This window comes from Argopecten irradians, chromosome 12 (assembly GCF_041381155.1).
Source record: "Argopecten irradians isolate NY chromosome 12, Ai_NY, whole genome shotgun sequence".
In the NCBI taxonomy this organism is placed as follows: Eukaryota; Metazoa; Mollusca; class Bivalvia; order Pectinida; family Pectinidae; genus Argopecten; species Argopecten irradians.
Genome location: NC_091145.1, coordinates 20660772 through 20732860, shown reverse-complemented (window position 1 = coordinate 20732860; position 72089 = coordinate 20660772). Strand labels below are relative to the sequence as shown.

At 37.0% G+C, this 72089-nt stretch overlaps 4 protein-coding genes across 6 annotated transcripts; 3 read left to right on the top strand and 1 right to left on the bottom strand.

Annotated features, from left to right (window-relative positions):
- Positions 1–16846: 16846 nt before the first annotated feature.
- Positions 16847–23390, top strand: LOC138336263 (uncharacterized MFS-type transporter YhjX-like). Its single transcript, XM_069285677.1, has 3 exons — positions 16847–17363; positions 20176–20382; positions 21228–23390. The coding sequence occupies exons 1-3, from the start codon at positions 17207–17209 to the stop codon at positions 22307–22309; spliced, it is 1446 nt and encodes a 481-aa protein (XP_069141778.1). The 5' UTR covers positions 16847–17206; the 3' UTR covers positions 22310–23390.
- A 2901-nt stretch (positions 23391–26291) lies between these two features.
- Positions 26292–28685, top strand: LOC138336411 (uncharacterized). The gene is made up of 3 exons (XM_069285895.1): positions 26292–26490; positions 26903–27109; positions 27271–28685. The coding sequence occupies exons 1-3, from the start codon at positions 26298–26300 to the stop codon at positions 28389–28391; spliced, it is 1521 nt and encodes a 506-aa protein (XP_069141996.1). The 5' UTR covers positions 26292–26297; the 3' UTR covers positions 28392–28685.
- A 4070-nt stretch (positions 28686–32755) lies between these two features.
- On the bottom strand, positions 32756–56369 carry LOC138336085 (importin-9-like). 3 transcript variants are annotated; one of them, XR_011210387.1, is made up of 26 exons: positions 56207–56365; positions 55055–55203; positions 54425–54626; positions 53801–53889; positions 53301–53387; positions 52839–52958; positions 51080–51180; positions 49641–49699; positions 49261–49275; positions 48348–48502; positions 48061–48159; positions 47599–47705; positions 47014–47153; positions 46545–46623; positions 45737–45965; positions 45291–45369; positions 44694–44839; positions 44201–44329; positions 43369–43644; positions 42728–42894; positions 41969–42102; positions 39038–39165; positions 38326–38443; positions 35795–35871; positions 32977–33994; positions 32756–32935 (listed from the first exon to the last, which is right to left on the bottom strand). XR_011210387.1 is itself a non-coding variant. In XM_069285380.1 (25 exons), exons 1-25 carry the CDS (start codon positions 56352–56354, stop codon positions 33878–33880), a joined length of 3150 nt encoding a protein of 1049 aa, XP_069141481.1. In that variant the 5' UTR covers positions 56355–56365; the 3' UTR covers positions 32756–33877. The 3 variants fall into 3 exon arrangements, 2 of the variants coding, with proteins under 2 accessions (XP_069141481.1, XP_069141482.1); XM_069285380.1 differs by having other exon boundaries at positions 32756–33994; XM_069285381.1 differs by lacking the exon at positions 49261–49275 and having other exon boundaries at positions 32756–33994; positions 56207–56369.
- Positions 56370–56752: 383 nt separating this feature from the next.
- Positions 56753–71322, top strand: LOC138336083 (dolichyl-diphosphooligosaccharide--protein glycosyltransferase subunit 1-like). The gene is made up of 10 exons (XM_069285378.1): positions 56753–57087; positions 59721–59776; positions 60214–60526; positions 60859–61065; positions 61489–61681; positions 61887–61986; positions 63323–63461; positions 63733–63852; positions 64359–64604; positions 70982–71322. The coding sequence occupies exons 1-10, from the start codon at positions 56839–56841 to the stop codon at positions 71162–71164; spliced, it is 1806 nt and encodes a 601-aa protein (XP_069141479.1). The 5' UTR covers positions 56753–56838; the 3' UTR covers positions 71165–71322.
- The last annotated feature ends 767 nt before the right edge of the window (positions 71323–72089 follow it).

Below are 72089 nucleotides of genomic sequence, written 5' to 3'. Positions count from 1 at the left end.
TACATTTGTTACAGTTATTGCACGGAAATGAAGTGTTACAGACAGACGAACAAGCCCAAATTAATATCCTCCGTTTCGGAGAAAGCGGGGTATACTAAAATAGATTTCACTTATTTAATGTAATCTTATCAGTCAATATTTTTGTGCTATACGTAAGTGATACTAGTGCCAGCCAAAGTTTCTCGCATTTCTTATCAAGTTACGTGTACGGTAACGTTACGCCAATATAAAGAAATCATTAAAAATTCGTCAATAAACAAACGTCACAGCATTTTACGACCTGTTAGTACTTAAAAATATATATTAATTCACATTTACATCAGTATTTTTAATCTTTTAATCACACTTCACGGCCACAGACAAGAAAGTAAAATTGCGAAAAGCTAACCATTGCTTTAAATTTGCCGCCATTTTTTTTCTTCATGCTCCTGTTTTGGAGATGGTGGGAGATTTTGTTCCTAAAACAATAATGTTCTCGTTTCATGTTCATTGTGTTTGAGCGAAATTATCCCCAGAGAAAAGTGTATCAAGAACTTGTTGCCAAAGGCCACTGTGGGTACCCGTACACGGGATATTGGTATCGACGAGGCGGTGACCTGTCACAGCAAGGGGAAGTTTTGCAATATTTTAATAGTTTTAATGTAATAAATGTATCTGTAACTATTGGTCAGTTCAAGCTAAGTATATATCGCGTCCGTATGCGATCTGTCAACCCCAAGCGTCATATATTTATGGAGGAATAGACAGGAATCCAGGGTCACCTGTAGGGGGGTACCGCAATGAAAACGACTGTGAACTATTGTTCGTGATATTGAATTATTAGATTGTTTCAGGTTATCATTTAAGGGTTGTATAGACGGGTTATGATATGGAAGTTTATGTTTAGGCCAATTTCATATTGTCGTGGCCATGGATGTTTCAACAAGAAGACTGAAAATTTAGCTTTAGTACGGGGGCTTGCTAAACTGGTGTACGGGGACTTGGTTTATGTGATAAAAATGGTGTACGGGGGCTTGGCATAATTAAAATTACAAACTTCACAATATATTTAAAACAAATAGCGTCTTGTCGTCCAAAAGACAGATGTAAAGTTTTCTTCCGACGTCTATGTCTTCGTAGATCTCATGTAAAGATGTCATGGAATAGTAGGCCTTCCAGACGAAGATGATGAATGTTGGTTGGTCTGTAGATTCTGTATACAAGATCAGTTTGTTTGTTTGCTGGCAATTTTGTTAAATTCTTAAACGGAGGGAATCATTTTTAGGAAGGAATTCCTCTACTTGTATTACACAACCATATAGCGCCGATTTCGATAAGAAATATAACTTCATCTGGTGGGATTAAAGTAATTTTACTTTTGAATAGTAAACCATGGCTACGAATACATATTTGTCATAGCGTTGTTTTGACATCGCGTTTGCACAAGAAAAACTCCAATCAGGTATTTTCCACAATGCTCCAACACAACGAAGGTGAGTAGTATATTTTAGCATAGTTAATTGTAATATGTAATGATATTTACGGTGCAATGTTTGACGGAAAGTCTGTGACTCTCAGCAGCTGCAAAACTCGTAATTACAGTTTTAAATATTGACGATGTATCATGCCAAAGAACTCTATAATTCGAGAATACAACACGGAACTTCAGTTTAATGCACACCTGTCCAGATGTCACCCTTTACTGATATGGTTCCGTTTCTTACATTTTCCGTTTTAATTTTGCATCCTATCCTTATTTGTCAGATTTATTGTTTATCATTTGCTGTTATTTATCTTTATCTGAAGATAATGTTTTAATACGTTAATACTTTTGGTTGCCCAGACTTAAAAATTAATTGAAAAGAACAGTTTTTGCCTGAATTGATCAAAATCAAAATGATTAATCATTCTACATAGCGTATCCTTTCAATCAGTAATTTGATAATCATATAGAACGCTATATATTGATATCTAGAAAGGAATATTTGGCTTAAAAAGCTGCGTTTCTCATCAACCAATTCGCAGTACAATCTTCAACCATGTTGCCGTACAATCAACATCCAAGCCCCCGTACACTTGATTTTTAACAACAAGCAAGCCCCCGTACACAACGTGATTTTCACTGATTTATTTCGCAATCTTCATGACCTCAAAATTTGTCATCGGGGCGTGAGTTGCTTTCCTATGTTGTGAATTAGCCATAGAAAATGAATTCCGTTTTCAGAAAAGCATTAAATATTCATATCAGTGATTTATTTTGAACCGCCTTTTTCACTGCGGTACCCCCTGCATGTGACCCTGGATTCCTGTCTATTCCTCAATAACTATATGACGCTGGGGGTTGACAGATCGCATACAGACGCGTTATATACTTAGCTTGAACTGACCAATAGTTACTGATACATTAATTACATTAAAACTGTGAAAACATTGCAAAACTTCCCCTTGCTGTGACAGGTCACCGCCTCGTCGATACCAATATCCCGTGTACGGGTACCCACAGTGAAGGCGACCTAAGTTTTAATTTTTGACTCGATGGCGTCGCTTATCCCGTATGTATCCTGGGTCACGTAACCTGAACAAAGGAAATGCGAAGGTTTTGGTAATGGTTATTTGACTGCTTTAATGTCATAAACACTTCTTGCAGTTCTTAAAGTGTTATTGTGTTATATTTGTGGTAGATGTGTATGCCCTAAAATAGCATCCTGCTGGACCCAGTACATCAAAATATTATTAAAAATACTGTGTTCAGCAGGGTGCTTGTTTGGATCCCATTTATCTACACCATTGCCTCTCGTCGCAAAATTATGAATGCCTTGAGGAAACCTTGGTGACTTTATTCAACTAGTATAATTTATATAATTTGTTTATTTCTTAAGGTGCTTGTTTGGATCCCATTTATCTACACCATTGCCTCTCGTCGCAAAATTATGAATGCCTTGAGGAAACCTTGGTAACTTTATTCAACTAGTATTATTTATATAATTTGTTTATTTCTTGATCAATTTCTATAAATTATTCTCAAATTCTACAATAGTTTTATAGAATAATACAAGAGTCTAGTGTACTCTTGTATTTCTATTACAAGATATAGTTAATCTTGTAATAGTGAAATTGATTATTTATCCGATCAATTTCTATAAATTATTCTAAAATTCTATAATATTTATATAGAATAATACGAGAGTCTAGTGTACTCTTGTATTTCTTTTAAAAGAAATAGTTAATCTTGTGACAGTGAAATTGATTATTTCTTGTTCAATTTCTATAAATTATTCTCAAATTCTACAATAGTTTTATAGAATAATAAGAGAGTCTAGTGTACTCTTGTATTTCTATTACAAGATATAGTTAATCTTGTAATAGTGAAATTGATTATTTCTTGATCAATTTCTATAAGTTATTGTTAAACTGCTATAATATTTACATAGGATAATACAAGAGTCTAGCAATCTCTTGTATGTCTATTACAAGATATAGTTAATCTTGTAATAGTGAAATTGATTTCCTGACCAATTTCTATAAACCTTGAAGTTATTTGTTACTAAGTTATTAGTCTTGTTATGACACAGAATAACAGAAATGAGAAACCAGCAGCTAAATTCAAAACACAATTTAATTATATATACAATATTATACAGAGATGGTTTACAATATCTAAAGTAATTGGTGGTGGTACAAGAGTAATACGATGATTTAAAGTGTTACTTATCTGTATGCGAATGTCCTGGTATAATCCTTGATCCTTCCAGGTTTCAAATTAACAATAATCAAAAATCCACGAGGAAAATGAATGTCCACAGATGATTTGTAAAGTTCCAGGCAATATGAATAAATCCACACAAAGTGTTGTAATAATCCACAGATAAAGTCACAATAGCTCTCCCAATAGAATCTTATATGGCGCTGAACAATTCTTGATATGTCTAATTACAGGTCTCATTACAGTTCTGATTAGCTTTGGACAGTTGGGGTATATATAGCTAAACCCTAGTTCAAGAATATTGGAGAACCTTCTACTTCTAGAAATATCTAACTAAAAACAGTAAACAAATAAACACACAGAACTTTCTGGAAATAGATCATTCTAGATCTCTACTTATAATCAACATGTTTACAAACATATTTGTTTATACATGATAATATTCTAGAAAGTTCTATAACCTAGATTAATGATATGACCTTTATAGGATGTATTGATAATAAAGCTATAGGAGTTATCTCCCTTATCTCATAACTACATGTATTTAGTGTCATACATAACAGTCTATACCAAGTGTTATTGTTTAATACTTCAAACATAGTTTGAAGTTTAGAAGACTATCCATTGTTGTAGAATTGTACAAATTGAAGACAACAACTAGAGAGTGTGAACTTGAGTGTAAAATAACTATATTGATAAATATAACCATAAGTTATGAGTTGTTAACTTTTATTCTGTTGTTATTTGATTACAGTACATATTCTATTAAAATACAAGTTATATAAGATATATAACAATAACAGTTCTAACTTACTCTGATATAGCCTCTCATTATCAATAATTAGAGAGAGAGCGAGAGAGAACATTATATTGTGAATCTGTATCGGCAGTACCAGAATTATATGTATTAACTTGTACCAAGGCGTTGAGTTATTCTTTACAATAATTGGCTAATTGGATGATCTGTGATCAAAACCCAGTATTTTAGACTTGAGTGAGAAACCCTCAAGTAGAGACGAGTAAGCAGTTCGTTTCATTGGTGGCAGCGGTGGGATACAAAATATTAGTCAATTAAGACGTTTACCTGACCAATCACTATGGCCAGTCGTAACATTCATATGAGTGAAGACGAGCTCAGGGGTCCAGCCCTTGAAAGAGATGACAATGAGGTCACACCCGATGCCGGGACGTCTCAGTTCCCATGGTTTACATATGGTTCACCAAGTGGTGAAATGCAGATGAGAATACCATCCTCAGATTCAGGTTTAGAGACAACCCACAGAAATACATATACATAGAAAAATGTATTAGAGAAGGAAAATGAACACCTGCGAGGACGCATAATAACATTAAGAGAAAATGCTAGATGCTGTACCAACTCCAGTGAGCGGTCGGACATCGAGCACCCCAGCTGGGGTGGGTAGAGGTGTTCTGACAATGATGGGAATTCCAGAGGGAATACAGAGGGCTAGTCGTCCACAAGCGCCGCCTTCTGGACGGTTCTTTTCCTCGGACCAAGATATAGGACGATTTCTTAGTGAGGTCAATAGTGAGGACAGAGGGCTTCATAGAGGAATTTCTATGGGTAATAGGGCTGACCCGTTAGAAAAAAGACAGTAATGTTATTCGTGATTCATCGGGGATGATGAATATATTTTTGTCCAGTAATAACCATGTGCACGGAGAGATGTGTGCAATGACTTAGAGGAAATGTAGGAAACCGGCCTCTTACGACGGTAAAGATAATTGGGGAGATCACTGTTGTGTACCCGATCTGTAGTGGACACTTCAAGATGGCGGCCGGTTCAGAACGAAAAAGGTAGGTGTCGATTACAAAGTGAGGTTTCTGCAGAGATATGGAGCCGATTTTTCCATAGCGAGGCTAGATTTTGAGATAATTTGACAAGGAACACGCACATCCATTCCTCTGGATCCATCATTACGCTTTATGGTTGTATCACTGCTCAGAAGTGGGCGTAAGTTGCGATTTAAAAATCGAAGCGTTACAATCATTGTAAACATGCGATTTTCGGACGTTTTGATGCTTATACACCGAATGTTTCATCACGTATATCACAAAATGGCGTTTCTACTTAATTCTGCCAAAGCACAACTCATTTGGTCAACTTCTTAATTAGTTATCGATGTTTAAACAATTTCGCATTGACATGGAGTGGACCCTGAAAATTTACGAACTTTGGGGTTGGAGCTGTCTTATCTCAAGTCGAGGATGGACAGGAAAAAGTAGTTGGTTATTTCAGTAAAGCTCTAAGCAAGAGTGAACGTAATTATTGCGTCACTCGACGGGAACTTTTTTGTTTGTTTGTTTGATTAATTAACGTCCTATTAACAGCTATGGACATGTAAGGACGGCCTCCCATGTATGTGGTGTGTTGCGTGTATGTTGTGCGAGGTGCGTGTTTTGGGAGACTGCGGTATATTCATGTAGTGTCTTCTTGTATAGTGGAACTGTTGCCCCTTTTATAGTGCTATATCACTGAAGCATGCCGCCGAAGACACCAAGCAACACGCCCCACCCGGTCACATTATACTGACAACGGGCGAACCAGTCGTCCCAATCCCTGTATGCTGAGCGCTAAGCAGGAGCAGAAACTACCACTTTTATAGACTTTGGTGTATCTCGGCCAGGGAACAGAACCCAGAGCCTTCCTCACAGGGGAACTATTTACCTCTATGGTGTGGAATTCCATGTCCGGACGGATCATTGAGCACTTACTTTTTGTAACTGATTACTGAAGTTCAAGAACCCCGAGGGACAGATAGCCAGGTGACTGGAAGTTCTTGGCACATATAGGGCTACCATACAACACCAACCTGGCAGGCTCCATGACAACGCGGATGGACTGTCTAGACGACCTTGCCATCCGTGTGATCACTGTGGCAAGAATGATGAAAGGGAAAACAATGATGAGCCAATCTTAAAACTCAGGACAGCCAAAATAACAGATCAAGGTCAAGATTCGGGTAAAAAACAACTACCTAAAGATCTAAGAGAGGAACAAATGAAGGATCCAGTTGTAGCTACTGTCATAGGATGGGTGGAATTATATAAGGAGAAACCCAAGTGGGAGGATATTAGCAGTTGCAATATAGGTAGCAAGACATACTGGGCACAGTTGAACTCCTTGCGCCTAGTAGACGGAGTCTTGTATATAAAACAAGATCATATCTCAGGTCAGAAGTTGTTGCTGGTCATACCTAAAACAAAACAAAATACTATAGATGCTACGTGATGATCCAGGATCTGGACAATTTGGGATACACATAACTCTAGCTAGGGTTAAAGATAGATTTTTCTGGCTAGGATGTCAAGAAAGTGTCAAAAACTGGTGTGCAAATTGCAAAGTCTGTCAACAGAGAAAGGGAACTAACCCAACTGATCGAGGGTTAATGAAACAATATATCGTAGGAGCTCCTCTCGAAAGGGTTGCCATGGATATTCTAAGACCTCTGCCTGAGTCAACATTTGGTAACAAATACATACTAGTCGTAACTGACTATTTCACTAGATGGACGGAGTGTTACGCCATGCCTGAGGCTGAAACTAATGCTATTGTATTTGTCAATAACTTTATAAGTCGCTACGGGGTACCTCGTCAACTACATACCGACCAGGGTCGTCAGTTCGAATCCAAGCTGTTTCAGCATCTTTGTCAAGTATTGAATATAGAAAAGACGAGGACTACCATCCACAAAGTGATGGGTTGGTAGAGCGTTTTCATCGGACTGTCGAGGATATTGTGAGCAAGTATGTAGATCAAAATCAGAGGAATTGGGACGTCCACCTTCCACTTGCAACATTAGCCTATGTATCCTCGGTACATTGTAGCACTGGATACACTCCAAGCATGCTTATGTTTGGTAGGGAGATATAACTACCTATATACTTATTATATGGTGAACCACCAAATGTTGAGGAAAACCCAACATACAGTAGTTATGTAGAACTACTGATACAGAAGTTGTGGGACTTACATGAAAGTGCCAGACAGGAAATGGCCAACGCCAGTGATCGACAGAAAAGAACATACGACCACAGGGCCAATTCTAAATATTATAGAGTAAGAGATCATGTAAAGGGGATATCACCCAAACTAGAGAATAGATGGGATGGACCTTATTATGTAGAGGACCGGATCTAGGACCTTGTTTACAAAATCAGGAAACCTAGAGCAGCGAATAGTAAAGTTGTACACCATGATCTATTGAAGCCCTATCGAGGACAGCAGTAATATGGTAGTCGAACCAGATAAGGATATAAATTATACACCGGGAAATAATACCTAGGCTTAGGGAAAGGAGGAAGATATCGATACTACTGATAATGTGTCAGAACCGATACACATGAAAAGGAACCGGAAACAACCTTTGTGGTTTAAAGATTTCCTGTTATGAGTCATGTCCTATTACTATAATACATAAATACACGTTAAGAATGAAGAATTGTTTGGTGGGAATTTACGTAATTCCAGCACCCTTGCTGTCCGGTACGGTTACCCAAAGCTTGTTTGTTTGATTAATTAACGTCCTATTAACAGCTATGGTCATGTAAGGACGGCCTCCCATGTATGCGGTGTGTTGCGTGTATGTTGTGCGAGGTGCGTGTTTCGGGAGACTGCGGTATATTCATGTTGTGTCTTCTTGTATAGTGGAACTTTTGCCCTTTTTATAGTGCTATATCACTGAAGCATGCCGCCGAAGACACCAAGCAACACACCCCACCCGGTCACATTATACTGACAACGGGCGAACCAGTCGTCCCACTCCCTTTTTGCTGAGCGCTAAGCAGGAGCAGAAACTACCACTTTTACAGACTTTGGTGTGTCTCGGCCAGGGAACAGAACCCAGAGCCTTCCTCACAGGGGCGAATGCTCAACTCAAGGCCAAAAGTGAGGCGGTGCCAAGGGAGGCATTAGGAAGGATAAAGTCAGTTAGGAAGATTAGAAAAGATAAGATCCTAAATTTAGTCGCCTTTTACGATCATGCAATAGGGGCAGCAGGTACAATTCTAACGCCCTACCTGCAGGGCCAGGTTACCCAAAGCCTGCTGGGTAGGGACTGGTTGAAATTTCTGGCTACTTGTATCCCAGTACTGTACATCCGTGATCCTTGTTTTGGTGCACCTGTCCTGGCCAGAGAGATGAACCAAGACTGTCAGTCCAAATCCTTGGCTAGCCATCTTGGATATTTCCGGAAGAGGATCCTCGCCGCAAATCGACGGATATACAGGAAGATATACAGATTGTCTGAAAGAAGAAATTGTTAAATATAGAAAACTAAATTAATTAATAAGGAGACTAAATCAGAGATAGCTTAGGACTACTGTACCTTATCTAATATCATCCTTATAAACTAATGATGTTTATTTTTGAATTACAGAATGTGGTCCCCTCCAAGGTCGTTCACTTGTGCATCATACAATAAAACGTACCCTCAGATGAAGAGCTTGACCCAACATACCAACATATCAGGGACAAACATGGGGAACAACTGAAATACCCCTACAGTAATTGCAAATATACAGCACAGAGACCTACGCATATGCAGTTGCATGTAGCCAGGAGACACGAGGTGCTCCATAGCCCAGCTGACCCCCCCATCTTGGCATTTTAACGTAAGGAGTGCGATTCACAAGGTCAAGAGGGACAGGAGCCTATTGGCAAAGGACCAGGAGGAGCACATAGGGAAAAACGGTAATGTGACCCTTTATGGTTTTGAGGAAATGTTCAATGCAGAAAACCCCCCTCACTTCTCCTGAGAGAGTGGAGATTTCCGAACCCGTGTTCCCTTGCTCTGCCCTGTGAGTCTCCCCACCTGTGCGGGAGACCACAGCGGCAAAAGAGACTACTACGGATCCAGCTCCAGCCAATCCTGCCCTGTTTATCTTCCCACCTGTGCGGGAAACCACAGCAGCAGAGGAGATGACCACAGAGCCTGCTCTAGTCATTCCCGCCCTAGGAGTGTCCCCACCTGTGCGGGAGACCACAGTGGCAGAGGAGATGATCACAGAACAAACACCAGTCATTCCTGCCCTGGGTGTCTCCCAACCTGTGGAGGAGACCACAGTGGCAGAGGAGATGATCACAGAACAAACACCAGTCATTCCTGCCCTGGGTGTCTCCCAACCTGTGGAGGAGACCACAGTGGCAGAGGAGAGAAAGCAGAGGCCAGAGGAGTTGCTGGGACCTCAGCGGTGTGCCTCCGGATAGGAGCATTAGCTCTTCGGAGGGGAGGCATGCCTTTGTTCCCTCAAGCGCTTAGGAGGTGGGACCTAGTCGAGGAGGAGTCTGTCGAATTGGGACCCCTTCGGTGGCCTCCATCTGGGTGGAGGTCATTCGACAAGGGGAGCAAGCTCCTGTCGTGGGAGACAGCCTCCTTCCAGCTAGATCTGGAGGACCCAAGGAGAAATAGGGGAATTCTTTTATCATAATTACAGTACCTGGCTGTGCCAGGGACTGAGTTTCCCCGTTTCACCGGGAGTAATTCCGGCCTGGCCAGGTACCACCTGTACCAGCAACTCCGAGACGTGTTGAATACCGGATCTGACCCCGAAGGCATCGTGAAGACTCTGGAACTCCTCCCCCAGCAGGAAGACCCCTTCATCCAGAAGATAGAGCATGTTAGATTACATCTTTAGAAAATGTTTAGAGTAGGGAATGTCATAAATGGAACCTTGTACATGGGAGGGTGGATAGGAAATTTATTATGAAATAACAGTTGTATTAGAAAAAGTAAGCAGTATAATATTTGTAACAGATACATTACAAAATAACTTATCCATTATTGTCCATGTTGTTTTTATCTTCATAAGTAGAGTTGAAAACTTAATCATAATGAATGCAAGTCAATTCTGGAATTAGATTTAACACTAATAATTGATATTTATAAAGGTACGATGTACAAATGATATATTCATTGTATTGTATGCATATGTATATGTGCATATGTGGCATTGCAGGTGTATGTTAATTCCAGGATTTTTCATTTTTCATATACCAGATATATCTTAAAAGTCATAGACAGAACTCAGAAGAGTATTATATATATTGTATAACTTACCTGTAATACAGGAGTGATGAAAGATTTAACACCCTTGGTGAATATCCTCAGGATATAAAAGTTTATATGCCATTGGGAACAGCTGTATTCCGTAAATTTTTATTTTAGATTGTTCTCAATTGTTAACAGAGCATTTATTTATTCATTTGTAATACTAGGAGTGTGATGTTGTTTCGCAGCTATAATAAGTGTATAAGTGCCAAAGTTAAATGATATTATCTATTGCAAATGGATATTAATAATATGTTTGGTAGTTGTAAGTCCAAATGATGTAATTGCTATTTTTAACTCAGGAAAACACTGTATATTGCCAAGTATGTAGTAACTGGCACATAGGAATTTTTAATTAATAGTGTATGTATTTTTATTCAACTCATCAATGTAAAGATGTAATATTGTATTTACATCTAGGGAACACAAGTCAATGCTAATTCTGCAATGGGTAATTTAATTGAAGGCTTTGTTTGTTTATTTGTTTGATTATTTTAACGTCCTATTAACAGCCAGTCATGTAAGGACGGCCTGTTCGTGTTGTGTCTTCTCTTCTTGTATAGTGGAACTCTGCCCTATTTATAGTGCTATATCACTGAAGCAAGCCGCCAAAACATCAAGCAACACACCCCACCCGGTCACATTATACTGACAACGGGCGAACCAGTCGTCCAACTCCCTGTATGCTGAGCGCTAAGCAGGAGCAGAAACTACCACTATTATAGACTTTGGTGTGTCTCGGCCAGGGGACAGAACCCAGAGCCTTCCTCACAGGGGCGAACGCTCAACTCAAGGCCAAAAGTGAGGCGGTGCCAAGGGAGGCATTAGGAAAGATAAAGTCAGATAGAAAGAAGAGAAAAGATAAAATCTTAAATTTAGTCGCCTTTTACGATCATGCAATAGGAGCAGCAGGTACAATTGTAACGCCCTACCTGCAGGGCGGTCATTTTTAGGCACAGGCAGTGATGCAATCATACTAATGTACAAGTACCATTCTCTTTTTAGGAATATATTTCCTAGTTAGAGCTAGGGCTATAAACTATGCTGTGTTACTAGTGTTAAGTCCATGAGACATGATTTTTAATATCACATTCGTTAATAATGTAAATAATATTAGTTGACGCGGACGTCAACGTCTTCGAAGTTCGGGGTAATGTAACGAATGTGCATTCTGTGATATTTTGTCCTGTAATACAGCGACAGTGTGAATCATTGTATGTGTGCGATGACCAGCTGTTCTTTGTTTACATGTTGTCATATTGATACCCCTGGTGTGTTCAACAGGTCACAAAGCATTATAACACGTATTTTGTACACAGTGGGGAACACGTAGTTAGATTATACATTTTACTTATAGTTCATGCCAATGGCTGTTCATTTAAGGTTATTTCTGATTTGATACGATTTTTTTTGTAAGCAGTAGTTCATCACGGGTCGAAGCCGCCGCCATCTTTGATCGGGACTCGACCCAGCGTTCAGCATCCAAAACTGATATTTTATCAGTGTAAGTTTAATTATTGTTGTTGTAACTTAAATTATGGTTTATCAGATCAAGGAACCTTTTTATTTACGGAGCAATCATAGAGAGCGCAGCGAACGGGCCGAAGGCCCGTTCGCGAAGCGAACTCTTGTGATAGAGGTGTCTCCCTAACGTTATTCTATGTAAATCATCCAATATATGTAGAGTTGGAAAACTTTCTCACCAACCGGAAACAGGAAGTCAACACAAGATCCAGCATCGCGCAAGACAGTATCTAAAGTCACACTCTCGCGTGATTACAAAATCACACTCTCGCGTGATTACAAACAAGTAACGCTTGGAAAAATAAAAATGAAAACATTAGTGAAAGATAAACCTTCCAATTTATTCTTACCTGAATCTAATAATTACATTTTGTCCTGAGTCTTAACTTAAAAGCCGTTTTACGTGAGCAGTTGCTTCGGAATTTTCCGCCTGGCAACGGAGAATGACGTTGAGATATAATTTGTAGCCGCAGTCACGTATTTTTGCAGAAAGTGAAAGTAGAAGTAATCTATGTTCAATATTGTTTTTCTTGTTATAAACTCAATGCCAGTAATTCAACAAAACTATTATTCCAATAATTAATAATTCTATAAATGGTTTCTAGCAGTACAGTTATTCAGCGCACCCAATAAGCTATAAAAACAAAACACATGTCAACATCGATAAGACTGATGGGTCAGGGGAGACTACTCTTTCGCCGTTGGAAATCCTTTATTTACATGTCAAACGAAAGAATGGATTAACTGCTGCGCTCTCAGATAGGCTTTGCCTAAAATTATATTATTTCATACGTACTTGTAGCGTATAACTGCTATTTTTCATTTTTCGCTCCTGTCAGTCGTACTGTTCCCCCTGAAAAACTGTTGACAATGACGTTTCGGCCGGTTTTTGTAAACTTTTTAAATACGGTCTTAAAATGTAATTGAATGCTTGTTATGTATTTAACAATGTTTAGTGAACATTTTTACATTGTTAAATAATAGCTGTACGCTAAACTCTTAAGTTTTCGTGTACTGTCAATTTTTGCACTATGTTGTGACGTCGGCGAAGCACGTTTGCTATGTGCGTAAACAGTCTGAACGGCCCCCACTTTTTCCATATATGAAAAGTGGACGCCATCGAGGTAAATAAGGCGGAGCGATCACAGTGAATTTTAACTCTTACATCCCGGCATCGGGTATATATTCATATGCTGTTTTGGTCATTTATCTAAAAGGTACATCTGTTCTAAGGAGTTATCTCCCTTACATTATAAATACAATGGAGTAACTTAGTAAATTATATAGGAGTATAAACCATTGGAAATTTTCACAAGACATTTGGATTTTAATCTTGTAAGTGAAAAATTGGTAATTTTATCAATTTCCGTAAATAATTTGCACTTAAGATAATACAAGAGTCTAGTGTACTCTTGTGTTTCTATTACAAGATACAAGTAGATACAAGTGGAACTTGGTTGATACGAACTCGGATAATTCGACAACCCGGCTTAATACTAAGTACTTTGCCGATCCCGGCCGAATTCCCTCTTTATCTTTGTTTAAAGAACTCGGATAATTCGAATTAGGAAAACTTTAAGAACTCGGATAATACGAAGTAAATTTTGGGTCCGAATGACAAAAAACATACATAAAATGTTCTTATAACTCGAAATGAGATTTTTTGGACAACGAGTTCGCCGAAAATGCCGATTTTCTTTTTCATAAATGTGCTGTAGAACAGCATTTCAAAATATATATCTCGGTTTTATTTTAATAATTTTGCAACTACCATCGACGATTTTGACATCTCTCTTGTTCACATCATTTTACGACATGGAACTAGTCTAGATATTCCAAGTAAAGATATCGTCAGTAGACATGAGAACTCGCTTAATTCGAACACTCGGATAACTCGAAGTTTTATCTCGGCCCCTTCGAGTTCGTATTAACAGAGTTCCACTGTAGTTAATCTTGTAATAGTGAACTTGATTATTTCTTGATTAATTTCTATAAATTATTCTAAAATTCTATAATTTGTACTTACGATAATACGAGTGTCTAGTGTACTCTTTTATTTCTATTACAAGATATAGTTAATTTTGTAATAGTGAAATTGATTATTATTCGATCAATTTATATAAATTATTCTTTAATTCTATAATATTTGTTTAGGATAATACAAGAGTCTAGCATTGTCTTGTTTGTCTATTACAAGATATAGTTAATCTTGTAATAGTGAAATTGATTTCCTGATTAATTTCTTCAAACCTTGAAGTTATTTGTTACTAAGTTATTAGTCTATACCAAGTGTTATTGTTTAATATTTGATACTTTGAAGTTTAGAAGACTATCCGTTGTTGTAAAATTGTACAAATTGAAGACAACAACTGGAGATTGTGAACTTGAGTGTAAAATAACTCTATTGATAAATATAACCATAAATTATGAATTGTTAACTTTTATTTTGTTGTGATTTGATTACAGTATATTGCTAAGCGCTCAGCATACACGGAGTGGGACGACTGGTTCGCCCTATTGCATGATCGTAAAAGGCGACTAAATTTAGGATCTTATCTTTTCTCTTCTTTCTAACGGATTGTATCTTTCCTAATGCCTCCCTTGGCACCGCCTCACTTTTGGCCTTGAGTTGAGCGTTCGCCCCTGTGAGGAAGGCTCTGGGTTCTGTCTTCTGGCCGAGACACACCAAAGTCTATAAAAGTGGTAGTTTCTGCTCCTGCTTAGCGCTCAGCATACAGGGAGTGGGACGACTGGTTCGCCCGTTGTCAGTATAATGTGACTGGGTGGAGTGTGTTGCTTGGTGTCTTCGGCGGCATGCTTCAGTGATATAGCACTATAAAAAGGGCAACAGTTCCACTATACAAGAAGACACAACATTAATATACTGCAGTCTCCCAAAACACGCACCTCGCACAACATACACGCAACACACCGCATACATGGGAGGCCGTCCTTACATGACCATGGCTGTTAATAGGACGTTAATTAATCCAACAAACAAACAAATCGCCCGTTGTCAGTGTAATGTTAACGTTCGGGGTGTGTTGTTTGGTGTCTTCGGCGGCATGCTTTAGTGATATAGCACTATAAAAGGGCAACAGCTCCACTTTAGAAGAAGATACATACATGAATACACCGTAGTCTCCCAAAATTTGTTTGTTTAATTAATTAATTAACGTCCTATTAACAGTTATGGCCATGCCTCCCATGTATGCGGTGTATGTAAGTTGTGCGAGGTGCATGTTTTTGGAGACTGCGGTATATTCATGTTGTGTCTTCTTGTATAGTGGAACTTTTGTGTGTCTCGGCAAGAGGACAGAACCCAAAGCCTTCTTCACAAGGGCGAACGCTCAACTCAAGGCCATAAGTGAGGCGTTGGCAAGGGAGGCATTAGGAAACATAAAGTCATTAAGGAAAAAGAGAAAAGATAATATCCTAAATTTAGTCGCCTTTTACGTTAATGCAATAGGGACATGCAGGGCCAAAACACGCACATCGCACAACATACACGCAACACACTTGCATACATGGGAGGCCGTCCTTACATGACCATAGCTGTTAATAGGACGTTAATTTATCAAACAAACAAAAATCGCCGATCACGCTGATGGCTAGCCTGATAGAGGTCATGCTAAGCTGACCCCGAACGTGGAGTTGTTAGGTCTTGTATTGAAGCGCATCATAGTAGGGCATTAGAATTGTACCTGCTGCCCCTATTGCATGATCGTAAAAGGCGACTAAATTTAGGATCTTATCTTTTCTCTTCTTCCTAACTGACTTTATCTTTCCTAATGCCTCCCTTGGCACCGCCTCACTTTTGGCCTTGTGTTGAGCGTTCGCCCCTGTGAGGAAGGCTCTGGGTTCTGCTTAGCGCTCAGCATACAGGGAGTGGAACGACTGGTTGGCCCGTTGTCAGTATAATGTGACCGGGTGGGGTGTGTTGCTTGGTGTCTTCGGCGGCATGCTTCAGTGATATAGCACTATAAAAAGGGCAACAGTTCCACTATACAAGAAGACACTACATGAATACACTACATGAATATACCGCAGTCTCCCAAAACACGCACCTCGCACAACATACAAGCAACACACCGCATACATGGGAGGCCGTCCTTACATGACCATAGCTGTTAATAGGACGTTAATTAATCAAACAAACAAACAAATCATAGTGGAGCGGAATTACAAGTCTAATATTAATTAGAATTATACATCGCAGTACTACATCGAAACGAGGGGGGCAACTAGGCAAGAATACTTTTTGTTTGTTTGTTTGATTTATTAACGTCCTTTTAACAGCTATGGTCATGTAAGGACGGCCTCCCATGTATGCGGTGTGTTGCGTGTATGTTGTGCGAGGTGAGTGTACTGAGAGACTGCGGTATGTTCGTGTTGTGTCGTCTTGTATAGTGGAACTCTTGCCCTTTTGGCAAGAATACACAACATTAATTTACAAGTCTCCCAAAACACTCACTTCATACACGCAACGCACCGCATATAAGGAGGCCGTCCTTACATGACCCAGGCTGTTAGTAAAATGTTAACTTTGTTTGTTTGTTTGTTTGTTTGATTAACGTCCTATTAACAGCTATGGTCATGTAAGGACGGCCTCCCATGTATGCAGTGTGTTGCTTGTATGTTGTGTAATCAAACAAAACAAGGAAACTGCTCTTCCTCCAGCACCGCCGAAATCCACATAAGTTATCGACAACTTACTTTTGTTTAACCTTTGTGTACTTATGCTGACTCGCCTGGTGAAGATGACACGGTACTATTCATCGAAACGTCACATAAGTTGCATCACTGATTATATAAACAGTATCCTTAAATGTCCCAATTTCTCATTCGTTATCAGGTTATGGTGACCTTTTTGTATACTTCGCTCACCTGTCTAAAATCATTGACGTAGCCATCACAGTATAACATAAAATGGCGGATCAATCGTTTTTATCAAGGTACCATACTAGGCTGAAGTGGGCTGGATTAGCAGTTGGATGTTTAGCCAAGTTTATGTCGGGATCCTTATTTGTGTTCAATGCCTACGAAGATGCAATAAAGTATACATTCAACTTCACCGCCAAAGAAGGTACGTAAATAAATCACATTCATTTTTGAACGTAGCTCACCTGGTCCAAACGACCGAGGTGAGCTTATGGGACGGCGTCTGTTGTTCGTCGTCCGTCAACAATCGATTTTTCTCCATAACCGCTGGTCGGATTTCAACAAAATTTGACTGGTAGCATCCTAATGGGCTACTAACTGAAAATTGTAAAATGATGTGGCTGACCCCAGGGGCCTGAGGGATGGGGTCAATTTGACTATTTCCATATAAACGACTTCTTCTTTGCAACTAAGCATGGGATAGCACCCATAATGCAATGGTAGTATCCTATAGGGTAGGGATTCGAAATTGTACGAATGATAGGATTGACCCCGGGGCCTAAGGCATGGGTCTAAAAGCTCAATTAGGCTACTATTTTCATATAAATTACTTCGTCTCTGAAACTATGTATTAGATAGGATATTTGTATGGTATCTATAGCATCATTATATGGTTGGAATTCAAAATTGAACAAATTAAGTGGTTAATTATGCTTATTTTTCTAATTGTAAGAGGCTTTTTGATAATTGCTAAAAAAACCAGGTGAGCGATACAGGCCCTCTGGGCCTCTTGTTTCATTTGTTTCACGGTATATTAATAGCCGGGGTCTTGTTAGAACGTTCCAGATATATATGGTATCAGTACAACACAACTGTCTAACATGGAAACGGGATATGAACGATATACAAGATAATTATGTAGTTTACTCAATAGATAGCCTATTCTACAAACACATTTCAGTGATGCAGAGCGTAAAACCTAACTTGAAACAACTTCACCTGAAACACGAAAAAGATAAATAAAAGTACCAATTAATAATCACTATTTTAAGAGTTTTGGGAATATGTTCGATACGTAGTAAAAATTCCATGCTGAAAGAAAGAACGAGCAAACGTGTATATTGATTTTTAGGTTATCTGACTCGAACGGTCAGGATGAGCTATTGTCATCATGCACCGTCCGTCGTCGTGCGCCGTCCACCGTCCGTAAACTTTCCATTCAAACAAATTCTTCTCAATAACCGGAAGGCCCAGGGTACTCATATTTGGCTTGTAGGATGTTGGGATAAAGGGCTTCCAAGTTTGTTCAAATAAGTGACCTTGATCTTCATTCAAAGTCACAGGGTTCTAAAAGGCTAAAATCTTAAAACGACTTATTCTAAAGAACCAGAAGGCCCAGGGTACTGATAGTAGACCTGTCACATCACCTGTCACACGCTTGGATGAAGGCTACCAAGTTTGTTCAAATGAATGACCTTGACCTTCATTTAAGATCACATAGGTCAAATGGACTAAAATGTTTAAACGACTTTTTGTGAATAATTAAGAGGCCTGAGACCTGATATTGGGCCTGTGACATGCTGAGATATAGGGCTAGCAAGTTTGTTTGAGTGAATGACCTTGACCTCCATTCAAGGTCGCAGGGGTAAAATAGGCTAAAATCTTTAAACGACTTCTTCTCAAGAACCAGAAGGCCCAGGGTACTGATATTTGGTCTCTTACATGCTGGGATGAATGGCTATCAAGTTTGTATATATTATATATATATATATATATATTAGGCAAATGAAAAAATAATAATAATATAGGCAGGTTTAGCGAACTATGTTCCTAAATGTAGGAGTATTTGTGATGATTGAAAAGCCTTCGTATATGTCACATTTACATAATGATAATCTACAGCCGCTATTTGCAAGACAGGGTAAAAAAGTACTCGATGTGTGAACATGAACAAGCGCTCCTTGCAAATCGTGTTTCAGAAAACATATCCTTTAAACTGTGTAACTTCTTCATGAAACATCATAATTGCACGAATGAAAACACTATCGAAAGAAATCGCCATTTGTTTGAACACAATATTTTACAAATTTACTGAAAAGGCGACTGTTTTTCCAAATTTTAAATATACATTCGGTTATAAAGATTTACATTATTGTGGTAGAAATCATTATTTCAATTATGAAACTAAATCCGAGATGAATTTGGAGCAGTAAAACGTACCCAAAACAGAACCAATCAATTGTTTTTGTATATCAATATTACAGTTTGAATCTTTTAAATAAATATATGAATATAGAATAAAGGAGACAACGGCAAATTAGTGAAAATAATATCCTAACCTTACTCATAATGATGACGTCTTTTCCGAAAAAAATTAAAATTACTGATTTTTTTTATATATGTAGCATATGAACTACATGTGTTAAAACTGCACCTTTAGATACATACCAATCAAATGTGTGGATGTCCATGTTTAAATGGTCTACATTTTAGATCAAAGCCTTTATTGGTTTGGGTTTTGTCAAGGATTAAAGTCAGGTCACGTTTTCTTAAACACCTTGTATGTATGATGTACACTTGTAAACATAGTGACACGGTTATTGTGTGACACTTATATATACGGGACATATTTTGCCAAAATTTACAACAATTTATTACTCAACAGTTATACATAAGACTAGGTCCGATGCATTGACACTTTTTATGACGTAAGTTATATTCAGGTTGACCTAAGAGGTGATATATCACTAGTTAAAACAAGGTCTAAAACCTTAAACATGAGAAATATGCTATTAAATGTTGGTTCTTTGAACCTTTGACTGTTTATGCTTAATGACTTCCTGCTAACGGCTAATGTCATTTTAGGTGGACCACCACTGTATCCGATGTGTTGCATATGCTCTAGTCTAGTGCATATATGTTTTGGGAGAATGTGGTATGCTGTAGTAGAGGCTCATTTTATAATGCTTTGGTTTGTATCGAGGTTCATTTATGAATTGAAATCTCTTATGTTTCAGTTCAATTGCAATCATCCTTCCTGACTGTTGGAAGTGGACTTGGGTTCCTACCGGGGATGTTTTACGACCGGTTCGGGCCCCAGTGGTGTTCCATGATCGGCCTAGTGCTGTCCCTGGCTGCCTATTTATTAATCTGGAGTACCACAAAGTCTATCTTGTATTATAGCTCACATAGCTGGCTGATGGCGTTTTATTTCTTCCTCTCTGGTACGTAGACTTACACCCCACCATTATTAGGTTGAGACAGCTTCTGTTAGTAGGTATATTTTTAATTAGATAAACAATACTCATCATTTGAACAAAACTGATTAAAACCGTTTATATATGTGTCTAATTAACACAAAAATACATATAAGATAAATTCTTTTGCTTTTTGTCGCATGTGGAATCAGTGCTTCATTCCATTTAGAGCATTGTGTCATGGATATTTTTAGGACGTAATTAATTATTTTAAATATTTTTTATGAAATAAAAACCTAAAACAATTCAATGGTGGTAATGTTGTAAAGTGAGTAACTTTTGTAGCTGAGGAAACATACTAATACTAAATACTCCTTAATTTTTATAGAGAAAAATATCATTCGTTAGCGTTATAGCATCTTTAAATATTTGTCAGTATAGATCAAAAAGCATATCGTATTGGAGCGGAATCACAACTCTAGCTATGTAATCGTCGTCGTACATTTATGCCATTGTTGTAATACAATTATGCCGTATAAAATATGTACGATGAATTCTGTCCTACCAACCACCTTTGTATTAAGACAACTTGCTTTATAAGACTATATTTAAGATCCCAGATAGTCAATGTATAGCAAAGTTGACTTGTGTATAAACTATAGGCCATAGCTGGTCTTTATAGAAAGGTTTTAATGTATTCCAAAATTTGATTACGTCTCGAGACAAAGCTTTGCACGTTCCCAAACTAGTAAAACATTATTTTAATGCCCCATATATAAGATTTTCTATTTCATCTTCGGCATATTTTGGTTTCGAAGAATGGCGATTATGTTATAAAGAATACTCTTTTGAGGTGGTTTTTTTTATTACAGGCCTTGGATTTACATTCACTTACGTGGTCGCCCTCAACACAAACGTCATTAACTTCCCTGCAAAACACAGAGGGAAAATCGTGGGACTCCTTAGTTCTTTCTTTGCCGGTAGTCCGTCAATATTTTCTTCGTTATATTACCATGTAATAGGAAAGGACGATCCAAAGAGTGCCGACAGTTTCTCCTCGCTGATGCTGGTGTTTGCTGTGTGTTTTGTGATTGTTGACTTTCTGTGCATGGTTTTCCTACGAGTTAATCTACAAATTGAACCGTCAAGCAACTTTATATATTCAAACGACATTCAACAGAAAGCACGGGAATTTAGTTCAGTCAACAAAGGCTTTATAGATGAAAACAGCTCCACAAACAGCACTCAGAACATACAAAATAGAGAGGATGCGGTAACTGCTATTTCCAAATCACACGAGCTTCCATGTCAAGATGGTACTATATCTCTATTAAAGATCCTCCTGAACGTCGACTATCAATTGGTGACATGGGTAATTTCTCTTGCTGGTGTATCCAGCTGGGTGTACACCATCGCTCTTACACAAACCACTGCTGCGCTTGGTCTTGCCAGTCACGATGCAGACATTGTTCTGGTTATTCCAATCGCGAACGCCATCACGAGTTTTACTATTGGAATTATCTCTGATCACTTCCGGAAAAGGTTACCCCGTTTGGTGATCATTCTCGCGGGAGTTACGGCGTTCTTTATTTGCCAGTGCCTGACCGTTGCGTTAGCCGATAGATACGCAGTTCTTGTGACGGCCTCTGTTTTTAATGGAATGGGGCAGGCGGTCGTGTGGTCCATCGCCCCGGCTCTTATGAGTGAAATGTTCAGCGTCAAGAACCTTGGTCGTAACTGGGGCATTACTATGCTGTTGTCCTCTTTGGTTGGATTTGCCTCCCAGGAAGCATTCGGAGCGCTGTATGATGCGCAGATCTCTGTCCCTGGGGAGGTGTACTGTTACGGAATGAGTTGTATCCGTGGAGGACAGGCTGTTGCTCTCGGGGCAACTGTGATATCAATGATTCTTTGTGTAATACTATATAGAAGACGCAAACTATTTACTAAGTAAAATTCCAATGCAGTGTATGTAGAATTATAATAGACATTCTACAAGCCCGAATAATTTTTAGATTTATTTGTATTTAAATTCTCTGCAAGCAGTTTGAACATTTAACTAACTCAGTTTGAGTATCCATGTCGTAAAACATTACATAATTTATTCGACATTTTAAGGTATCTTTTTATAACGTTATAACTTTATACTTTTGCTCTATGAATAGCCCTATAGTGTAGCCACTGATGACTTAACCCCAAAGAAATCGCATATTTCGCACAAATTTCAGTATCTATATATTGTAATACCGTATTTTTACGAATCAAAATTTCGCGATTTGGCGTTCAAGTGTCTAAGGACCTCAATCAATTCTAATTGTTGCCTGACACTCAATATACTTTTACACCGGTATTCTTTTGGCGAAAGTCTATCACACCAGAAGCTCAGTGATAAGTTTAAGATTGCGGTTCAGGTAACAAAACAGTTGTTTCATGCCTTTTTCAGTCAACGAACCCTATAAACTGTTTCCCCGGCTCCGGCCTCGGGAAACAGTTCATCGGGTTGTTCCAAACACCGAGGAAAAGAGTTTTGACTGTTGACTGAAAAGGCATGAAACAACTGTATAATATTTCACGGATCAATTTTTCATGATGAAAGCAATCCCCCCGTGAAATCGACTACACGGTACATAACAATCTACATATATCCAAGGATAGTGACGGAGGCAAATATCACAGTTTTGATGTTGTCATATACCATGAATGTTTCGTTTTATCTCGTTATATTTTTATAAGTAATTATTGATATTGATTACCATTCAGAAAAAAACCCTGAAGATTGGGTAAAGTTTGATAAAGTGGCTCAAATGTTATGTATTATAGAGATAATGTTTGAATATATAGGTACGTTAGTTTCAAAACTATATATAGGTACGTTAGTTTCAACAAATTTACAATTCGAATATTCGGTCAGTTTACTATTCGAATATTCGTTTTAAATACAAAAGTTAAATGTTATCATGTCAATTAACAACAATGTGTACTGCTATCTGTGTCAATTACGAGATTTGAAACAATAAAACAGCTTACGTCTAAGTACAGTTATTTGACTCCTTTTTGAATAGTGTGTAACTGATGTTATATAGTTATAAACAATAATCGATACAATAACCAAATGATAACTTTGTATGTATTTCTGCTCGTTACTAACAAAGCTCAGCTGCATACCAAAGAGAGATAAATCTCGACATTTCTTGAAAAAATGAAGACATTTTACCTTGCTAAACGTTGTAATATAAGTTAGCACCAGCTTGTATAGCAAACAGGCTTAAATCTGTTGTAGATTAATTGATTTCGGAAACTCAGACAGGTGACGCTATATTGGAGAGAACACTAGAGTTGACTCATATACGACATTATGAATTACACAAAATCAACTGATGTACCTGGAATTTTAATTTTTATTGATTTTGAAATTGCATTTGATTCAGTCTCATGGTGTTTTTTTACGTAAATAGATTATTTTAATTTTAGAGAAAGTATCGAACGATGGATGAAAACACTATTTAGTCATATTTTCTTAGCAATTACACAAAATTGTTTTCTGAGAATTTTGTAACATACAAAGATGTTGCAGACAAGGGGATCCTGTCTCCCCATATCGTTTTTTCTTGTCGCTGAGGTGCTAGCTATTCTCATTAAAAATAATAGAAGTATCAAGGGCATTTAAGTTGATCAAAAAGAATCTCACAGTTAGCAGATGACACATTAATATTAAATCAAATTAATAAAAAAAAAAAAAAAATTTAGATGGATTGCAAAACTCATTCAATGAAACACTAAATGTATAAGACTGTTTTGGTAAGATTTTTGGTTTGAAAGTCAATAGTGACAAAACTGGATTGGGAAGAGAAAAATCAGCGCGGACGTATACCATCATAGATGGAAAATTAAATGGGGTGAATTCAATTTGCTGAGTATTAATTTCTCAGTTAAGATGTAATAAATTGTTTTAATTACACAAAAGTACATACTAATATAAAAAAATATCCTAGGTCATTGGTCAAGGAGAATTTTATTGGAAGAATTGTAGTTTTAAAATCAATTAGTATACCTTTATTCAATAATTTGTTTATATCCATTCCTACTTCTGGGAACACTTCATTCAACAGTTTAAAACTTTATTCTTTAATTTCATTTGGCAATCACCAGTTGATAAAATGAAACGAAATACTTTAAGGCTAATTAAAAAAAACCCAGAAAATGCTGGATTTATATTTTTTGAAGCACAACACTTCCCAATTTCCTTTCAGATATAGAAATTGATTTTATCAAAATTTATAAAACTAATAGTACATTTTAGAAGCATGTTTTCCAGGCGTGAGTTAGGGTGTCTGAAGCAGTGCAGGTGACACTTCCTTTATAGTACAACCCTATTTTTTGCACTGACAACAAATCCTTTTCAAAAAATAGATGGTTTGATAAGTATGTTCGAAATGTCAGTGATTTATTAGACAAAGGGAAGAATTTAATTTCTTTCTTTTTCAAAAAAAAAAAAAAAAAAAAAGAAGATTTTGCGTAGAATGTTTTTATTATATTTATTATTATTTTTGCATTTACAAACTAGTATATGTAGTTGTTTAAAAAAACCGTGTAAGAAGTTAAACCTTAGTTAGACATGCCTGCCCATATCCATATAATATTTAAAAGTATTAAGGGGTGTAAAGATATGTATTGATGTTTAATCGACAAAAATAAATATTTGATTATATCAGAGCAGAAATGGATACAACAATCGCTGAAAAAGAAATACAAAATACCATTTCAAATTACCAAAGATACAAAGATACTGGTTTCAGTATCAACTAAAACACCGTATACTCCCTTTGAATACTAACTTAATAGCTATAAACATTTCTTAAAATAATACAGGTAATATCTGTAAAGGTGATATTGAAACCAGAGTTTTGGTATTGTCAAAAATTCTTTCAAATATGGCAAGGTATGAAAAGAAAAATATATAAAAAAAATCTGATAATATTGTGGAATATAAATTAGAAATAGTACTTTATGATGCGACTGAACATTTTCCAATACCACTCAATTTTATTATTCTTTATGAAGTTATACATATTTTATGTGTCGAGGAAATAACAAAACATAAATATGAAAGGTTTGAGTGAGTTTTTATAGACAAAATATAATATTGAATAAAAAGCTGTCAATTAAAAATGGATGTATTGAGAAATTTGATCAGATATGGATAGATTGGAAACATATTTTTGAATAGTTCTTGAAATATGCAATGTTCATATTAGTTTTTCAATACTGAAGTACTTATTATGCACGATTTGAGTCCTTCTTGATTGTTAGTGTATTATTTCTATTTATATATATATATATATTTGTCTTTTTTCTGCTAGATTTTGTTTGTGTAAAAGTTTTATTCTCTCTACTACAAATATCGAACCAAAACAATAAATCCAAAATCAGTATATGCTTGCAAAATATTGAATAAATTTAGGTAAAAAATATATTTATATTTTTGTATGCTGTGTGGAAGCTTTCTGTGTGAGGACAATAGTGTTCGGAGAGTTGACCCCAGGGTATCCCAACCCTGGCAGCTCTTGTCAAAAAAAGATGGGTATACATGTTTGTTGCGATGTCACAAATTTATATTATACATCACTCTTCAGATGGGGGAATAAAATATTTGTACTGAAAAAAATAAAGCTCAGACTGCGTAGGTTTGATAACTATAAAAGATGTCGTAGTCACTCGTTATCTATCCCAAACGGGACAGTAATTAATCTGGCCGATATTTCTGTAACTATGTAGTAAAGACAGACCATCATATATTGTTGAGGTCATTATCTGTAGCAAGGTCGATGTTATCTTTTGACTGGGGTTGGCTGGCTAATTCCTCCGTTGCCAAATTAGAAAACTGACCGTGACATATATATTGGGAGATATGGTGTCAGTGGTAATCTAATGTCACCGATTACATGGGAAAGTCTGCACTATCGTATGCACCGAAACATACAATGAAGAATCAGAAATCTGCGCGTTACTTTACAGTTATGAAATGGATCGGACTTGCAATCGGATGTTCTGCCAAATTCGTGTCCGGATCATTGTTTGTGTTTAATGCTTATCAAGATGCTCTCAAGACAACATTCAACTTCACCGCCAAAGAAGGTAAAGTCGCTAATTTAATCAAAATAAGGTGTACAGACGTTCGTCATATATCCAGCATATTAACAAACACGTCATCATATCTTATGGTTTATCATAATTTTATATCAGATGCAGACGTCGTTTCGTTTATTTTGATATTTATTTTGATACGCCTATGTTCCAAATATAAGAATACAAATCATTTACAACAGGCTCGGTTCCATTAAAGTTAACATTTTTCCATAAGATAGTACTTGACCATATTACTGCTGTTGTCAAGCTTTTAAGGTGACATTCCGCTATCAACCTCCTAATTCGAAGTAAAAGTCTGCTTCGCTGAAAGATATATTGACTGTTTTACTTGCTGTAAAAAGCCAACAATTTTTTGTCGCAAATACGACTAACTGTTTTACTTGCATATTTTGCTTCCCAGTTCAGTTACAGTCATCTTTCCTTAACATTGGTCTTGGAATTGGATTCTTGCCTGGGATGTTTTACGACCGGTTTGGGCCCCAGTGGTGTTCCGTGGTCGGCCTGGTACTATCCCTGACTGCCTATCTACTAATATGGAGCACCACAAAATCTATCTCGTTCTATAGCTCACATAGCTGGCTGATGGCGCTCTATTTTTTCCTCTGTGGTAAGTAGACGTCAAAATTTGATTATCTTTATAAACTTCCTTGCGTTACAAAGCAGACGCTAATATTAAATAATAAGTAGTTGCAAACTGCGTACTATTTTTGATAAATGACAAAAGTATCGCTATTCAAAATCCCTCGAACGCTTTGTTTATTTATGTAGGTATAGGATCAGTGTTTACCTACATGGTCGCCCTCAACACAAACGCCATCAACTTTCATCCAAAGCACAGAGGGAAGATCGTCGGAATTCTCAACGCCTTCTTTGCAGGTAGTCCCTCAGTATTTTCAGCGTTGTACTTCCATGTAATAGGAAAGGATGACCCAAAGAGTGCCGACAGTTTCTCCACACTGATGCTGGTGTTTGCGGTGTGTTTTGTTGTCATTGACATCCTGTGCATTGCATTCTTACGTGTATATCCAAGAATCGAGTCCACAGAAAAAATAGTTTCAGAGCCGAAGACAGAAATTCCCTTAGACAATGATGTTTTTGTCAACAACAAAGGATTCGAAGGTGACAACGAGAATTCTATCGCTAGTGTAGATATATCGGTTTCTCAGTCGAACGATTGTGTCCGCGATATTGAAGACGTGAAAGAATCCAAAGAAAGTGCTGCAGTTTCTGGTGAGGATAAAAGTTCCAAGGACACCTCCATATTGAATATCCTTACAACTCTGGACTATCATCTACTGACCTGGTCATTCACGTTGGCGTCTGTTACTGGCCTGGTGTATACGATTGCCCTCACACAGACTACGTCAGCATTAGATCTGGACAGTCATAACGCAGATATTGTCATTGTCATTCCCATCGTCAACGCCGTCATCAGCACAGTGATCGGTGTGGTCTCAGACCACTTCCAACATAGGCTACCCCGTCTTGGGATACTCACAGCGGGGATTACCACATTCGTAATTTGCCAGTGCTTGGTTGTAGGACTTGCCGATAGCTACCCTGTTCTGATCACGGCTACTGTGTTTAACGGGATGGGACAAGGGATTCTTTGGTCCCTATCGCCGGCTGTCATGAGCGAAATGTTCAGCATCAACAACCTTGGTCGAAACTGGGGCATTGCGCTTCTGACAGCATCACTTGTCGGCCTAGCAGCCCAGGAGGCGTTTGCTGCAATCTACGACGCTGCGATCTCCACCCCCGGGGATGTGTACTGCTATGGAATGAATTGTGTCCGGGGTGGTCATGCCGTGATCCTCGGGATGGCCGTACTCGCTATGATTCTTGGTGTGTTACTGAATATGCGGAAACGCAAAAAGGCAAATAAATAAAAAAAAACACGTATATTTCAATGTCTGATTCCAAACCACCACCATTTATTTGTAGTACGTGTATATAAGGCCAACAGTGCAGTGCTGTAGAACCAATCTGATTACAATAATCTTTTCTGGCTTGCTCGTTGTCTCCGTTGTCCGAGTACTTGGTAAACGAAGCCATAACCAGGTTATTTTAGCTTTAGAACAGTGGCCCAGGAAAGGTATCTCTGTATTGCAACAAAATAAATGCAATTAATTTGTATTAACATGTTTCCAAATTTATTATGATGTTGTTGATTAAAATAATGTGTATGTACAATAGTTTGTCTTTTTAATATTTATCCAATTATTTTCAACAATGATATTTGCTCCGTAAATGTTTGGTTCAAAATATACATACAATTATCTCCAACGAAATCAAAACATTTCGCACAATGCCAATTTAAGGTTATTACGCATTGATGAATCGACGCACCACATACGTAAGGTATGACAGAGTAAATACTATAGAAGGCGCATTTCAACAGTTGAACAATTGCTAAAACAAGATTACCGCTAAATAATGCGTTTGCAATATCTAATAAAACTAACAAAGATATTTGATTATGTGTCTCCATTTATATGCTTGTTACAATTACCAATAGAAGGCTAATATCAAATTAATAACAAGGCACGAGAAGTAAAGAAATTAGACGTGTATCAAAAGACTTACAAAAGCGGCAATGCCTCTGCCGTTACTAATGTTTTACTAGTAATTGGTAGTTTTTGTCGTCACGCCTCGTTACCCTAGGCTAACACTGACAGCAACAATTGTCGTCATTTTCTCACTTCCATGTATTACCTATCTTAATTGTTCGAGAAAGCGTAAATAACATCTTTTTAACTGTTCTAGTGAATCACGCGTTGAAAATGTCTGTAGTAATTACAGGTAGGTTGTTTTTGTTTGTAGGAAAGCATCCAACAATTATACAATGTATATGTACATTTTCAAACAGCGAACAACGGCTTTTAACATTCTTTTATACCGCGCTAACACATTTCAGACGTCAGTCGTCCTTTATGGAGCTAAGACGAGAGACATCCACTTTTTCATTCTTTTTAAACAGACACTTTGGAATTTTAGACTTCTTCTACCAGAATTCTTGACTTACCCAGAGGAAAACTAAATCATACCATTTTATTGTGTGTCATGGCATCCTCTGATACGGATGATTGTTGGAGCCAGGAACAAGATTGTGTTAACAACTTAACACAACGACATGACCATAGAAACTCCAAGAGAGACAAAAGAAGGGGCAGACGTTCAAAACATCCAAAGTCAACTGGTAACACAACGACGGCGAGTCCACGCACAGCGTTAGATACAATGACGTTACGTGCAATCAGAAAAATACCATCCATGAGTGTGTTTACTTGGCAACGTATTTCAGAGCAAATTGAAACGCAAATGTCAAAGATAGACCTTGAAGAGACAGATGAGAAAGATGAAAACATTATCTCATATTCACAGGAATTGTCGGATTTAAATATAATTTCAGAACCAGGCAAAAGAAAACGTCGCAGGAAAACAAGAAAAGTATACCACAAAAACAAAGACAAAAAGACCAAAATGATATTGTCAAGTAATCAAAAAAGTTCTGACAACAATAGCGAATCTCGAGATCGTGATAAAAAGCCACTGAATGTTCGCGACAGAATGAAGAAACGAGAACGGGCAACAAATGACACGGTAACAAAACAATGTGACATTAATTAACGTCCTATTAACAGCTATGGTCATGAAAAGGACGGCCTCACATGTATGCGGTGTGTTGCGTGTATGTTGTGCGAGGTGCGTGTTTGGGGAGACTGCGGTATGTTCATGTTGTGTCTTCTTGTATAGTGGAACTGTTGCCCTTTTTATAGTGCTATATCACTGAAGCATGCCGCCGAAGACACCAAGCAACACACCCCCACCCGGTCACATTATACTGACAACGGGCGAACCAGTCGTCCCACTCCCTTGTATGCTGAGCGCTAAGCAGGAGCAGAAACTACCACTTTTATAGACTTTGGTGTGTCTCGGCCAGGGGACAGAACCCAGAGCCTTCCTCACAGGGGCGAACGCTCAACTCAAGGCCAAAAGTGAGGCGGTGCCAAGGGAGGCTTTAGGAAAGATAAGGTTATTTAGGAAGAAAAGATAAGATCCTAAATTTAGTCGCCTTTTACGATCATGCAATAGGGGCAGCAGGCAACAAATGACACGGTAACAAAACAATGTGACATTGGTGATGACGAAGCGACCGAGGTACATTTAAGAGCATCTCCTGACGAAGAAGCTCACCGCACCAACAAGGACGGTTACGGTTACAGTGGGAGAATCCCATACGTAAAAGAATCAAGCAGTGATAGCAGTATAAGACATTCAGAGTGCCTTAGTTCGGATACACGAGCGCAATATCCCAAATCGGGTGTAACGAGTTCTTCAAAAAGAAGCATTCTTGTCAAAGAAAGAAAGTCAACACAACAAGCAGGTAAAACAGTTAATCATGTTCGGTTCAAGGTGAGACTTGCCCCAGTAAACACTACCCGGGAGGGTCACACAAGACATTCGGACAGGAAATTATCTTCATTGGATTCGTATAGGCAGATATATACGCTACCCACACTGGTCCTACCGTCTGCAAACATGATCATGAATGTGATCACCGTTAGAGATACTGGAGATTCCCTGGAGTCTGGCAACACTCAGAACGTTAGTAAGGGGGTGAGGGGAGGTACATGGTTACGGGACAGAGATTCAGAACTTGTGTACAAAAGGTCGAAATCGGAGGTATTTATGCGATTCCGGGAGTACTGCATGTCACCGTTTCCTGACAGATAGGGGGTTAGCGGGTTAAAATATGGCAGGAAACTAGATTGTTTGGTTAAAGGACAAAGATTTTTTTTAAATCTTGTTTCGTTTTTGCATAAAAATAGTTTGTATGATAACGCTTACTAGCAAGCAGACAATACTATCATAAAACGTAAAGAAATTGTATGGATGTCTTATTTTATCATTGTTATGATTTGTGAAGCTAGTATGGGGTGGGGCATGGTGATAAAATTACCATGGTATGAGAACAAATACACATTCCTGTACTCCATTTGCTTTGCCCTGACATGCAACTGCTGAAAAAATAAAGAAGTTGATTGATCTTACATAGTATCAATTTTTTATCGAATGTCACTTTCCAACCCACTAATCAAGGTATGCTAACTAAAAATTGCAAGAACATTTCTGGTATCTATTGGGGAGTATATAACCTGATAACCGTCAAAGCAACACATTCTACTTTTTTTGTTATATTTAATTGCTTTCAAATGGCTAACAATTATCTGGTATTAAAGAACATTGAAAAGTATATAAGCTTCTAAGAAGTGATGATAAATGAGCAGGTAACATCAAGTTCACAGGTACTTCATTTAACATTATAATTGTGATAATTTTGTTTTTAGTAGGACCCACTCCTACATTTTAATATTCATATTAAATATTTATAAATAAAAGAGTAACAATTTCTTGAAGGACAAATTAGTGGTATAACAATTATAGATTACATGTAACTTGTGGTTCTTCAAAATTTCAATATTTATCTCTGGTGGTATGGGTAACTTGACCAGTTGAGCATACTACAAACCGAGACAAACAGTCCAAAAGTCCTGGATTCCATCCATTATAATTCTATCAATATTGTAATGTCTCTTCCGTGTCTTTCTGTTACATTCTCCTTCCATATCCTTTGGACGGCCATAAAATATTACTTGTAATGCATAATTACACATTTGCCACATTTCATGCACCCATCTAGAGCCATCCTCGATATTCCAGGGCTTCCGATCACTTACGATCTCTACACCCCTGGACTATCTCATAGTAAAACTGGAGGCAACAGAATAGAACAGGTAATTTAGTCATTTATAACGGTACACTGTGGTCGACTGTGTGGCTTAGATATTAGTCATCGCTCTCTCTGTAGTCTTCAAAGGAAATCTTTGCTGGCCTGTGATTGGTCAAATGTTTTCGGCTGAACTGCCTTCAATTTCACTATGAGATAGTCCAGGGGTGTAGAGATCGCTAGTGATCGGAAGCCCTGGAGTATCGAGGATGATCTAGAGCCTAAATTAGACCTTAGAAAACTAAATATTAGGTTTTTTTTTGAAAAGGAAATGTTTATCACTATATAATGAATCGTGAAAAGAGCATCAAACCGAAATCTAAATGCAAACTGCTTTCATAAATAGAATTTTTCATAACCTTCTATCATAATTGAGTCGGGTTCAAATCCTGCTGGCCGTCGATAGGAAATCGAGAAATGAAACTATGTGTTCTAATGACAAAAGATGCAGAAATTTTGTGATGCATGTTTTTTATTTAATAAATTATCATATCTCTGAACATATATATATATAAGACAAAGACGTGGAATACCAGCAGCAGAGACTAATAATAAAATATGGTACATACATCTGGACATGAGGAACACAAAACACAGGTGGGAGTAGAACACACATAGTTTTAAAATATTGGTGACAAATACCTAACCAAGATGTATAGTTTTAAAATATTGGTGACAAATACCTAACCAAGATGTATAGTAGGACCATGATGTTAACTCTACCAATGTATTATCTGAATATAACAATAACAGAATAAAAGACGGATGTCCATAAAATGATAAATCTTCCATACTCAATTCTAGATAGCACTTGAAGTGCCGCAGAAAGGTAAAACATCTGGCACAGGGCATTTACAATAAATAATTTGGGTACAATACCGTCTACATCTTTAAAATGGCAATAAAATATTGCTAGTTCTAACATTAGCTATTACATCTTAACTAGATTAATAAGCCTGCAAAGTCTAAAGGTAAAATAGCTCAATTCTGGCACAGTAATAGCAATTCAATTCTGACACTTTGTCATTTCTAATTTAATAATGAATCATTGCAGGTAAAACCGTTTTCTACATTTAATCATGCCTCATGCACTTGATATAAATATATCCACTTTTCAAGGCTAAAAGCAGGGTGCAAAAACCGCTTCAGTATAAAACATTTCATTTTCTTTTTAAACGAATTTTGTCTTCTGTTCAGATGAATTCTTAACATAAAACAGCTTCAGGACAACAAATGAGTTCTAGGTGTTACCACAACCATACACATATATATGTAAAACCTGGAGAAATGAGTAAAGAGTAATTTCATTATGGTCATGTTAAGAGATATCCTTATGCAAGTTGTAATGCTGTTGAAAAGCTTAAAATTAACACTAAAATCACAGAGAAGGAAACGAAATTCCTTGAATTCCATTGCACAAAGTCCATAACCATCCTTGCAGTCCAATGTCTTGATTTTGATATCCATTGCATAGCTCAGACAAGCCGCTTGTCCAAAATTTCTTTGTCCTGAACCAAGCAGCGGATATCAAGATAATGAACCATGAAGACTTTCCGAAAAAACTGTTGTGAGGACTAGCAACGGTCACGTGTTTACACTGATCGTACGGAGCACCTGTTTCTCGGACTCGGAGTGGTGAGCTGTAAACATACTGTAACAAGGCTGTTGTGACAGTGACTGGAGGAACTCTGTAAGGTAGGCCTGTAACAACGGGAGACAACTCTAATTAGAATCAACTTCAGGTTACATGTGTTTTATATTTCACCTTCTGTTAAATAACATTTCACAACACGGTACTATCAGTTTTTCTGCATTAAGCTACCATGCATTTTTCCAATGTAAAAGGTTACTTTTATTATATTAAACTTTTTTTTCAGACCAAATATCATATTGTAAAATTCTCAAGAAATCAATTTCCACAAGATATTTCATGCCAAATAACAAGCAATTCAACATGCAATTTTGTCTTTTTAAACTTTTTGCTCTAATTTGCCTATACTAATATCACATCGAAACAAGAGGCCCATGGGCCTTAACGGTCATCTGAGTACCTTGGCAATAATCATATAGGAAATTAATTAGATATAGTGTCATGGTTGCCATCTTCGATTGGGGATCAACCAGAGATGTAACAACACTTTGTTGGGACCATGTCAGGCTCCTTTCATGCAAGTTTCAGCCAAATCGAACCGGTAGAACTTGAGAAGAAGTTCAAAATGTGTTTTCAAGATGGCAGCTGTGGCGGCCATCTTGGATTTCGGATCAACCCGAAAATAAGAACACTTTGTCGGGACCATGTCAGGATCATTTCATGCAAGTTTCAGCCAAATCGCACTTGTAGAACTTGAGAAGAAGTTCAAAATGTGTTTTCAAGATGGTGGCTGTGGCGGCCATCTTGGATTTTGGATCGACCCGAAAAATAAGAACACTTTGTCGGGACCATGTCAGGATCATTTCATGCAAGTCTCAGCCAAATCGCACCGGTATAACTTGAGAAGAAGTTCAAAATGTGTTTTCAAGATGGCGGCTGTGGCGGCCATCTTTGATTTCGGATCGACCCGAAAATAACAACACTTTGTCGGAACCATGTCAGGATCATTTCATGCAAGTTTCAGCCAAATCGCACAAGTATAACTTGAGAAGTAGTTCAAAATGTGTTTTCAAGATGGCGGCTGTGGCGGCCATCTTGGATTTCGGATCAACCCGAAAAATAACAACACTTTGTCGGTACTATGTCAGGATCATTTCATGCAAGTTTCAGCCAAATCGCACCGGTAGAACTTGAGAAGAAGTTCAAAATGTGTTTTCAAGATGGCGGCTGTGGCGGCCATCTTGGATTTTGGATCGACCCGAAAAATAACAACACTTTGTCGGGACCATGTCAGGATCATTTCATGCAAGTTTCAGCCAAATCGCACCGGTAGAACTTGAGAAGAAGTTCAAAATGTGTTTTCAAGATGGCGGCTGTGGCGGCCATCTTGGATTTCGGATCGACCCGAAAAATAACAACACTTTGTCGGGACTATGTCAGGATCATTTCATGCAAGTTTCAGCCAAATCGCACCGGTAGAACTTGAGAAGAAGTTCAAAATGTGTTTTCAAGATGGCGGCTGTGGCGGCCATCTTGGATTTCGGATCGACCCGCAAAATAACAACACTTTGTCGGGACCATGTCAGGATCATTTTTATGCAAGTTTCAGCCAAATCGCACTTGTAGAACTTGAGAAGAAGTTCAAAATGTGTTTTCAAGATGGCGGCTGTGGCGGCCATCTTGGATTTCGGATCGACCCGAAAAATAACAACACTTTGTCGGGACCATGTCAGGATCATTTCATGTAAGTTTCAGCTCAATCCCACTGGTCAAACTTGAGAAGAAGATTGAAATGTGAAAAGTTTACGGACGGCGCACGGCGCACGACGACGGACGAAGCATGATGACTATAGGTCATCCTGACCCTTCGGGTCAGATGACCTAAAAACCCAGTTCATATTCCAACAAACCTGTAGATCAATTTGATTGGTAGGGTCTTTGACCTGGTCTGGGTCATCATCTTCATCTTCCACATCAGCTCCGTAGCCTGAAATTCATACGAAATATTTCATAAGTTTGTCTTATCATAATAAATTTTGGGCACTAACTGCTCATATGACATTCTAACCCTTAGACTACTACACGCAACTATTTACACGATGGTTTAAATGGCCCTCACTGCAACACGTGTAAAAAGACGTTTTTTGACTCATAGTTTTCAACCGGCGGTCCGATCGTCAAATCTCCCTCCTGTTGCTAAAATTATGACTAGAAACGAAAGTAGAATGCTTCCCATTGGTTCTAATGTAATTACATTCGATATTCTGGGGATTTTACGCTAAAAATAACCACAGGTGTGGATGGAATTCGAATGGTGTACTGACTCATCAAAATGGCCGCTCCGATAGATCGAAGTGATGAAGAACATGTACAACAGTTCTTTGCTAGCGATGTGTCAGAAGTTGAACATAAATTTGAAGGGTCAGATACTTACTTAAGATTGGTATCCAATAGAAGGCAACATTATTTTAATTTCTCTTTCTCCTATAAATAAGTGTGTGCCCGATGCCAACACAGAACATGAGGCAGCCCCCCCCACGCGGCCAGCTGCCGTGTTGACAGACGACGAGATTGACTTTGACAATGCTCCGTTCACAGGCGAGTTGAAATTAATGCATAACATGAATAAATGTAAGCTAGTTGCTTTTTAAAATGATTTTTGGATGATTACAGTATAGACAATAAAGTTGCTCAAACAAATTTATATGTATTATCTACCCGAAGTTTACCGTTAATGACCGGCATGTTGAACAATTATCAAGATTTTGTTTGTGAATGTTAATTAGTTTTAGAAGTTTTTACCTGGATTTATTCAGAGACTTAATAACCAAATGAAGTCATATGCTTCTTAACACTAAGGTTACACAATTAAATTGGTTTTATTTCATTATTTTTATTGAGTTTTCTTGTTATTATTTGATACAACCTAAAATATTTACCATTAGTCACCTGTATGCTTAACGAGAAGTATATTTGGGAAATAAACAGCATCAATACAAACTACAGGCAATAACAAACAACTTTCATATAACTTTTATTCACAGATTGCAAATAGTTTTCAAGATATACTCATTTATAATTAAAGATTCTCACTATCAAAAACATGAGCAAACGATTTAGTATTTTTCTTCAGTTACAAAAGTTACTTACTTTACACCATTACCACCATTGAAAAGTTTGAGCTTCTAATTTTACTTTAAGTTGAAAATATAAAGAAATAATTAATTGCATCCCGAAAATATTCCGTGTCACTATATCCTGTATGGAATGAAGTGACTGATTGCGCATGCACCAAAGGCAAAATAAATTATTTTCTTATAGTTTTTGTGTTAATTAGACATATATATATATACGATTGAACACCAATTATTGTTCAAATGATGAATGTCATTTATGCTCTGTCGGCGGTGGAGCATCTTTAAGTTATCATTTCCCTGGATTTTACAAAATTAATACAGCACTGAGAGCCATTACTATACAAACCATTGCATCAGCCTAAGGGTTAATACAGCTAAATGTATTAAGTACACATTAAGTGACAATTTCTATGAGGAAACAGAGGAACCCCAGCTTAGGGCTGTATAGTTATAAAATTTAGCGGTTGCAAAATCTCTTACTGTATAGAATTAATTTGCAGGGATTAATTTTCACGAAATAGTCTTTGAAAGTGATTAACCTAATAGAGTGTGAAATCCAAAACCATTTTTTAAAACTTTACAGGGTGTTCAATTTCTGCAAAATCAACACCCTCAAGACATTAGGCCAAACAAAATTAATTGTTAGTTTCTCAGGCCACTTTTTTAAAAAGTCAGTGCGGGCGGCAGGAATATTTTTTATTTTTTATTTCTCTGAAAACAAATGCGGCAGATAACATTTTATTTTTTTCTCACTTGAAGGACATGAAAATCAATGAAAACACGTGTAGAAAATGTAAATTCTTACTCAGTCTTTAAGAACAGCTTTTAAATATCTCAATCGTCACTATATCCAAAGAAAACCAGTTGAAAATACATAATCCTGGGAGGAAACATTCCGTTTTGAGCAAATGCTGACATCGGCAGCCATTTTTTACCGGAAATGAAAGGTGCATACTAAAATTGGAGCCAATTTCCGGGTGTGTTTTCGAATTTCCGGGTGTGTTTTCGAATGGAAATTTCGGGCAAGTTCGAATGGAAATTTGGGGTGCGTTCGATGCGGCGGTCTGCGATCTGTTCAGTAGATATATATTTGCTATACCATGACTTCTACAGTAAAATCACCTTCAACTCAGAGGTTGGGAGAACTTATTTGTTTGGAGTGTCTGCATTGAAAATCTGGCAATGATTACTTCACCCCCCCCCCCCCCCCCCCCCCCAGGAATCTTTGACCGAGTTGATATTTCAACCGCAATGATTTTATAAAATTAAAATCATTTCTAAATTTTCTTTCTCTTTTAATTTACCTTCAAAATCACCAGCGAACTGATCTATAAGACTGGACAAAGTGTGACCAGTCAGAGCTGACTCGTCCACCAACTCCTCATCATCACCATCGTCATCTTCATCATCCCATCCTTCATCCTGTAACAGAGATACAAACAAGATTCACAGAGGCGCTGAAGATTTATAATTATGCTTCAAACAAAACAATGATTTTCACATACAAGGAAATCAAGCAAACATTTTCTCTCTATAGTCAATTCTTGATCTCAAATATCAAAAGGATACTTTACTGAACAAATTACTGCAAGAGGACAATGACATTATTACTTATCCAACTCCTCTTGAGTAGTTTTATAGCATACATGGAGCTTTTACTCATCTGCTAACACAAGGCTTAAAAAAGTTGTTTTTTTGTGGACACTCACAATTGATATTATTTTAGAGAAAAAAAATAAAAATGAAAAAAATAAATGGAAAAGTTCTAATTTCCAAACATTTTTGTTTTTTGTAAAATAATTTCAATGGTGAGGTCCCACATAAAAAATTAGTCTTGTGGTAGTAGATGAGGAGATTACAGATAAAGTGTCATTTATTTGATAGTTTTGAGGTTCGGAAGACGTTTAAATTTAAGCTATATATATGATGACCAAATGATTGAGAAGAATCAGCTATAATATCTCCATTTTATTTTTTACATTTTGTTGTCAGCGACATAACCAATAGAATACTTACATCATCATCTAAGTCGTCGCCGCCAGATGCCTGGTTAGACATGCTAGCCTCTATCTGATTGGACAGCTCATTGATAAGGAGTTTGTAAATCTTCACCAACACAGGGATAGTTGTCCATTGCACAGGCGCTATAAAAACATAAATAGCATCATTAGATCTGATAAAAATGAAATGTGCAAAATTAATAACAAAACAAGAGGCCCATGGGCCTTAACGGTCACCTAAGTTAGAATATATAAGGAAACAAATAATAAAACAAATTAAAGACATAAAAACACTATATGCTCTATTGCTGGGCCTTGAAGTTGGTCAGTGATTTATAAATTTGACCTTTTTTAGACTATGAAGAGTATTTGCTTCCATCAAACCTGTGAACTTAGAGGTATTTTTTGAAATTTTAATCAATTTGACCCTGTTTGATCCTGCCCCTCTGGTCCCCCAGGGGGTCATCGAGGACAGATATGGATGTTAAAATGCTATATCTTAGGCTAATAATTCTAATCAAGTTTGACTAATTTCCTACGAAAATTGGGCAAATAATGTTCACAAATATGTTTTTCCTATATAAACTAAAGTAAACTTGACCCCTCCCCAGGGGGTAACGTGAGACCCCAAGGTCATATAATTCACAGTTTTTATAAAACACCTGTAGACCTTTCCATCTATAATTATTTGATTCTACTATATCCAGAATTTTAGAAGATTTTTGAAGTTTTAGCCTATTTGACCTTTTTTAGCCCCCCCCCTCTGCCCCCAGGGGGTCGGCCAGGACCAATGTGGATATGATATTAAAATGCTATCTCAGGCTAATAATTCTAACCAAGTTTGACTCATTTCCTATGAAAATTGAGCAAAAAATGCACATTAATGTGTTTTTCCTATATAAACTATAGTAAACTTGACCCCCTCCCCAAGGGAAAACAGGAGATCCCAGGGTCATATAATTTACAATTTTTATAAACAAACTTTAAGACCTTTTCATCTATAAAGTGTATTTGATTATACCATTTCCAGAATTTTAAAAGAATATTTTTGAAGTTTTAGCCTATTTGACCTTTTTTGGCCCCGCCCCTCTGCCCCCAGGGGGTCGGCCTGGACCAATATGGATATGATATTAAAATGCTATCTCAGGCTAATAATTCTAACCAAGTTTGACTCGTTTCCAATGAAAATTGAGCAAAAAATGCTCATAAATGTGTTTTCCCTATATAAACTATACCGTAGTAAACTTGACCCCCTCCCCAGGAGGAAATGTGAAACCCCAGGGTCATATAATTCACAATTTTTGTAAAGGACCTTATTTATGAAAAGTATTTGTTTCTACCATTTCCAGAATTTCAGAAGAAGATTTTTGAAGTTTTAGCCTATTTGACCCTTTTTTAGCCCCGCCCCTCTACCCCCAGGGGGTCGGCCAGAACCAATGTGGATATGATATTAAAATGCTATCTCAGGCTAATAATTCTAACCAAGTTTGACTCGTTTCCAATGAAAATTGAGCAAAAAATGCTCATAAATGTGTTTTCCCTATATAAACTATAGTAAACTTGACCCCCTCCCCAGGGGGAAACGTGAGACCCCAGGGTCATATAATTCACAATTTTTGTAAAGGACCTTAAGACCTTTCTATTTATGGAAAGTATTTGATTCTACCATTTCCAGAATTTCAGAAGAAGATTTTTGAAGTTTTAGCCTATTTGACCCCTTTTGACCCTGCCCCTAAGGTCCCTGGGGGTCAGTCATAGAAAATTTGTTAATAGGATTAAATGGCCATCTCATACTGATAATTCTGACAACATTTGACCCATTTCCTATTACAAATGACCAAATAATGCGCAAAAATGTGGTTTCTCAATATAAAGTATAGTAAACTTAACCCCCTCCCCAGGGGGAAACTAGAGACCCCAGGGTCATATAATTCACAATTTTTGTAAAGGACCTTAAGACCTTTCTATCTATGAAGAGTATTTGATTCTACCACATCTGTGAGTAGAGAAGAAGATTTTTGAAATTTTACTCAATTTTACCCCTTTTGGCCCCTCCCACAGCCCCCTGGGGGGTGGGGACCATATAATTCACAATTTTGATTTGCCTTATGCCTAAGAAGGTTTGTGCAAAATTTCATTGAAATTGCTTTAGCAGTTTTGGAGAAGAAGTCGAAAATGTAAATTGTTTACGGACATACGACGCACGACGGACAAAAGGCGATTAGAATAGGTCACTTGAGACTTCTTCTCAGGTGACCTAAAAATTGACTTGTTTTTCTACCATTAATCAGAATATTTTGTCCACAGCCTCATAGAGTAATATAAAATATAGAATGGACCAGTGATGCATGCAAAGAAACAAACGCTCATGGAGTTGTTAGTCAATAGGTGGAGTGATATAACTACACTATGCTACTTGATTATCAGACAGTGTGATGGTTTGATGGGAATCTTCAGACATCGCGAAATTTGCCGGTCTGGCGGACATGTCCAGCAAAATTTGAGTCGGACCACCTTTTTTAAAATCCAGTCCGGACCGATCGTCCGGCAATTATTGAGTACCAGAAGTCGGTAGAAATGGCGTCTCTGAAGTATTACGCAGATAAATTAGATAATCATGAAGACAGCTGCCTGTATACTAATAGCAGTAAGTTATGTTTACTTCAAAAATTCACATTAATGTTCGGTCCAGCAAAATCTTGTTCTGTCCGGCTTACTCACAGTCCTTGCCGGTCCGAATGTCTGGCCATTTTTTTCAACTTTCGCGATGTCTGAATCTTCCTTGCCTCATAAACTATTTACAAAAGGATTACATGGATACTGAAAGATACATGCAAGAAAACACAAAATTGTTACTTGTGGTGCCGTTAGTTGAGATTTTGAATGGTATAACTACACTACACTTTTTGGTTAAGCTAGAGTGCTACATGCTGGTGCAGAACCTTACTGTTGGCAGTTTTAGAACGAGTGCGGACCCCATTGGTTGGTGTGTCTATTTGGTCACCTTGAACCATGATTTCCTGTAGCCTAGTGTCGTTGTTCTGGATAGCATGCAGCATCAGTTTACACAGGGCTACAGAACTGCAAGAGATCAAACAATATTTATAACCATTTATGGTGTTCGAACAACAGGACATATTACAGATTAGACACAAGTACAAAGGAATGATTGGAAAAATTAAGAAGGCACTTAATAAAATCAAATCTGGACTTACTTTTACAAAATTATTGCCAAAAGTGACCCCACAAAAAATTTGCAAAAGAAATCATATGAAGAAATTATATAAGCACTTTCTAAACTAAATATTTAGAAAGTCTGAGACCAACAAATTTTCTCAGAAGATCTTCCTCCTCATAGATGGAAGAGCTTCGAGAAGTAGAAGGCAAATCCAGTTAGGTGATAGGAACTAGATCAGGCGACAACTTTATTCATTGTCTTTTAACTTTCACATATTCTGTGATAATTCACAAGTTTAATGGAAGAGTTTATGATTTACTATGAATGAATCAAACGTCAATTCTAATAGGAGAAAATTCAATTGCAACAATCATAAAATAGACTGTTATTTTTCATTTTCTGTTTGTCCTAAAACCTAAATTTTCATACATCTAGGTAAAATTGAACCCCACAGAAATATTTACAAGTATTAGCTTTTGGAAGTAAATACTGTACATGTAGCTGTTGGATATAACACATACTGCTTACCAAACTTTCCTCTCATAAGAACCATAAAATAGATGTTGTCTAGAACACCACTCTCCTAATACAAATTCCAGGGCTGGCTTCCCTGTAGGGCCCGGTACACTGGTCAGGAACTCGAGGACAGCTTCCATCTGTGTATTCATCAGCTGGGCAAATATCATCACCAAGCTCTGAAAATTTAGAAATAGATATCAACATCTAAATCATTTTTGAGTCTACTTGGCAAAAATCATTATCAACTTTTGTTTTTAATTATTTAACATCAATATCTAATATAGAGCAATCAGCAAATTATTGGACATTCTATCAGCATGACTACCTGTCTGCATGGATTGGTATGACAAATTTAGGTGTATTAAACCAAGATTAAAAATAATTCCAATATCTAGAAATGTCACTTCAGTTAAAGTTAATCAGATCTGTAAATTTTCATTAGAATGTAAACAATTGTATATTTGCCATTGTACCAACAATACTAAAAGATAATGAAAGTCCTGATAATATTTAGCACTCCATAAACAAATAGCCAGTTTTAAGATAATTCACCCCTGAAATTTAAATTTCAGACCACTCTAGACCTTGATTTAGGAAAGTCTAAATGTATATTGAGAGGTGAATGAGTTGAGAGTAATATTATATCTTACCATCATCACACTAAGTGTCTCAGTCTGTTGCATTTTACTGAGGACTGCTCGTAGCATTAAGTCGAGATTTTCCCCTAGACTAGCTCCCACCCCTATCAGCACCACAGACACCAGGCGGCCGATGAAGGATGCGGTGTGTTCCGAGGTTTTTGGGTCCAGAAGTTTGGATATCACTTGTATGATGTAGTACAACCCATTGTGTCCTTGCTCATCATGCCAACCCATGACCTGTTCCATGGCTACAGACGCAAACGCACGTAAACACTCCCCTCCACTCTGTAAAAAGAATTTAATAAGTCAGAGTGAAAATTTATATTATGTAACAATGAAACATTCATATCTTAACAGAAATATCTAAGGTATAAATTTCTTCCATTTTTCACAGGGTAATCCTGTGTTTGCTAGGTAAAAATGATCTTTATTTAACACAGGGGTATAAGACCACTCACACACGCTGGACAATTAAGTGATGTCAGCAATTGATGCGACAGAGTGTACATTGAAAATGATTTAAAATTTTGATGCATAGTGACATTCCTATGATAATAGCATGATGAAAATGCTTGAATCAACTGGAATTTCATCAATTGTTTTTTTAATTATGGTTGAGACTTGTAAGATTCTATTAGTCCCTATCTCCACATGAAATCCAAAAGTGACAGAATGGGAGGTTACCACATAAAAGTGGCAAGAGATAGAAATGTGTAATCTCATACACCTTTGTATAATTTCCAGGTTTCCAGGTAGTGGCAAAAAACAGTTATGTCTCTCCTTTTTAACAATTACAACTGAATGACCAATAACACCTCAGCTTTGAAAATACGAGTCTAACCTGCATCGTGGCATTGTCATCTGAGTGAAGGGTGCAGTGTACAGCTGCTGGAAATGCAGATTTGATCATGGCTTCAGACAGCGGCCCAGGACAACTTCTCAACATGGTCTCTAGTACATCTAATGATTCCTGCAAAGATAAACAACCGTCATCATGTTTAATTCAATTCTGATAGTGTTATCAAGACTTACTTCACAATTTTTAATAGTAAACATATTGATATGATGGCTTTTTAACAGGCCAAAGCAATTATCTTAAATATTGCATTAAATGACCTTCATTTTACCTCTTCAAATGCTACTAGAAACTGAAGCAGCACAACTGAATTTGTAAACTGTTCTTATCACAGCATATCACAGCACACATAAATCTATATATCTTTTTATATAATTGAAAAGCAATATATAAACAACACAAATTTATCATAATTGTTGACCTAGATACAAATGAGTAAGGTTAAAAGCCAATCCCTCAAACATCCATTGTTACTCACCACAGGTAGACTAACAGGTACTTTGTCCGGCGACTGTAATATGCTCACGAGAGTTGGAAGTAATCTTTGTTCTAATGGCCCTATACAGTTCTCATTGGCAGCAAGCACCTTGAAGATGTCGTGAACTATACTGACAACCACAGGATCTGAAATCAGTATTAGATTGAAACTATCATAGGTGTTCCAAACAGATAATTGATCTCAAAATCATTTTTCTCTCTCTTCCCTTTTATACACAAATGATAGCTTAAAGTCAAAAGTTATGTAAAGATATCATATCTGACCCCTGTGACCCTGAATGAAGGTCGAGATAATTCATCCTATCACTAGTATATTACAGATTCAATCCAAAAGGTATTTTGATTATTGAGAAAAAGTAATTAAAACAAATTTCAAAGCATATTATAACATTGCTGAAAACATTGAAGGTTTACAATGGCAGATCAAGCACAGCAAACCACTCAGAGAAATTTCATTTTGTATCTCTTGAAATGCGAGGCATATGAATAAATTGTCTTTTCAATTTGTATGAATGCCTTGTAAATCTTTAATAAGAATACTAAATTGCTATTATTCTACTTATATCATAATACTTACCCCCGGAATATTTTAGGAAGACAGCTATTGTTAAAGGTGTTACTTTGCTTTCTACACTCGCTGTGAATCCTTTATCAACCTATAAAAAATTGTATAACTCACATTTAAGACTACAAGCATTTGTATGCACGAGTCAAATGACATGAATCTCATAAATCTGGAAAGCTCTTAGTTACTACATTACATTACATTAATGCCCTTCAGAGAAATGAAACCTGAAAGTTTAATTCTACTATTTGAGAACCAGTCTAGTGCATTGGCAGTTAATTCTTTACATTCATTTCTTTAAAATACATAAAGGAAAGAACCAGCGAGTTAATGCATTCACTCCTGAGATTTCATAATGGACTGTCTAGTCTTTGATTTAGAAGAGTCTAAACGTGTCTCCAGGGGTGAATGAGTTTAGATAGACATGTAACAGGATGAACATTAAATAAAAATCTTACCGAAAGCACGACTGCAAGTGTTTCTAAACACAAAGACAAGACATCAGAGGAATATTGCGTTGCTATGGATACAAGACCCTCAACAATATTTGGTAGGAATGGTAGAAGTAGCTGGGTGTCGTTCTTGTTTTTGAAGTGATTGCAGTAGCTGAAGATGGCGCGGATGGCAGATATCCGGACCGTGGCTGGCTGGGTAGCATGAAGACCACTGATGGTTGACTGCAGGAATCTGTCAAATGAAAGGTAAAAAGTATTGCTTACAATGGCATCATTAATTTTTATGGTAATGAGTGATTTAACGAGAATGATGAATAATGACAGAAATAGTGACTGTGCTGAAGATGATGGTGATGATATGCATGTGCTGATGTGAAGACGTAGGACAAAAAAGAATTGCCAATTTTTATTTGAACTGAAAGTTTTTAGAATTAATTTCATGTTGTGACACTTCAAACTCATGGTTTACATCAGCTTGTGTTATAATACTATCATATATATAAGGATTTTTTTCAAAGATTGGAACAGTTCACTGTAACATATCTGGGATTAATGAGTTCATAAAATGAAAGAAAACAGCTCCTTGCTTGTATATCGGCATCAATATTGAATATTCACCACATGAAACAGGTTATTTGTGAAGAGCTTGATGACATTGAGGAGTCTTAGCAGTCACAACAGAAAAGGATATGATAAATAAATTGACAGATATGTGCAATACTATTGTGATAAAATTTGAAATCTGATTACAAATGTCTACCTTTTCTAGGGCAAGATAATTTTCAGTGCATTATACTTTTGATAAACTAACCTTTGAAGTAAATCTGGGGTCATAACCTCTGTGTATCTACTGGCGGTCCACAAACACCTTCCAACCAAAAACGATGAAACTGTGAATAAAATACGTCAAGATTTTACATCATTTAGCAATCCTTTTATTCATATTAACCTACCATTTTCATTAGCATAGAAATTCATGTTTGTTTTTGCCATTGAAGCATGGACTTGAAAGATCACAAAGGCAATGTCTAACGAAGCTTTAATTTCGGACATGCCCATATTTCTCAAAGCACAGCAAGAAATATTACACCTGCATTTATTTCCATGACAATATAAAGACTGTTTCAGAATTTTGTTAGAGAGATGAAGGTAAAACCCATTTTTCTTGCACCTATAATCATATTCCATGGGTGTCAGGATCTCCTGTCCCTAAGAACTGTCTCGGAATCCCCAATACACAAAATTTTAAAGATATAAGATTTGCTTCAAAAGCCACCTACCTGAGTAATTCATATCTGCCAACACAACCGACTGCAAGAAGCCAGTGATATCAAACTGCACCTTGCCCGACTGTACCATGTCCACAACCAAGCTCATCACACTCCCCATAGCTAACATACAGGACTCATGGAGCTTCCACCTAGAAGTATCAACATGTATACAAAATAAACATGGATTTGTAACATTTCAAATATACACTGGCATAAACTTTTGTTAGTTTTAACTGTCAAAGATACCTCACCTCTTGTATGAGTGTGTGATAAACTGACCCTTACAATGCTGTAGATTCATCTGTGTTTACTGAACATTGTAAATATCAAATCTTTTTCATATAAGATGTACCATTTTGGGCAAATTCAGCAATTTTTGTTGTGAAAGGTTTTCTGGAATTGTTATTTACCTCACTTTTAAAAGAAAGTTGTTTAATATTCAATGACTCCTTTTATATAACTTATCAGTAGCACATGAAATATTCCAATATGCTATGATCAATGCTGCCGAAAGTGTACTTGGCATCGATAAAGTGTGACACAGAAATGACGATTCAGTCTTTTTTAACCTGCGAAGATGATAATAAAACATACCAGTTTTCATTTCCAGAGTTTTTGATAGCTTCGGCATTCTGTAGGTGTCTTGTGATAGCATTACATAGGGCCGGGGCACTGATCGTTCGGAATTCGCTTGACAGTGACTGAAATTTAAATTAACAATGTTTCTCATATGGTTTTGATTTTGTCTCTAATGATACTGCACATTACAAAATTTACCAATAAGTAATTTTGTGAGATTTTAAATACATTTGCGGAAAAGTAAATTTCTGCAAATTGGACAGCATCAATATATGAAATTGACAAATGCAAAAATTGTTTGCCTACAGATAATTATTAAAGAGGAAAATAAGAAATGTTCTCCCCACGAAATTAAACAACAACACAGAATTTGATTTTTGAATGTTGTGAATAACATACTTTAGCCAGGCAGAAAAGTAATTGAATTTTCCATTTAGATATTTTTAAGAATGCTAAAATTATGGACAATATACTTACCAGCAACAGATCTTGAGCAGATATTCTGACTGAATAAGAAAATGAATCATCATCTTCATCTTCTACAAACTGGTCAGGGTTATTGGTCCAAAGTTGTACCTACAGCAGCAAAAAAGATTCACAGGTTATTTTTTACAAATGAAAAATTGAAATTAAACGTTGATCCAATTTTGAATATGGAATGTACGTAAATTTTTGTTTTTACACTTTATAAAGACTTTATTTAGCAAAACTTGCACTGATTCTTTAATCATGGCAAATTAAATGTATCCGAGAAAGCTATATACCTGATCCTCTGTCATTTGCATGTAGAATATTACATAGTAGATGATATCGTCTACTGATTTCTTTACGGTGGTCTTTCTGAACTGGGGAACTTCTATCAGCACATGGACAAACTCAAACACACTGTATACCAGATTTTCAAATCCCAGTACTTCACCTGAAAATAAAATCATTTGATGAAGTAATTAAAAATTTGATCAATTGATACCATGATACATCAACTGTACCATGATACATCAACATCTTTTACACATAACATTTTACTTTTTCGTATGCAGCACACAAACTTGTAATATTATAACAAGTACTTTTTTTACATTACTATAAATCAAGGAAATAATAGAATAAAATTGTCAAATATATACGTGCACCTGATGCATATATATTTAAACTGTCCCTTCCCTATTTTGAATGAAGAGGGACAAACATGCAACATTCAATATATCCCTCTTGGCGATGGTATGCTGACAATTGAAAATGAACTGACAATACTTTGCATCTGTTGCTATTAAAAAAGTTAGCACCACTAGATATCCCCTTCCTACATATTTCATATTTAAACAACTATTGAACAACCATGTGAACTAACAACAGCAAAGGAAACAGAACAAGTATCAGTTGTAAAACTTTAAAGGAATTGTAAGTCAAAGTTGTGAAATATCATAGATTATTTCACCTTTTATTTTCATAAAACTGTTGAAATAATTGATTTATGCTATCAAAATCACCAAGTGTTTTAGGAAAAATGACAAGTTGGGTTTTCTTTTCGAGCCATTCCAAAGAGAAAATCTAAAGAAACATTATGGTACTTTGGGTTACAACTCCCTTTACAAATGTCGATAACTTCAATATCAAAATAATTCTAATGAGTAATTAGTGATGAAATGGTAATTACATGTACTTAAATGTACTTACCGGGTAACACATCATCTGCAGTTACAATTTTAGTGGGCTATTTAACAGATTCATTGTGTCAAACCTAAATTTCTGAGGATTCCGCCCAGACATTTGCAGTTTTGTAAAATAAATTTCAATAACAATACAATAAAACTTTGGATTTCTTTTCTCCATAGAAATTCCTATAATGACCAAATAGCACTTTTGCGATAGACATGTCAATGCACTAAAACATGATTGTGCTACTCGTATTCGCTGTGCACCATTATGGTGATTGTGGAATTTATCGTTGTGTAAACTTGTTCAAGATCGCTTTGCAGTTAAATTTGATTGGGCCAATGTAAGTAATATTACAATAATTTCTGAATTAGAATTAGAATTGAAAACCAATTACATACCATCTGAATCCACTGGGTCGTTTGCATCATCAATGTTGTTCACAACTGTCCTCACATAACTTTACATAGGTCAAGGGAAGTCCAAATATGTGTATTCATAATTAGTTTATTAATCAGAAAGCCTAGCTTACAGTTGGCAGAACTGAAATATCCAACCACATATGCTTCCAAACTGTAACGGTAGCTTGAACACAGATTTGAACTTTGAATCATAATGCACATATTCCATTCAAGTATACCCTTGACCCATTATTTATAATCATTTGAACAAGGACATAGTCATTCAGATCCCCCGCCAATGGAGATATCAAAGCTGAAGTAAGTTTGATTGTGGAGACTTATGTGTATGAAAAAAAAAACAGGAAAAAGGAAGTTGAGCTAAAGAAAGATGGAGTATAATTCAAGTAGAGCGGGGCTGCAATTGTTGAATCAGGTATATAGCCTTGACATTTATATTAGACTATATACACAAAGATGGGTGGAGTTTTGCAAAGTAACATTTACCATTTACCATGATATTTTCAGCAATGTTTCCATGGTAACGGAAAAAGTGCAAAAAATGAAAACCTAAAAATAGCAAAAGGTACTACTAGACCATAAAAAGAATGTGTCTATGAAGTTTCATGGAAATATCTCTGCTGGTTTTAAAGTTGTGCTCCGGAAACGATTCTTACACAAAAATCTGCCATTTTCAGCAATGTTTCCATGGTTCCAGAAAAAAGTACAAAAAGTGAAAACCTTAAAATAGCAAAAGGCACTACTAGACCATAAGACTAATGTGTCTATGGAGTTCCGTGCATATATCTCAACCGGTTTTCCAGTTATGCTCCGGAAACGTACCTGGTACAAAAATATGATATTTTCAGCAATGTTTCCATGGTGACAGAAAAAATGCAAAAAATGAAAACCTAAAAATAGCAAAAGGCACTACTAGACCATAAGACCAATGTGTGTATGAAGTTTCATGGAAAAATCTCTTCTGGTTTTAGAGTTATGCTCCGGAAACCATTCGTACGGACGGACAGACGGACGGAACTCATTTGTATATCCCCCGCCAACTTCGTTGGGCGGGGGATAATTAACATTATAATTATCAAATAAGTTACAAGTGAAACTTTGGTTGGATTTATCTTGTTTCTGTGTCATTGAAACAATGTACATTGTCAAAATAAATATTTCTTTAGCATCCAGAAGTTTATTTTGAACTTAAAAAATACTTTTCATATATCACTGATATTGAAAATTTGAATATAATAGAAAATTTATTATGAAGAAAGACTGTCAATATTAAGCGTCGACTTTAGTCGGTATGGAAAGAGTTAAGATCAAAAAATTTGTATCATAATGCACATCACATCTCTGATTCATTATTAAATGACTGGTACAAATGTTTTGCTGACAACCATCATTGTTCATTAAAGTATATGTTTCAAGGATACAAATCAGCACTCTGTGTGAATATAGACCAGATAGGGGGAAGTATCTGAGCCAGCCACTGGGACATCAACTTTGGAAAGCTCTTTACTAGTGTTGTAATCACCTGTAATAAAGCATATCAAAACTGTGATACTGTAACCCGACTTCCTTTCATGTGATTTACATCCGCCATTTTCGCAGTCCAAATCAATTCACAAAAGTTATATCCACAAATATTATCTACACCATCTCCATTAATAGGAATTTGTAATCTTCGTAACCTTGTTTTTGAAATGGAAATCACAAAATTTAGTAGCCATAGAATAGCAGATCTGAGTTTGTGAAATGATGAAATTGTGTGTGTGTGTGTGTGTGTGTGTGTGTGTGTAAAAATAACCACAAGCTATATGAATAGATCCATGATGCATGCAACATATGTAGTACACAAAATATTTCTGCACAATATCTGTGGTTTTTGTATTTAATTTTTGTGGTAACTTAAAATCATAGCATATGATATCATAAATTTGGTTTAAACAGTAACCAGATAACCAACAAACATTTCATTTTACACACCAATGGGATCATTATAAAAGATCATATGTTCACATGTCATGTAATACCTTTAATTTAACATTATCTTTAGGGCTGTTCCAGCAAAACATATATGGTAGGGGGGGAAGGCACTTTGAAATTTGGAGACCCACCGATAGAAGAAATTTTCAATTTTGTTGACCCCCACACATATCCATTTTTTTGTAAACAAGATCATGGTATAGAAGCGATTTAATTTTGTATTTAGCTCTGACATCTTTTTGAATTGACATATTTTGATTTCTAGTATCACCGAAGAGTCCAAGGACAAAATTGTACTGTATATAGTGCAGTGAACTATTGTTTGATGTGCTACATCTATTACGTAATTTGTATAAAGGAATAGTCTTCCTAGAACCAGCAGAAAATCTATTTAAGATACTGAAGTGTTGCACAAGAGTAATGAAAGAGTAGACATCTGAACATTCACACTTGCGCTTGTGAACTGCCACTTTTTCCTCAACTTACATAGTTATACAAGTAAATTCCAAAATCTGTTGATTACAACAGTATTTTGCCAAAAACTTTTGTTTCTCTGTACCATTGCCAAGTTTGATTGAATATAACATGTTTTAGATAAATATTCTGCCATTATTATATCAAAACACCCATAAAAAAATAAATTTTTTTTTTTTAATTGAAGATGAACAAGCTATTAGTATTGTCAGAAATTAACATTTTTCTCAACAGTTATTTTGCAGTCAGGATGACTGACAGCATTATAAAACACAAATTTTGCATTTTATTTCAAAAAGTTACAAATGCTTCCGATAGACCCACCCACAGAAGTGATTTTATTGAAACGCCACCTTGGCACAGAAGTGATTTTATTTTGATCCCACCATGGAACATACTATTTTTTAAAGTGCCTTCCCTGGGTGCCATATATGTTTTGCTGGAACAGCCCTTATAAAGTATACAAGAATATGTCTGTATTTTAGATTTACTATTATAAGGGGGGTTTCAAAATCCCAAAACGACATGGGTAAAGTATGACTTACCGTTGATTAGTCCCACTTTCGGACAATTGCGATGTCATCTTTTAACACATTATTTGTCACATCGTAATCACTGGACTGATCGACAGTAAACAGCAGTTTATCTATGTCCTTTTGGGATCTCAAAACCCTCGTATTGAAATAGTTATTTTCAATTTTTATCCATACTCTCTGATAAATGGAAATATACCTTCAGGATTTCCATCTTGAGTCCACTGTCTGAAGTAGGCCCATCAGGTATCTGTAAAGCCCGAATTAAGGCCTCTGTGAACTGAGGAACGATGGGGAACAACATCTGCTTGGCACAACCCTGCATAAGTAACAATAATATTGGAATCAGTGATTAGAGTAAATCAATAATACCACAATTTTATTTTTAACTTTTAGTGTGGTCCAGTAAATTGTACTGTAAACCACTTTAATATTTTCATGATACAAATTTTTGCGTAATTTTGAAAAGAGAAGGTAATAACAATTTTTGCAAGTAATTGTACAAAGGGTTTTTACAAGTAATTGTATCTATGAATGCAAGATAGAGTCATTCATCACGAATTTAAGTTTCGTGAAGATGTTGAAAATAATGAGGACGTGAAATATTTCATACACGAAATATCTGGGGAAAGTTTTGTATTATGACTAATAAGAGTCTCACCTTGTGTACTTCTGACATTGTAGCAATCATAGCAGCACATACATTAAAAATGTTGACAGCTCGTGCTCGTGTTCTTATTCCGAATACCTGTAATAGGAAGCTAAACATTGATTAATCAAGATAAGGGTCAAGGATTTAGGATTCTGTTTGGTGCAATTAGCAGTGATAATATAGGATTATTTTTCACATGTGCTTTTCATCCACCACACAACAGACAGTGTTAAAGAGACTGATTTCTAGGAATTCTGTGGATCATTTTAAAATTCTATGGGTAGAGGACTCAGGATGTGCATGTAGATTTAGATAAGTTATATATATGTTATTTATAGGATTTAAAATGATGACCTTATCTAAGGTTAGATGGCCTCTGTATGCCAGATGTTGAATGCCATGAGTAGACTCCAGTGTTGTATATAAATAGCTAGTAATTCTGTTCAACGGCAGTTAAGATACACTAGCATATACGTTGAGTGATTAATGAACCATCAGGTAAACAATACCTCAGCTTGTAAGAAGATTTTGTACATCTCTGGAAGTATGACTGGTGCGACCTGTCCCATCTGTGTGTCAGTCACATCTTGGGTAAATTCTACAAAACAAAAAATTAATAAAACCTGCATAAAATAATTATGGTTAAACCATAATTATTTCATGTAGTCATGTTTTTTATGTAAGAAAATATATTCTCTCACCCCACAATTTTACCAGTTTCTATTTCAACCTAGGGTAAAGACAAGCTACAGAAGATCTTTTAATTTGCTCTTATAGGGTAAGAGAAAAGTAATCATTTACCCTCTTTTGGGTGAGACAGGGAACTCAACCCTCGGGATAAGATTCTTTAACTCAAACACTCAGCAATGCCTCGTGGGTGCCGCCTTGTGTTTTACAATTTAAGAATCTCTAATCTCACTTCAAAGAGGGCGAGAGATTCTATAAATCCTCCGCTATTAAAAAGTTACCTGTTTACTGCCTAAATAACTTTGCCTAATTTTTATTTGCTTTTGTCTCAACGATTCACCGTATTTTCAACAGTTCAGAAATTATGACTTTATGAATTTATTAGTAAGCTGAAGAACAGTTCCTGTTTTATTAGCCTAGTATTTTCTGATTTGTAGATTATGCACCTGTCAGCACCCTCATGGCTCCATGTACAGAGTTCAGGTCCCCACTGGTAAGCGCTTCCATCAGGATCTGGAAGAGTTGGGGCCATGCCTCAGGCCAGTCCAAATGGGCAATGGCTGATATAGCATAGGCTACACTTGTACGAACTTTACCAATCGACTCCTTCAAACCCATTGGCAGCATCTGACGAATCTGATGTTTTGCCTTAAATCAAATATGAATTCATTGGCAATGTTTGGATTTGCTTTGATTAATTGAATCAAATGCAATTAACTTCATTACTTACTTCAAAGATGATAACTTACTTCCCCCCCCCCCCCCGATATGAACTTAAATCAAAAACAAATTTTTTGTGGTATTAATACACTTACCTGCAAAAGTATTTGTCAATCTCAATTCATTCAAACTTGTCTTGACAAGATTCAAATCTCACACCAATATTTTTAATTCACATTTAAGAATCAATGATGTATCAACACAGAATATATATTCTGGTATTTGCTAAATAAAATTTTTGAATTATGTGCTAAAGAAAAGAAAGATATCAACAAACGATTTGCTAAGCAAAATGAAGTTAGCGTGAGCTCAGAGATAGTACTTCAGTCAAATGATAGGCAAACTAAACTAGTTACATTTTCTGGAGTTTCTGGGGTCCGGAATTTCTCCGAGTGTTGAGACCAATGGGCTTCCACATACTGCTTCAGTAAGACGGACGCCAGCTGTCTAATGGCTAGAGGACCCTGTGGATCAACTGTCAACTGGGCCAGATGGACACCAAACTCTGTAACATCAAAATATAAGGTAACTCATGAGTCAATCATCAATACATGTGTCGATAACACAGCCTATAAATTAATGCATTTCATTAGTGTTTTAATTAACAAAATTGCAATATAAATTTTGCATGGCTGTGTCAAGGACGTATATGAGAAGGATAAGTCACACTGCGTTTTGGGGAAGTCCAAGGCAGGCGCTTTTGTGTTAGTGCACTGACCGTGACGTTGGGCGACGACTGATTTTCCTTTGATATCCGCCGGCGCAGCCTTTGATGTAGCTTGCGGGTGCGATGGTTACCGTCTTACTTTCTGAAGCGGGGCCGTCATTTCATGAGATGTCGATCTTTTTTAACGAAAATTTAAGACATATCCTCTAAATATTCCGTCTTTAAAGCAAGTAATTTACGTCGTGAAATTTAATAACCTTTACAATGGTGTTTCGTTTGACTCGATAAGACAAGTATTTGTTGAGAAAAACGGTTTTTATTCCCGGTTCATAGGCGTCTCGCGTGGTGTTTAGTAATGTAAAGAGACAGTCACGAATCCTTCTCACTTATAAATCCTTGGCTGTGTTTTTAATTTTACCAACCAAAGAGGAAGGAATCATTTTTGATAACAATGTTCAAAACAACTCTATCAGTTTTCATTTCATAGAATCCTGCATTTAGGTAACAAAATTATCCCTCAAATACAGGACTGTTACTCAAATGCAGGACTATCCTGCATACACGGGAGTATCCTGTCAGTTGCAAGATGCTAATTTAAATGGTCATCAATATTATCATTTTGTGATAGTTTGATATCACAAATATAATAATAATTTCCAAGGTATTTCAAAATTACAATTTGCAAATGAAGAAATGACCGTTTTTGCAACGAATCTCTGTAAAGTGTAACAGGCTACACCATATTCCAAATATTATCGGAATTCATAGAGGCCCAACACAAACACGTGCAACGTGATACGGTGTATTAAGGCTATAATCAACATCGTTTTACGTGCGTTACCTTCTGTAACTTCAAGTGCTTTAATTTGTTCTTCTCCGGAAGCCCGAACATTTTGTAAAGGAGACAATATGGAATTAAGACTTTCAACAAGAGCCTCTTTCAGTGACCGGTTGTGATCTCCAACTCCCGCCATTTTGAAAATGGACATTTGGCGGGAAGCTTAATTCACAATTTATTGAACAAAATTAGTCACGCGCAACTACTTGATTCGAGTTTATAGTAGCTTATGAATGATTAATATATTAGAATGTAGTAAGTTTTGAAATAAAAATAGCGAAAAATTAAAGGATTCAAAATCAAAACATCGGAAATAAATTGCTAGCTTTGTGATAGGGGAAATTTCGATCTATATATATTGTTCCAATGTATTACTCAGAAATTTCTGTATTTCATTCATTTAGCTTTCATTATAGTAATAAATGATGATTTCAAATTCATTAAAAAATGTATCAATATGCTATTTTAATTCAAAAGATTTATTTGGCCGGTTATTTTAAAACACATACGGAATTAAATTATAGGGTATTTTTTTGTCAGTGTCACTTTGCCAACGACTTCCTGTTCCCCGGCGAAGCGAGAAGGAAGCCGGTAATCTGTATTTAGAAATCCAATATCATCGGGACTATTCCATCATGGATAAGATCGTATTGACAGTATTTATTGTCTCAGCGTTTGCATCTGTATGGTGCAAAGCTGGACAAGATTCTATTGACTCTGGTTTAGTCGTGAGTAAAGTCGATCGTAAAATAGATGCAGCAACTCATCTTGTCAAAGTGTCGGCGTCACTCACAATTGAAAATAATGGTAACTCGGCAGTAAAATCATTTCTATACGTCATCGACGACTCTATGAAGGACCATCTATCTTTCTTCGGAGCAACGGTATGTTATTTTGTAGTAAAAACATCATTTTCAACAGCAATTGTTTGCATCGTCTGCATTTCAAAACAACCAATCGTAGGCCGACACGTCTCGTCTTTTGACGGTCGAAGCTTTCGTTTTCCCTGTTACAATTTAGCTGTTTAATCGGATTATTTACTTTATTTTTAACGTTCTTGCACTATTTGAGGTAATAAATGGACACGTTTGACTATCTACAATAAAAATAAGTAACTAACATCGATTTTGTGATAATTTTTGGAATGTATCGGGGTTGTCTTCAACTGACTCATAGTTACAGAGTGACAGGAACCTCGTGGACTGTCAGAGTCAAGAGTCAAGAAGTTTAATTTAGAGTCGCATACATGGGGAACATAATAACATTAGCACTGTAGTGCTATTCTTGCGACAAACATATGTAAAATATCACAGTACAAACAGGTAAAATATATATAGACAGACAACAATTTACTATAGCAAGCATGCAATAGATACATGATATGGAAACAGCTATCACAGTTTAGCAGAAATAAAAAAAAATTAATTTAAAGGTAATAACTTAATAATTACACTTGTATATCACACAAATGTTACACAAAAAAGGTTAAGACACTGAAGTGTAATGTACATAAATGCTAATATAGCAAAGTGTAAAAATTTACAGGATATACACTAACATAGTGTGAATTAAAAGTAGATATTGAAGTCATAGGTAGAAAACAAAAGCTAAAAAAAAGATTTATAAAAGTAATGATCTTTGAAAAGGTTTGAAATATCACAGGTTATATGGTATAATTCCAAGTAGGTAGATTCCAAAGGGGAACAACTCGTCCTATATGGTGTGTACAGATGGTACAGGAGCAGATCTGTGTATCCCAGGTGTGAAGCAGTCTGCGAAACGAACTGTAGTTTTCAGCTTGCCGACATTCATTTGGCAGACTGTTCCACACCTGAGAAGCAGCGAAACGAAAAGATCTCTTACCATAAGTGGAGGTGTTTACCCTTGGAATCTTTACCAGGTTGTCCTGTCTAAGATTATAAAAAACTTCTTTCTTCTCAACAAGATTTTGTAAAATATGAGGAGAAATATCATTTAAAATTTTAAAAACTTCAGAGGCCATATCTTTCATACGCTTAACATGTAAAAAATCAAGTTTGTGCCTCCTTAAAATATCGAAGACTGGGAAAAACATAGTCATTGTCAATAAAACGAAGTGCTCTCTCCTGGACTTTTTCCATTTTCCTAGTATTAGTCAATGTACAAAAGTGCCAGGCAAGTGGACAATAGTTAAAATTTGAAAGTATGAAAGACTTAAAAATGGTAATTATTAGAATTAGTCAGAATTATTGAAGACAAGATCATAGATGTACCTTTTATTACAGGATCATGAATTCTGTGAATGTGTTTCGTCTACATGTAGGAGTCCTAGATGTCTTAACATTATATTAAAGCAAAATTAAATGCACTAATTATATATAAACAGGTAATTGATGACCTTGCTTTAGCCCGAGATACTCTGGCCCTGACACCAGACTTAGACATTATGACAGATAGATGTCTGGTTTAGGGCCAGAGCGCAGTAGTACTTGAAAATCTGGAATAAGCCGACACCGTTTGGTATCAGGCCATGCCAGGTACTCTCCGATTCAAACTACTTACAAAATATTACCACCGAGAATCGCCACTTACCTTGGTCTTTTCAACAAATGAATAATTTATCTACTCATAGCCACCCATTTCATCACGCATGCATGTTCTATTGTGTCAACACAGTAGTTTCTTTTCCGCAACTTTAAATTTCCCTCGTCATCGTCATCATTTTCTCGTAGTATGCAAATCATCTTTAATCTCGACGGATTGCTATATTTGGGTAGATATGATATTCTTTTGTTGTATAGACTAAGGTTAGTGGTGCTTCTCGGTGGTCAGTCTGAATCAGAGAGTACCTGGCCCGATACCAAACGGTGTCGGCTTATTCCAGGTTTTCGAGTACTACTGCACTCTGGCCCTAAACCAGACATTTATCTGTCATAATGTCTAAGTCTGGTCTCAGGGCCAGAGTATCTCGGGCTAATCTTGCTTATAGCAAAAGAGCCTGTTAAGCAAGATTTCTAGAAATAGTAGGTTATTTACTCGATTTACTGCTTATGAACTTTATGAAGAGACATTCCTCCAACTGCATTGGTTAATAATGCATGATAAAACTGCCTTAATGATGATAATGTTCCTTGCTGTGTTGGGGTTTTGCAAAAATATGTTGCGTTTTCTATTAAATCTTCAGAAATTAGTAAAATATTGAAGAACTTATGACCAGCTTTAGTCAATGTATTCAGAATTCTTCTAGAGCAAAAATTAGGAAAGTAACAGGTTTTTAGATGGGGGATTCTTTAGATCAACAAATTACCGTATTTGACCCAATAAGCACCCATGTCCCTATCAGTGCCCCTCACCCTTTTTGAGGCCTTGGCCAGGCATAAATAAAGACCAAAACTATAGATTTGTAATGATTTTGTCTTAGCCTTTTTCCATTTTTCCAAATTTTGAAACGCCCTGGCCGCTTATTGGGTCGAATACAGTATGGTTAATTAATCTTAATGATAATGACTTTTTCAATTTCATTTATCTTCCATTTCAGCTTTCTGACGATGATGAAAAATTGGTGGTCGCGCAAACGTCTGTTGCTGGCCATGCGTAAGTGAATTTGCAGAATGGTGACATGCTTTAATACTCTTAAAATTCATCTGTTTTTGTTTGGAGAAATGTTAAAGGGAGAAATAAAGAAGAAAGTAAATGAAGCTTTTTAAAGACTTAGAAAGGGCTTTTTTTGGCCATAGATTTACTCCCAAAATCACTGATGATACATAAATAATGATCCAGTATGAATTAATTAGTGAAATTTATCTTGTTTTGTGTAAATCTACACAAAAAGTCTCTAATTTCAACACTTTTAACAACACTTAATAAATATTGCTTCTATCAAATACAGAATGGCAGATAATTGAAAATTTATCCATAGGAGTTCTGTCTACGAACCTTGATAGTACTAAATCATAATCCGTCAAATTGAAAATTGAAGTGTTCCTATATATATCGTTGATGTTTTTTTACAATTCTTTATTCATTTGCAGTGACAAACAGTTTTGGAGAATCAACTTGCGTAGTGACCTCGGAGCTGGAAAAATGGTAAAAGTTGATGTTGATACAGTGTTTGCTCATGCACTGCGCCCATACCCCCTTGAAATCGCTCAGAGTGAGAAGCAGCAGGTGGTTTTGGAGGGAAATGTTTACTTCTATTCTCCATATGTAACCAAATCTCAGACCACTGTTGTGACTGTGGCATCCACTGCCATTGAATCCTACAGTAAATCGCCAAAGCCAGTTGCGGAGAGCGACAAAACCATCACCTATGGACCATACGAAAAACGTGAACCTTTCACACAGGTATTTAACTCATAAACTATTGAAGATTGAAATGAATGCTGATGTTGATGTAGATGAGTTGTAAAAATCTGCTTTGTGAAAGGCCACATGTAATGGAATATCAAATGTCATTTACTTCGATTCCAAAAGCTTGAAAATATGCATTATTAAAAACAAACAAAATGTAACCTAAATTTTTGGTCAAAGAAAGTAGTTCTATGAAAAGAATACATGAAGATCAAGGAAAGACTGAAAGCATAGCTGAATTCCATTTAAAAAGGAAGTAAAATTCTTATTAAGATTTTATCAGCATTTAATGTAGTAAATATTTCTAAACACCATTTATCTTGCAGTCTGAGTTGAAGGTGCACTTTGAGAGCAGTTCACCTTTCCTTGCTGTGACAAGCATGGAGCGTATCATTGAGGTGTCCCACTGGGGTAACATTGCTGTGGAGGAGCACATCGACATCCGTCATTCTGGGGCCAAGCTGAAGGGACCTTTCTCACGATATGATTACCAAAGAAGTCAGGATGGTGTTTCCTCTGTGAAATCATTCAAGGTACTTAAGCAGTTGTATATCTAAACAATAAAACCAGTTTAATTGAAAATTGCTCAACATCATGTATTTTAGCTTTACACCCAAAAATGTTTATGAAAACTATTCAGTGCTGAATGATATTGTCAAACAAGTGAACTGTATGAATGATTTGAAAAATTCAAATAAGTAAATAAAATAGTTAAAAAAATTTCAGACCACAATCTTCAGATGGCAGGCAGTTAAAATGGTCTGTCATTGGTAAACAATCCCTGTTACTCCTATGTCTCAAACAGGCCTGAAGTACTGAAAGGATCTCTCTCCAATTTCATAATTAGAAACTCCTTGGGACATAGTTTTGCCTGGAATTTCGTTTACATTTATTGGTCCTTAGCAGTAAAACTATAACACACTTTCATTGGTAAATATTATTCCAACTTTTTACAGACTGTATTACCTGCTGCTGCCAAAGATGTGTACTACAGAGATGAGATTGGCAACATTTCCACCAGTAATCTGAAGGAGCTTGATGATATGGTGGAGCTGGAACTCCGACCTCGTTTCCCTTTGTTTGGAGGATGGAAAACTCATTACTACATTGGATACAATGTACCAAGCTACCAGTATCTTTTCAATGAAGGTAGGTAATTTTACATGTCCCAAGATAATGGCTTATTGGAAAGTGACCTTAAATTGTACATTAGGTTCTATATTCATATCAGTACATTCGCTTATTATATTTCCTATTTAGTAAACACTTTATGAACCTTACATTGATACAGAAGAGCTTTAATATATATTTCAAGGTAAAATCTGTGATCAATATTGTTTTCTGATATTTACAGGTGACCAGTTTGCTCTGAAGATGCGCTTTGTTGACCATGTGTTTGACGATCTCCTGGTGGATCAGATAACTGTTAAAATTATCCTTCCTGAGGGTTCAAAGTATGTTCAACAAAGTATGGATTGATTCAATAATAATATCCACACCTTGTCACAGTTACTGATTTATCTTAATTGGATTAGTTTATAGGGGGAGAATTTAGAAAGGTTTTTGAGATAGTTATCATATGGACACAATTTTTAGTAGTGTTGGACCGATTCTCGATTTTAATCGATGATCGATCGATTATGATTTTTCCAAAGACTATTGATTATAAAAGGTAATAATCGGTTACTAAAATGGGAGATAACTCATGCTTATCTTATACTGTTCTGAACCTTTATTATGTTATATAACAGTGCAAAATCACATATCAAAATATTTTAAACATCATAGATACTCAAGAATTTGAATTAAAAAAAAATACTTCTTCATGACTGTTGGTTCAGTGGATATCTTTCTAAAATTCTTCAGAAAAATTAAAAGGTGAAATATATAAATATAGTAGAGCTTTCTATAAATAATATCCGATTATAAAATCGATAATTAGTAAATTGTCCTAAACCGATGATCGATTACCATTTTACAACCGATTCCCAACACTAATTTTTAGCTCACCTGGCCCAAATGGCCAGTAAGCTTCTGTAATGGCGCGGCGTCCGTCCGTCCGTCAACATTTCCTTTAAATCGCTACTAGTTACAGAGTTCTGCATGGATTGTAACCAAATTTGGCCACAAACATCCTTGGGGAAGGGGAACAGAACTTGTATAAATTTTGGCTCTGACCCCACGGGGGCAGGAGGGGCGGGGCCCAATAGGGGAAATAGAGGTAAATCAACATTTCCTTTAAATCGCTACTAGTTGCAGAGTTCTGCATGGATTGTAACCAGATTTGGCCACAAACATCCTTGGGGAAGGGGAACAGAACTTGTATAAATTTTGGCTCTGACCCCCCGGGGGCAGGAGGGGCGGGGCCCAATAGGGGAAATAGAGGTAAATCCTATAAATCGCTACTTGTCCTAGATTTCTGAATGGATTGAAACCAAATTTGGCCACAAACATCCTTGGGGGAAGGGGAACAGACCTTGTATAAATTTTGACTCTGACCCCCCTCGGGGGCAGGATGGGTGGGGCCCAATAGAGGAATTAGAGGTAAATATTCGAATTCCTTCAGAAAAGAAACAATGAACCTGTATTTAGATCATTACTTGGCATTACAAACCAGGTAAGCGATACAGGCCCTCTGGGCCTCTTGTTTTATATCCTGCATAATCCAGATTACAAATTTTAAAAATCTACTAAATCTTTTTCCATGTAAAGTGTTCATGACTCCAAAACTATTCAAGCTTTTCATGAAAGAGATAAAAATGAATAACTTTTCTTCTTAAATTCCTACAGGAACATGATGTTGAGCACCCCATATGATGTTGTAAGGGGAGATAATCAGCTTCACTACACTTACCTGGACACCATGGGACGACCTGTGATTGTAGCTTACAAGAGTAACCTTGTAGAGCAGCACATCCAAGACTTTGAGGTAAATGTTATGCTATATAAAACTTACATGTTTAAAAAAATCTTGCATTGGAGAAAGTGTTTACATTGAAAGCCGGAAGTTTCATACATTTCCTTGAAATTTTCATTGATTTATCCTGAACCCAATAGCTAATCAAGGCTATAACTTATGGGTTCTACTTTTAATAATTTGCAAATGGTACCTGAAATTGGGAAAAAGTTCATATAAATGCTTTATTAATAAAATAATTGAATTATGGCTTAAAATCATGTTTCTTTTTCGTTTCTTGTAGCTGAGGTACACTTTCAAGAGAATCATGCTGCTTCAGGAGCCTCTGCTAGTTGTTGGAGCTTTCTATCTCTTGTTCCTCGTTGTTATCATTTATGTCAGACTGGACTTCTCCATTACAAAGGTGAGTTTGATACATATAAGTTATTCGCATAATTTCTTTCTATCCAAATTATGTCCTTTAAATGTTAGTTGACAAAACTAAGAGAAAAAATATAGACCCTGTGAATTTTCCATGAAGATCAATTATTTCATCTTTTATTATCAATATGTTCTGATTTTCATTATCAATATGTACTGATTTTAAGTATTTATAAATTTTATGTATGGAAATTTATAATTTCAAATCGAGTTCTTTTCAAGTCTTGAATTTGAAATTCACTTTGTTTGACATGTTACACTAAAATGTGACAGTGGAGAGCTATAGCTCATGACTAGTTCAAAAACTACTCCACTCTAGGATTCTACATTTTGTTCAGCCAAGGGTATATCTTAATGGATTAATTTGAGAAATTAAATGAGTACAGTCCTTAACTATGCAGCATGGATGGAAGATATTATTCTTAAATTCTTGTTTATACTTGTGACAATCTCATTGATGATATTAAATATGTAAAATTACATTTGCAGGATGAAGCCAAGGAGAGTAAGATGCGAGTGGCTAGCCTGGTGGAGGATGTGCAGAGTGCTCAGGACAAAAGAAGTGCTCTCTATCAGAGCTATGATGATGCTGTCAACAAGTACAAAAGTACTAAGGAAGCCTCCAACTTTGCTAGCAGCAGAAAGAAAATAGACGGAGACTACCGTCAGCTGACCCAGCAGATACAAGTGTTGCAGACTCAACTCAAGACTGAAGGATCAGATCTAGCTGATAAGGTAAGTCAGATTCTTTAAGATTGGTGGAGAAAATTAGAGAACTTTTAGAGAAACATAATCAAGTTTAATACTGATTCTTTGATTGGTGGAGAAAATTTAAAGAAGAGACAAACATTCAAGTAACTGATACTTTTCATATGACTACATGAACAAAGTGATGTGATAAACTGTCTTGTTCTTGGATGGTCATAGCTGTTTGTTTGTTTGTTTGTTTGAGTTTTACGGCCCATCGACAACTAAGGTCATTTAGGGCCAAACTACAAGTCAGGCATTAATATCAGGATAGAAGGTCAGGGTAAGAAAAGGCAAGTAAAGATTAAAACACAGATTGTAAACGTTTATTTGATAAAAAAGGTTTGCATGGGATAAAAGTTTCGGCTAAAACACACGAGAAAACTCATGCAAAAAGTTGATGAAACGATGAAATGTTGAGTTGATACGATGATATGATAAGAAAAACGTTCATATTTTATCTAAAATACCGATTTCTTTGAGATAATTAAAAATACGATTATGTCTCACGGCATGAAACAAAGTGTACATGTCGGAGACATCGTAGTGCTTATCTCGTATGTGCTTAAAATCAATACAGTGCACTAAAATATGCTCCACTGTGAGAGGAGAATCACATGCATGGCATGTGGGAGGATCCTCCCCTCTCAATAGATAGGAATGTGTAAAATATGTGTGTCCAGTTCGGAGCCGAGAGAGAACAACTTCCTCTCTGCGGTCTCTCCGACTGGACAGTTTAGGATTAAGTGTATGTTGAATTTTAAACAGTTTATTGTTTGTTTCGGTAGACCACCTTTGTTGCCAATGGTGTTTGATGGCTGACTGAATTGAAGGTTTGATGTCGGTGTATGGTAGTTTCAAATCTGTTTGTGCTAGGCGAAGAGCAGTCTTAGCTGCTTTATCAGCCTGTTCATTCCCCTTTATACCCACATGACTGGGAATCCAGAGATAAGTAATTTGAGTTTTAGAAGATAATCGAAATGTTCGGATTAAAAGATTTTGGATTAGAGTATTTCTAGGGCATCTTGATTTCAAAGCCTGAAGAACCGAAAGAGAGTCTGAACAGATGATTGCCTTTTCAATGCGGTGTTCTTCGATGTGGTCAAGAGCCAGACCGATAGCACAAGCTTCCGCAGAGAAAATGGAGGCAACATCTGGAAGTCGGATAGAGGAACAGTGATTAGATGTACAGCATGCTGCCGCAACTTTATCACCATCTTTTGAGCCGTCAGTGTAGATCTTAACATGATCAGGGAAAGCTCTGATGCACTCCCGAAAGGAGGATTTATGTTCTTCGGGTAATGCACTGGACTTTGCCCTCTCATGCAAAGATAAATTGATATCAGGTGTTTGAATGAGCCATGGTGGTACATCCGATATGGTGTACTCGTCAATGGTGTCGAAATTTATATTTAGTTCCTGCAAAAACTTTGAAATTCTGATGCCAAATGTTGGTATGAGCTTTTGATTTTGTCTGAATATGTCCTGGTGTTGTGGATTAAATACAAGATCGAATGCGGGGTTTTTGGGATTGGATTTCAGTTGAGCAGCATACTGTAAGGATAATTTCTTTCGTCGATCGTCTAGAGATGGCTCATTAGCTTCCACATGGAGACTCTTCACAGGTGTTGTTCGAAAAGCTCCAAGTGCCAGACGCAGTCCCTGATTCTGGATAGGGTCAAGCATCTGTAGATAGGAGCTGCGAGCCGATCCATAGACAATCGAGCCGTAGTCAAGTTTTGATCTAATAAGTGCCCGGTAGATACGCAGAAGCATTTCACGGTCTGCACCCCAATCAGAATGGGACAGAACACGTAGAATGTTCAGCGCCTTCGAGCACTTATCCTTCAGGTGTTTTATGTGTGGAACAAAGGACAGTTTCGAATCAAATATTAATCCAAGAAATTTAGTTTGTTCAACTACTGGAATTTTAATTCCATTGAGTGTGAGGTCTGGATCGTTGTGTGGTTTTCGTTTTTGACAGAAATGCATGCAGACAGTTTTTGATCTTGAAAATCTAAAGCCATTTTCGTCAGCCCAATTTTGTAATTTGCCTAAACATTGTTGTAGTTGTCGTTCTATAGTGTGCATGTTTTTTGATCTGTAACAGATCAAGAAATCATCCACAAATAGAGACCCTTCTGTAGATTGACCAAGACATTTGGTTATGCTGTTAATTTTTAATCCAAAAAGTGTGACAGACAGGATACCACCCTGAGGGACACCCATCTCCTGTGTTTCTGTTTCTGAATAAGTTGAACCCGTTCGAACTTTGAAATGCCTGTCAGATATAAAATTTGAAATAAACTTTGGCAAATTACCACGTATACCGATATCATGGAGATCGTTCATGATTCCATATTGCCAAGTTGTGTCGTATGCCTTTTCAAGGTCAAAGAATACGGCCACAAGATGTTCTTTCTTGGCAAATGCTTCTCGTATAAATGTTTCTAGTCTAACTAAGTGGTCTACCGTTCCCCTGCGGTTTCTAAAGCCGCTTTGCAAAGGACTTAAAATATTGTTTGATTCCAGGAACCAAACTAATCTAGTATTTATCATACGTTCTAGAGTTTTACAAATACAACTCGTCAATGAAATAGGACGATAGTTATTGGCATCAGTAGCATCTTTCCCGGGCTTCGGAAGGGGTATAATAGTAGATTCCTTCCAAGACTCGGGAATTTTGCCAGAAGAGTAAACTTGATTAAATATAGTTAAAAGACATTTTAGTGAAGAGTCTGGTAATTGTTTTAAAAACATATATGGAATTTCGTCTGGTCCAGCTGCCGAGTCCTTTGATTTCTCAAGGGACTCGAGCAATTCTGGTATCTCGAAAGGCCTATTGTAACTTTCACTATTGGAGGATTTAAAATTAAGACGTCTCTTTTCCTTTTCTTTTTTAAATTTTTGAAATTTTTTGGAATGATTTTTGACGGATGAATTTTTAGCAAAATTTTTGGCAAAGGCGTCAGCTATTTCGGATTTTGAAGAAAATATTTTATTTTTGTTAATGAGGTGGGAGGATGGTGATGCTTTTCTTTTCCCACTGATTTTACCAATCATTTCCCAAACCTTCTTCGAAGATGTATTGGAATTAATTTTTGAGACGTACTCTTTCCAAGTACTTTTCTTGTCGGATTTGATAGACCTTCGAGCTTTTGCTCTCCAAATTTTAAAATTGTTATAGTTTGAGACGGTTGGCGAAGCCAAGTACCGCCTCAGAGCGGAATTTCTACCAGATCTATTCATAAATGAATCATTTGAGAGACGAAACTTTGTAGGTTTTGGCACGGATTTTGGTATGGTTTTTGTAGCAATAGAAGTGAGCGCTTCTGTGAAAATTTTAATGGGGTCATCGAGGTTCAAAAAATTATCCTCGATGAGCTCCTCTGCGCACAAATGTTTAAATTGAACCCAGTCCGCCTTATGTAGATTCCAACGAGGAATAGGCTCCTCAAGTTTTGGTGACCCTATGTTTTTAAGTATAATTGGAAAGTGATCGCTCCCACAAAGATCATCGTTGACCATCCAATCATAATCCAGAAGAATTGATGGATGGCACAACGATAGATCAATGTGGGTAAGCGAGCCAGAGGCAGGGTGTAAATATGTTGGGGCATTGGTGTTATAAAGACATAAGCTGTTTTTATCAATAAACTCTTCGATACGTCTACCTCTATCATCAGTACCTGGGGAGCCCCAGAGGCTATTATGACCGTTAAAGTCACCCATGATAATATATGGCACTGGTAGTTGTGATACGATGTTACTCAGTTCATCACAACTAAATGGAGTATTTGGAGGTAAATATATAGAACAGATTGTTATTTTTCGGTGAAGAGTTGCACTTACGGCAACAGCTTGTAGGGTGGTATTGAGCTGGATGTGTCTGTGGGGGACGTTTTTATGCACCGCCACCGCCACACCACCTGATGCCCGGCCGCCTGTTGTTGGAGTTTTGGTGTATAGTGTAAATTGTCTGAGATTGATGGTGTCTTTCAGCATTATTTCTTGAAGGCAGAATATGGATGGGTTTTTTGTTTGTATAAGATGTTTTAATTCTTCTATGTTCGCTTTAAATCCGCGTATGTTCCATTGTATGATAGTGTTTGTCTCTATGTTGGTCCCTGAGGATAGTTTGTCGGACCGACAGGACTACTTGAAGTAGGTTGTTTGGTGGCGATAAATGTGTTGTCACCAAACTCGCTGTCGTCCGATAGAACATCATAGATGTTCCGTCCAAGGATAGGGTCATCTGATCCCTTACTGGGTTTGTTGTTTAGTGCAGGGAGCCTCGCCAGCTTTACCTTGGTGGTTTTTGTCTGGCGTTGCTCCTGCGGTGGTGTATTTGCTGGTCGCTTGGCTTTCTCAGGGAGTTTTTTTACGTCAATAGACGGTGAAGATATAGCACGTCTATGACGAGCGGCGGTAACTTTTTTTCTAATGTTCGGTGTTTGGTGTTGTGTAAGTCCTGGAGACGCCGGTGGGATTGGCGTTTTAGCTCCAGGTGGTTTTTGTTGTGGTCTTTGTTGTGGTTTGTGTTGTGGCTTAGATGGACCAGACTTGAACCTGTTCGGGTCCCCCATGATTATTTTGCAGGTCTTAGCATCAGCCATATCTGGGACATCATTGTCCCAGTTAGGCTTGTCAACCAAGGCCTGGACCGACGCATGTTTGACGGTGACACTGTCAACAGGCGTCTTTGCGCGGGTGATCTGAGCATAGGTTGCCACATTCAGGTCTGAACGCTCGACTATCCTCCTAGCCTCGGGGAAAGAGACACCTTGGGTATATTTGACCCGTAATATCTCCCTCTCCCGAGTCCAGGCAGGACAGGTGCGAGCAGACGCAGCATGGTCACCCCCGCAATTGACGCAGTGACGGTTGACAATGTCACATTCGTCTTTTTCATCGTGACCTTCACGGCCACAGTACTGACATACCATTTTCCGTCTACAATTGTTCTCATGATGGCCGTACCTCTGGCAGTTACGGCACCTCAATGGATTGGGAATGTAGACGGTAACAGCATAACGCTGGTAACCAACAGTTACGCTCTGCGGTAACGTTGGTGTTGCGAACGTCAATATGAAAGTGTGTGTTGGGACCAAGTTCCCACTCTTTCTGGTCATGATTCTCTTCACGTACGTGACCGGAATGCACTCCTCTTGGAAGTATGACAGTATGTCGGCCTCATTGTCATTGCGCAAGGCTGGGCACCTGATTACCCCCTTGCTGCAATTTAATGATGAGTGTGGTTTTACACACACAGTGAGGCCGGCAAAACTGGTGGTTCCAAGGAGGTTCTCCGCTTGTTGCTTGCGGAAAACCTCTATTAGGAGATCACCCGATCCCAAAGGCTTAACAGATTTGACATCGCCGGCAATGCCTTTGATGCCCTTTCGCAATATTAAGGGTGATAAACCTGCAGTGGTCTTGCCGCTCTGTGTAGAGGACATGACCAGAAACTGTGGGAATGTGTTTGTACCGCTTTTTGTTTGTTGATTTGTGGTTGATTCCTTTTGGGGAGATTTTGGATGTAGTTCATTTTGTTTGTTTTGGGAAGCCATCTTTAAGAGTTTATACTATTCGCTAGCTGTGCCCCCACCCACCTCGGAGCCCAACAGGGGGACACTCATGATGACATGGATATCCAGTGTCAAAGTGCCAGGGTTACACAGATAGTATACTCGGAAGGATATTTCGAACGAACATAATTCAAATCAAGCTTGCGACAGCACGCTCGCAAGATTGTACACCCACAAGCTCGATCAGAATCAGGACAATCCAAATTAAACTCACGATTGACCCTAAGCCACCGCCTTCTTGGAAATCTACGAACCAAGGGCTCGGCATGACCAGCCGATTGATAATACAGGGCCCATATTACCTCTCGTCTAACCGGAGTCTGAAGCCAAAGTAGTGTGTAGCAGTAAAAAAAGGAAGAAAAAAGAGCAAAACCTATTCAACCACCAGGACCTTCTTCCCCCGGATACGAGATGCAACCCACGGCAAACAGGTTGGCTCAAATTGGAGCTACTGTGAAAGCCTTCAGCTACACTGATATCACGCGGACGCACATCACACCCCCAAAAGTGGTGTGCATCCGCAAGAGACCAGTGCACCCAGTCTCGGGACGTGGACCCAGCTTTCATGGAGACCACATATTTGACCAAACTTACAAATTGATAACAAAGCATTTGTGAATAACTTCATACTGATAGTACAGTTTCCTAGATGTATTCTAGCCTTAAGTGTAATATAAATTTCTGTAAAATTAGTGATCTACTTTATTTAGGAGAGAGAAAAAAAATCAAATTCAAAATATTTTGATATTGAATGGAAAATTTTTTGTTCCCTTGCAGGTTGCCGAGCTTCAAAGGCTTGACGGACAATACAAGGACCAGATCCAGCAGGCTATAAACGCTGCTGAAAAACTGGTGCAGGGCAAGATGAATAAGCAAGTCTACATAGATTCTGAAAAAACTAACACCACTAAACGCGAGGATCTCTATAATAAAATGGAAAGTCTAAGAAATGGGCTATAAACTAATAGTCTAATCTTTAACTTGCTAATCATTTCCAATATTAGCATTTGTAATAATACACTGAAAGTGTCGTAGAATAAATATTTAAATGTTTGATGTGTATCTTCATCCAATCTCAACTTGTACATTGTTTGCTGAAATAAAACACTGTATTTTTAGTCCATCTTGTGCATTTTTCAGTCTGATAGGGAAGAGACTAATCATTAAACAGTATAACATGAAATTTTCATGTGTACTGTCCTTTGTGGTATAAAGATTAATATTAATTTGTGGGTTGAAATGTGTATGATTAATTGATGGAGAAAAAATAAGAATATATATTGTATAATGCCTTTTAAAGGCACTATACAGGGGTTTCATTATATTTCAGGAGAGTTGCTATTTCAGGGGTAACTTTTCTATACTATCTGCATGCTATCTAATGTAATTTAGCCCAAACGAAGCTGTACCACAGCCAGGTTCAACCAGCAAAAAGTACCAGGTACCGTCTGATATTGAAACCCCTGGGTACACAATGAAAACAACAAACAGTTCTCTACAAGATGAAAATTTCATGTTATAGAGTTCACCCTTACCGAGGTTGTCGTGAATGTTTTATCCAAAGAGTATGATCTTTGTATTGTGTTTATAGTAGGATGTACCCTATTTGTCCCCGGTTCATTTGGTGTTCACTTGGCTATTGCAGACCATAATTGAATATTTAATACCTGTGAGTAAAGCTAGTCATCACCATGCAACATCTTAAGCTAAATATGATGAGATGTCTGGAAAAGCAAAGTATTCTACCTGGTATTAGTTTTTTTGGCTGCTGCACAATACATTCACTTATTTGATGGTTTAGCACCGAACAGCACATCCTATGCTTACCTTGTGTGCTTCTAGGTTGTTCAGATCTTCGGGAGCATTGAGTCATTTCCTGGAGATT

Excerpts from the sequence above, each read along its gene's own strand:
- LOC138336263 (XM_069285677.1), top strand. The coding sequence starts at position 17,207 with ATGGCGGATCAATCGTTTTTATCAAGGTACCATACTAGGCTGAAGTGG. Across the intron at positions 17,364-20,175 it reads CAACTTCACCGCCAAAGAAG|TTCAATTGCAATCATCCTTC; the intron begins GTACGTAAATAA and ends CTTATGTTTCAG. Across the intron at positions 20,383-21,227 it reads GTTTTATTTCTTCCTCTCTG|GCCTTGGATTTACATTCACT; the intron begins GTACGTAGACTT and ends TTTTTATTACAG.
- LOC138336411 (XM_069285895.1), top strand. The coding sequence starts at position 26,298 with ATGGGAAAGTCTGCACTATCGTATGCACCGAAACATACAATGAAGAAT. Across the intron at positions 26,491-26,902 it reads CAACTTCACCGCCAAAGAAG|TTCAGTTACAGTCATCTTTC; the intron begins GTAAAGTCGCTA and ends TTTGCTTCCCAG. Across the intron at positions 27,110-27,270 it reads GCTCTATTTTTTCCTCTGTG|GTATAGGATCAGTGTTTACC; the intron begins GTAAGTAGACGT and ends TTATTTATGTAG.
- LOC138336085 (XM_069285380.1), bottom strand. The coding sequence starts at position 56,354 with ATGTCCATTTTCAAAATGGCGGGAGTTGGAGATCACAACCGGTCACTG. Across the intron at positions 51,181-52,838 it reads TCAAGATGGAAATCCTGAAG|GTGATTACAACACTAGTAAA; the intron begins GTATATTTCCAT and ends GCTTTATTACAG. Across the intron at positions 44,330-44,693 it reads TACCTGTTAGTCTACCTGTG|GAATCATTAGATGTACTAGA; the intron begins GTGAGTAACAAT and ends TTATCTTTGCAG.
- LOC138336083 (XM_069285378.1), top strand. The coding sequence starts at position 56,839 with ATGGATAAGATCGTATTGACAGTATTTATTGTCTCAGCGTTTGCATCT. Across the intron at positions 57,088-59,720 it reads TATCTTTCTTCGGAGCAACG|CTTTCTGACGATGATGAAAA; the intron begins GTATGTTATTTT and ends CTTCCATTTCAG. Across the intron at positions 59,777-60,213 it reads ACGTCTGTTGCTGGCCATGC|TGACAAACAGTTTTGGAGAA; the intron begins GTAAGTGAATTT and ends ATTCATTTGCAG.